The sequence below is a fragment of the Girardinichthys multiradiatus genome, chromosome 9 (genome assembly GCF_021462225.1).
Source record: "Girardinichthys multiradiatus isolate DD_20200921_A chromosome 9, DD_fGirMul_XY1, whole genome shotgun sequence".
Classification (NCBI taxonomy): domain Eukaryota; kingdom Metazoa; phylum Chordata; class Actinopteri; order Cyprinodontiformes; family Goodeidae; genus Girardinichthys; species Girardinichthys multiradiatus.
This window is the reverse complement of record NC_061802.1, coordinates 34,839,289-34,904,242: the sequence shown is the minus strand read 5'-3', so window position 1 is coordinate 34,904,242 and position 64,954 is coordinate 34,839,289. Positions and strand designations below refer to the sequence as shown.

Here is a 64,954-nt window from a genome sequence, read left to right as displayed (position 1 = left end):
TGTGAGGCTATCCAATGAATTCCCAAATAAATAAATATATGCAGCTGAGCATGTGACTTCACTACCCTCCTCAATTAAATATTCCACAATGCCAAACAATTAAAAGCCTAATAGCGCAAACACAATCCAATCTCAATGCATCACATTGCCAAGATGTCGTTGGAGGACATGCATAGGGAGGAGAAATTAGCCAGTGGACCAGATGAGATAAGACTTTTTAATTTAGTGCGTGGCTAATAAGGGCTGCTCTCACGCAAGATTGCTCACATTATTTTATATCTGTTTTGTTTTGTATTCTAATAGACTCACACACTCCCACACAGCACCCCCACCACCACAACACACACACACACACTTAGCTTGGTCTTAGGCTGTATGGGGCCCTAATCAGAAGTATATTTGGGGACTGACGATGCAAACGCATCAAGCATAACCATCATTATTGCTTACAACCGGAAATATGAGACACAACAATCGAATGTGTGTTTCCTAAATTTGCAAAATAGAGTCATGTGAACAACTTAGGACACCCCATTAAGTGTTCAGTTCTTTCAAAACAAATGTTCAGTGAACACAATGATAGAATTACACCAAATTAACTAGAAAATAAAGGTGTTTCAATAAACACAATATATTTAAAATGTGTTTTCTAACTGAGGAAAAGATAGGACACCGCATCCCCTAATAGCTATTGCTTCCTTTTGCTTATAATAGCTTCAGTGAGACGCTTCATGTATTAGTCTCTGACATCAGTCTGAGAAAGGTTTGTCTCACTCCTCATTTTCAGCCGTGTGATGTTCAGGTGGTTTCCTGCATCTACAAAATGTTTAATGTCACTAAACAGCATCTCAGTGAGATCAAGATCTGGCCTTTGACTCTACCCAGAACTTTGAACTCTCAGCTAGTCCTTGGTGAATTTACTAATAGTTTTGGGTTATTGTCATCTTGCACATGGTCTCACATTGTCCTCCAGCACTTTCTGATAAAAGGTACATTTCATGGGGCATTCTGTGATGGTGAGCTGGCAAGGCACAACTGCAGTAAAGCATCCCCAAACCATTACTCTTCCAGCTCCATACTTCAAAGCTGTTATCTGGTTTTGTTGATGGAATGTTGGGTTATGCCCAACATGACCAAAGAACAGAACCTGCTTTATTTGCCAAGATTTTATGCACAGACAAGGAATTTGCCTTTGATTTCACATGCTCGTAGCGTACCGACATTAGGTATGAATATATAAAGTTAGAGGAAATCGTTTTTATAAAGAAAAAAGGCAGGTTGTAGTAGTGCAAATCTCCTTATTTTTTTTTCACAGCAGAATAGCTGATTACTTAGGCTGTATGGTGATCAGAGAGACACCCTAGGAGAAGAAACTGTCTGTTCGGTATCTTGTTTTTGCAACTAGCGCTCTTTAATGCCAACCTGAAGGTAGAAATCTAAACAGCATAAGTCCTGGATGAAGGGAAGGTCCTCTCTGGCTACCTAATTGTCTGCAGAGAGACCTAATTAGTGACCTAATTGGTTGGAACCTGTCTTGTTTTGTGGATGAACCAAACCACACAGTGATGGATAAACACAGGACTGACTGAACAATGGCAGTGTATAAGATGACCAGCAGTTCTTGTGAAAGGTTGTACTTCTTGTGTTGTTGCAGGAAGTATTGTTAGGGCTTGCGAGATAGAGGACCGCGGAATGCAGACTAGCAGCATGACGGTAAGTGCAAAACGATTTAATAAAAAACAAAAACTCACTCTCAGAAGAGGCAGGAACAAAACAATAAACGGATAGGCAGGACAGGCTTGGCATGATCCACAAAACAAAAAATGAGCATGATCTGAGAATGTTTCTGTGAGGAATAAACAGGACAGGTGTGTATATCTGGAATCAGACCAGGTGAAACAAGAAGACAGATTAACTACGTGCAGGTGAACCGGATAACGTTAATTGACAGAAGAACAAAACATGGCTGGAGCAAAACAGACTCTTGAACACAAACTAACAAAAACTAGAAAAACATTAAACAAAAGCATAACCGAAAACCAAACTTGACAAAACATGAACAAGACGACAAAACTAAAGCATGACCAGAAAAACAAACAGAAACATGATTAAAAAATCTAACAATAATAATAATAATAATAATAATAATAATAATAATAAACAGAAGAACCAAAACCTTAACTGTGAAAAACATTAAGAAAAAACCCGAAACCAAAAAACCAAACAAACCCAAATCATAACAAGTATAGTCTCTGCTGGGCCTTTTTCCCAACATTGTATGTCTGAGGACCCCCTCAGGTCCTGAGAAAGGGTGGTTCCTAGAAACCAGAAGTGACCCACAGCAGATACATGTTTGTTCAAGATGGTGAAGAGAGGGAGTGTGAAAGGGGGGGTTCTCTAGAAAACTGTCACCTCCACAGTCTTGAATGGCTTAAGCTCCAGGTGGTTCTGACTGCACTGGTGGACCGGCCGATCCACCTCCTCTCCATATGCAGACTCATCACTGTCCGGGATCAGTCCAGTAACAGTGGTGCCATCTGTGAACTTCAGGAGTTTTACAGACAGGTCCAGTGAAGGGCAGTTGTTTGTGTACAAAGAGAAGAGGAGTGGAGAAGTAGGGAAGCTGGTGATCCACTGATAGGTAGAAGCTTGCACTGTGAGCTGGGTGAGCTTCTGGTGGAGGATATCTGAGTCCAGAAACAGGACGTTGGGGTACATACCTGTTTAGCTGAGATGGTGCAGGATGGAGTGCAGTCCCAAATTGACTGCATCGTCTGTTGACCTGTTTGCCTGGTAAACAAACTGCAGGAGGTCCAGCAGGGGGCTTGTGATGTCCTTCATATGCTTCAATGATCAGAGGAGTTCATTTAATCTTGTGCAGGGGTATTTTTTGGGGACTGGGATGGTAGTAAAGCATCTGAAGACTTCTTGAAGATCTGAGTGAAGATGGAGGTCAGTTGGCTTGCACAGGCTTTCAGGCAGAGCCTATTAACATCTTCCTCAGAGATCTTTAGTGCAGTCAGGGATTCTCCTTTCCAGAGATCCAGCAGATCTTTTTAGTCTGGCCTTCAAGAGTTTCTTGGCAAGCAGAGGTTTCCTCTTTGCACGCCTCCCATTAAGGATAAGCTTGTGCAGTTTCTTTCTGATTGTACACGCATCCACATTCATGTCAACAATGGCAAGAACCTGCTCTAGGTCCTGTGATGACATTCAAGGGTTTTTGGAGACTTGTTTTAGCATCTTGCAGTGTGCTTTCTTTGCAAAGTTTCTTGGGCGGCCAGATCTGAGTATAATGGCAGCTGTTGAATTTATCACTTGTGCCAAGGAACACTTCTATGATCCAAATTCAAAGGAGAACATGGATTACAACACATTCTCCAACCCTAACTGAGATATTTCAACAATATCCATGGTTTATTGACATGCCAGGTCTGGTAAGTCAATTCTTGATGTGCTGCCAAATTTGTTCTAAAACATTTGTCAGTCCAGTGCCTTTTGAAGCAATAATGTGGCTTGCAAGTAATTATACCTTATTGATCACCTCAGTTTAAAAGAGGAATTTGGATTGAAATTAATCCCATTAAAAATTAATCTCTCTCTCTTCATATTGTAGTTTGATGCAGACTTTGGAAAACTCTTTGAAGGGAAGGCTGACAATTTTCTTCACAAATGGGAGACGAACATCATCCCCAAGCTAATGAAGAACACCTCTAGCGAGATGTCTGAGGATCTGTCAGCTTCTTCCTTCTCTGGAAACACCAATGATTGTATGTCCAGTTATACTCAGAGATATATTTTAAACATGCATTTGAAGAGTTTTTAAAAGACAGATTAATTTATTGTGAAAACGCTCCCTTTTGTATTATAAAGGTATCTACTTTTCCATCTAATATTTCTATGTAGATATGGTCTGCTTCAAAGCACTTCAGGGACTTACACACCTTCTTCCACCAACTGCATCGGGACAAAGGAGAGGTTGGAGTTGCTGCAGTGTGAAATCAGCCATTTTCTTCCTTGTGGACTTCGCACCTGTATCTTTTTTGTTTATTATTATTATTATTATTTTTGAATATTTGTAAAGCTCTTTTCAATTTTATGGTAATGTTTTCTTGTTTTCTTGTTGTGTGTTACAGTCTGGAACAACCATCTCATCTTTGTTTGACAATCATCTATGAGGACCCAACAACCTTACATTCTGTGCCTGGGACATCCAAGTGGAGCAACACATCAGCATGTCATTGTGGCAAAAACTGACAAGATTGCCATTCCACTTGGAGATGAAGGCCTGACCTGTTCTCTTGACAAGCTGTTTAAGATGTATTGGGTCTGCAACCTTGCCTACCCCGTCCAACTGCTTTCTGTCTTCTCTTTTCTTTAGCACATTTATGAGATGCCAGTATCTGGTAAGAAAAGTGCAAGCATTTAATTGCTGAAATCAGGAAGCTTATCCGACATCTCAGTCTTTCATGCCTTTTCAAATAGTTTGTAGCCAAAGAAAACTGCAAAAGAACATATCATAATCTGAACTCCTAAACAAAACATTTGAAAAGAGACCATTCAAATTTAACACCAGAAGAACAAATCGACAATAGTCATGGACACCTAACGGACTGTGATATATCAACTGACATTCAAAAGGAACCAGTTCAAGGTGAAACTGCAGCAAATCTCAGACCTGATGATGACAACAACATGTATTAACTCTTACTGATTGTGCAGCTTCATTTGCTGCCCCAATGTATTCGTCTCCTAACACCACTCTTACAGATGTGCAGAAGACCATTACATGTGCTGAAGAGGTAATAGATCGAACTATTGATATTGTCTAAGAAAAAAAGATTTCTTTTATAGATTTAATACCATATGACAATGATGCATTTGCATCTTTGATGCAGGAGTGGAAGGAATATGTTTGATGATGTTGACTCTCCTTATAAGATGAGCAAATATTTATCTGATAAAATGTGTCCTGTGAAACCAAAAGAAGCATTCCTGGGACATAGAACATACACTACCAGAAAGAATGGACAAATGACACAAGTGTTGATTTCAGACACATTTCAGACAAGGGTCAAATACAGAGCATTTACAGCTGGAAACTTGGCAATCCACTTGGTAAATAAACCTTAGTTTCAAATGCCTTTCCAGTCATGGTAGGTTCTTTAGAACACAGCCAGTTGCTCATTGAAAGCTGCAATCAGAGAATGAAGAGATTGGCATATCAAGCACTATCCATGTTGCAAATGCCATTAGAGTGTTTGGTCAGACCTACAAAACAGGGACTGTTGTCCCTCTTAACTATGATTTAAGAGGTAAATAGTTAACATCATTCTAAAATGTGAGAGGATGGTGTTGATGTTTGTCAGATGTTTGTCAGTTGAATATTTTGATGACCATCACTATGTTTATCTGGTGTCTAGAACTGATGTCTATGAAGTTGTTGGCATAAATGACCTTGTTGATGTCAGACCATTACGCCTGTTGTCATGTTTCCAGGGAGACAGACTGTACCTGAATCCCATGCAGGTACAAAATGGTTTAAGATGTTCTAAACAGTAGCTTTGAAAAACGGAAACAATACTTAATAGAAATTTGATTGTTTGCCCATTTAACTGGGTTTTGTAGTTCATGCTTAAAATGTTTTTTTTGTGACCTGCGATAGATGAGTCAGTTTTATTTGGAGGAAAAAAGTGAAAAAAGATTAAATTTGCACTAAGAGCAAAGAAAGTTTACAGTTTAAATGTGTATTAATTTTTGAAGGTTAAACAAATTGACAATATGCACTTAACATGTTATGTGACGTTTTCTGTCAATGATATTGTTAAAAATGTACAATAAATGTTTATTTTTCTACAAGAGTCCACTTATTTTAATTATTCAATTTACCACATTGTTTTAACACAATAATGTTAACAATTGCTGTGTTAAGGAACACAGTTATGTGTTGAATAATTTTAACACAGCCATTGTGTTAAATTGTTAGCACAGTGATTGTGTCGAATTGAACACAAAATGTGTGGTCCTTATATAGAGACATTATTGTGTTGTGTTTTGACTCAATTTGTGTTGATATTAACACATCAGTTTTAAGAGTGTATTCTATTCTAAATTCTCAATCTGACTTGTGTGACATGCTCGTCCTGCCTTGGGCCGTCCCTGCTTCTCATTTGTTTTGCACATCTGTTCACCGGACGTCTGGTTTTCTGAAAAGGGCATCGCTTTGTGACGTCACCAGCGCAAATCACCTACATGGCTGAGTCACACACGAACGCCAAAAGTGTGTGCGTAGCTGCGGTTTGAGCGCGTCCGTGCAGAGGAGGCGGGAGCAGAGTGGGGCGCGCTGAGCGACAGACAGCATCAGTACAACGCAGCGGAGCGCCGCGGTCACAGCGGGAAAGGACGCACCGGTCTCCAGGGAGAAGAGAAGTCGGCTGTGTTTGCTGGACAGTGGCACATTCCTGACTCACAGAAAAACAAAGAAAAGAAAGAAAAAAAAAAGGGGGTTGGGTATCCACCAGTGCAGATTTAGCACATTTCTGCAAGTCGTTGCATTTGTTTGGAAAGTAGTAAAACAATGCATTCAGAGACGATATGCAAAGATGAGACTCAGAGGAAGTTTTTGGCGACATTCCGCTGTTTTGTGGTCCTCAGGTGGGACAAAGTCTGGTAGATTGAGCGTCTCTCGGTCACCTTCTGAAATGATGTCTTGTGGCGACGTGCGCGGCGCGCCGGCGTGCGTGTGACTGGCTGACCCACTGTCTTTCAGAGAGAGAAAGGCTGGATATAAACAGCAGTCAGGCTGTCAGGCAGCGACGGCTGGATACCCAGCGCAGGCTTCTTTCCTCTCCCCCCGCTCCTCAGACCCATGCAGGATGCCCGGGGAGTGCCGCCGGGGAGCGCTGGTCCAGCTCAGCCCGAGTTCATGACGCTCTGGGTGACCTCGTCATGCGTTTTTTGCCCGAGCCCAGTGCCCATTCCCTTCGGCTTCTCTTCCTCTTTATCTTCGTGATGGGGGTGGCCCCCTCTCCGGCACTCACGGCCGGCTGCCCGGACCGGTGCGTGTGCGACGACCAGCTGGTGGTCCAGTGCGCCGGGCAGGAGCTCACCCAGTTCCCCGGCGACCTGCCCCTGGCCACCCGGCAGCTCATCCTCTCCAACAACCGCATAGGGGACCTGCCGGCCCTTCAGCTCAATTACCTGTCCGACCTGGTCTATCTAGACTGTAGCAACAACTCGCTGACAGAAATCTCCGAGTCCACTTTCGGGAACTTGCGGAAACTTGCCTACTTGGACTTGTCTTTCAATACCCTGCTGCAGATCGAGGACCGGACTTTCGGGCCTCTGGCGTCTCTGGTGATGCTCCGGATGACGGACAACCCGAGTCTAGGGGAGATCCACCCGGACGCCTTTTCGGAGAACTTTGCTCTGCAGGTGCTGGATGTGAGTCGGAACAACCTGACGGTCTTGAACATCAGCAGTCTGATCGCTCTGCCTGCTCTGCGCTCTCTGGGCCTTAGTGGGAACCCATGGAGGTGCGACTGTGATACGGAGGACCTCTGTCTGTGGGTGCAGATAGAGGGATTCAAGTTCCAAGGTGAGGTCGGTTAAAAACTGTCCGATCAGGTAGTTTCCAATCCTCATGTTAAAGGATATTAAGTTACTTTTATTTTTATGTTATTAAGGAACACCCAGGAATGAAAGATTTTATGCTCTGTTTGGTAAAAATGCTTTTGTTATGTGACCTTTTTTCCTTTTGGCTCAAGTGAACACAAAACTAAGCCAAAGCACATTTGTGCTTTTAACCCTTATTGTCACTTTCACTTAGTAGAGCTCTGCCAATTTAATTCCCAATGAAGGACATCTGAATGCTTTACTCTATGTGTTTTGTGAATATGCACGCACTTGCTTCAGTGTGCATTCCCACAGGTGTCTAAAGAGCCTTGCAAAAGTATTTATGAACTTTTTCTCATTTTGTCACATCACAACTTCAATGTATTTTATGTGGCTATATGTGATAGACAAACATAAAGTAGTGTATAAATGTGAAGTGAAATAATATCATACACACTAAAAAATGCTGGGGGGTTTTCAAAACTCAACTACTGGGTAAGAGTCGTCGGGTAGTATGTTGGGTTGCTTTGATAAAATACAATTGGGTCAATATTTTATGCAATTGGTTGGGTTGAAGACAAGCCTCAGAAGAAGCCACATAATTCTTCACAAACTGGAATTTCAAACTAGACTGTGACCTGATCAGAAATCCCAGTGAACTCTAAAAGTTTAAAACAGATAAGGTTATTTTTTGTTAGTTACAAATTATTGGATTATTCAAGGGCTGCCCAGTGGCACAGTTGGTGGCACTGTTGCCTTGCAGCAAGAACATCCCGGGTTCAAATCCCAACCTAAAGTCTTTCTGCATGGAGTTAGTGTATTCTCCCTGTGCATGTGTGGGTGCTCTCTGGCTACTCAGGCTTCCTTCCACTGTCCAGAAACATGACTGTTAGGTCAATTGAATACTCTAAAAAGCTCTTAGCTGTGAGAGCATGATTGTCCTGCATGTCTGTGTTGCCTTGTGATATACTGGTGACCTGTCCAGGGTGTACTCTGCCTCTTGCCCAATGACCGCTGGAGATAGGCACTAGAGGCTGACATTTTTTCAGGAGTCCCACGGGGGACAGGAGACAGCATCAGTAAAGATCACGTGATTGGGACGGTACAGGATAAAAAATGAACGGGAGCGGGAGCTAACCAGGAGGGGAAATAAACTAGGATCAATTGTCTTTGGAAATGTAAAACTGAGACTTTGTTATAAACTTTAAGAAAAAAAAAACTTGAATCGACGCCGCCATTGTGTAGTTTTTTTCCAAGAAGCATATACTATAATGCGAGTCAAACGAAGTACACGACCCACAAGCCAACAGTGCTTCTGATCGATGTTTTCCACCTGCGTTCAGAATGGAGGGAGCAAACGCAGGTGGAGAACTGGACGTGGTAAAATTGGATTTGCAACGTAAAGTCAGAAATAAGGACTTATCTATTAAACTCATAGAGCTGACAGGAAAGTCGCAAATATTACCGAACTTCAGGAGAGTTGAATGTAGCAGTGATAACACGCAGTATGCTGCTTGTAAAACGTGTTTAGTTGTAATCAAGTTCACCAGTGATTAAGGGACACTTGTAAAGCAGATTCTGGATTAAATCAACCCTGCATCTCTTCATTCATCAAACCAAAAGTACCAACATGTGTCAAGTCTCATCTGACCAACAAAATTGCTGCATGTGCTCTAAAGATTTAAGAGGTAAGGTACGGAAGCCCGTGAGGGGACATGGGGAAATGTATTTCTTTGGCGTCCCCACGCAATACTTTTGCGTTTGGCATTTTGGAACAGATGACAAACTGCTCATAAAAACAAACAGCACTGGGTGTGACCTAGGTCTCAAGATGGAGTAGACGTGTTCGAGGAAGCTCCGACTTCACTTATTTCACCCCAAATAATCTTTAAGAACCCCTGCTTAATCGACTCATAGTATTAGTGACCGCTCTATAAGCAGGATGACAAAACCAAAAAGTAATAAGAAAGACAAAAGCTCCGGGGACGACATTTTAGATGACCAGGCGAAGCTAGCATGCACTGAGGTGGCTAGCGCTAGCACTTCAAAGCCATTGGCAACCAATGAGGATGTCCTGGCAGCTATTAACAAGCTTAGTGGTACGGTTGACATGAGACTTGTTGAGCTCAACAGTTCAATCTCCAGCCTCAGAGCAGCACTATCTGATACTTGCGACCGCGTGTCGTCAATTAAGGCCGCAACCAAATCACATGACAGACGGATTTCGGAGCTGGAGAAGAGATGTGAAAGCTTGGCAGCTCAATGCTCTCAGCACCAAGCTAAGCTGGAAGACATAGAGGCGTGCTCACGTCGGCAGAATATCCGTATTGTCGGCATACCAGAGAAAGCGGAGAATGGTAAACCGATGGATTTTATCATCAAATTGCAACCGAAGCTGCTGGGAGAAGACAACTTCAGTCGACCAGTAGAGGTGGATCGGGGGCACCGGAGCCTAGCACAGGCTAAGGAGGGAAAGACGAGGGCCATTATCGTCAAGCTGCACTATTTTCAAGAGAAGGAGCGGGTGTTGTGGTTGGCGAGAGAAAAAGGCCCTCTCCAATATGACGGGCACCCGGTGTTCATCTTCCCCGACCTCACCTCGACAGTGATGAAGAAGCGCCAGGCGTTCCAAACTATCAGGGAGAAATGCAGATCTAACGGGATTCGGTATGGTTTTCGGTATCCTGCAAAGTTTGTGGTCACTGTGAACAATAATACCGCTATGTTTGACACTCCAGGTGATGCGGATAAATTCCTGAGCCTTGAGAGTGCGAACTGGTGGTCTGAGACTGAATAAAGCAGATGGTTCAATGCCATTATCATTATATTTGAATGTGTGTAATGTTAGGACTAAATATTGGTTTATTTCCAGGTGGAAAAATACTTAGCTATTTTGAAGCTGTTCGTTGTTTTGAGTTTGGCGGTTTCGGCTGGGGAGATGGGTAGCTATGTTGCTAGTTCGCCCCCTTGTGGACTGCTAGGTTTAGCTTTTGGTTGGGGTATGGGAGACACCGCCCCTGGTTCTGTTCAGTTAGGTTTGATGTTGGGAGGGATTAGACTTTTTTTGGGGAGGGATGTTTTTTGCACATCGGTCTATTTTGAATATTCTATAGGTAGCTTCGCAGTCATGCAACAGTTAGTTAATAGCTTGCACACAAACAAATGTTAACTAATCCACATAAGTATTGCACGGGCGGGGTCAATTTGATCAGCTGGAATGTTCGAGGGATAAATAGTCCTCTAAAAAGAGGCAAAGTATATTCGCACCTTCATTCTTTGAAAGCCGATATTTGTTTTCTTCAGGAAGCTCACATTAAGAAAACAGCTGCTAAGGTTCTTAGCCCCTCATGGGCTTCTCATATATATCAGTCAAATTTAAACACAAAAACGAGGGGGGTAGCAATATTGATAAGAAAAAATATACCGTTTACCCACAATCAGATAATTTCAGATCATAGGGGAAGATATGTGATTGTAAGCGGGCAGCTAAATTCAACACCAGTGACATTAATCAATGTATATGGGCCCAATTTTGATGATCCCATCTTTTTTCAGAACCTTTTTAATGCAGTGCCAGATTTGATTAGCTCTAACATAATCATTGGAGGGGACTTAAATCTAACCTTAGACCCAGTTTTGGATAGACAACGCCCTCAATCTGGTGTATCCAGGAGTGGAGAGACTCTTAAAAATTTATTAAACTCATAATTTGGTTGACATCTGGAGACTGCTATACCCCACCGGGAGAGATTATTCATACTTTTCTGCAGTTCATAAATCCTATTCTAGGATTGATTACTTTTTGTTAGATTCTAAATTGCTGGCATCAGTATCAGACTGTAAATACTGTAATATTCACATATCAGATCATGCGCCTGTGAGTTTGAATCTTAAACTAGATTATAAGAAGAGCAGGTGCAATTGGCGACTGAATAACGCTCTGCTGAAGGATAAAGAATTTTGCTCTTATATCTCAAACAAAATCAAGTTATACTTGAGCTCTAATGACACAGGGGATGTGGATGACTCAATGCTTTGGGAAGCTAGGAAAGCGGTCATAAGGGGATGTATAGTGTCGTACGAGGCGGCGAAAAACAAAGAGTCCAAGTTGAGGTTGAATGAAATAGACAATCTGCTGACTAGCCTAGACAACTCATATAAACTACAACAGAGTCCAGATACTCTTAAGAAAATAACAGCTCTGCGATATGAATATAATTCTATTATGTCAAGAAATGTTTCTAGATTGCTGGTACAAGTTAAACAAAGATGGTTTGAGCTGGGCGACAAACCGCATAAATTACTAGCTCGACAGCTTAAACAGCTGCAGGCATCGAGAGCAATACATTGTATTAAGCTTGAAGATGGCACTTTACTCACAGATCCAGATAAAATTAACGACTGCTTTGCAGACTTCTATGCCAAAGTTTATCAATCGCAGGGAAAATTAGATATTGAAAAGATGGACAGATTCTTTGATAACCTAATCCTGCCGAGACTACAGTCAGACTCAGCAGAAGTGCTAGAAGCTAGTATAACTCTGCATGAGATTGAATCAGTCATCTCTGCTCTTCCCAATAATAAAGCGCCAGGTCCCGATGGTTTCGGCGCTGAGTTTTTCAAAGCTTTCAGCCCCAAACTATCACCTTTACTTCTGCGTATGTTTAACCACTCTAAGCTAGTAGATAAACTTCCTCCTACTTTATACAAAGCCAATATCTCGCTTATCCCTAAGCCTGGTCGTGACCTGGGGGTTGTTTCTTCCTATCGTCCAATTTCCTTATTACCTTTAGAAACCAAAATTCTTGGGAAAATCCTAGCTAACAGACTCCGAGAATACATAAGTTTAATCATCCATCCAGATCAGACTGGCTTTTTGCCAGGTAGACACATGTTTTTCAATTTACGGCGTCTTTTCAATATACTATACTCAAGCCATACAGATGAGGCCGTGGTTATTTCACTAGACGCACAGCGTGCATTTGACCAAGTTGAGCCATGATGTACGCTCTTAATACATTTGGTTTTGGGCCTCTATTTATAAAATGGATTGAAATAATTTACTCATACCCAACTGCTTCTGTTATCACTAACCAAAATATCTCCTGTCCCTTTGGTATTCACCGGGGGACGCGTCAGGGTTGCCCGCTTTCTCCGTTTCTCTTCGCAATTGTTATTGAACCCCTGGCCGCGTGTATTAGGCAAAACCCCCAGATATTGCCTATCGAGATATTTAGTCATAAACATCACATTTCGCTTTATGCCGATGACATACTTTTATATGTCTCTGACCCACGGGTGTCACTGTCTCCCCTTTTGAAGACTATCAAAACCTTTGGCAGCATCTCTGGTTTCTCCATTAATTGGGATAAAAGTGAAGCAATGCCCCTCACATCAGGAGACGATCTGACATTTTTGCAGTGTGCGCCATTTAAGATAACCCATAACACCTTCACATATTTAGGTGTGACTTTAACGAGGAGACCAGAGAAGCTTCTACAATTGAATTGGCAGAATAAACTCTTACAACTTAAGCAGAATATTGATGTTTGGAAGACTCTCCCGCTATCAATGGCTGGTAGGATTAACGCTGTTAAAATGGTGGTATTGCCACGGTTTCTTCATTTATTCCACTCTGTTCCATGTTTTATAGGTATGTCATATTTCAAACAGTTAGACTCCATTATTGTCCCTTTTATTTGGGGCTATAAAAATGTCAGAATCTCCAAAAAACACTTATGTAAACCAAAAACAAAAGGTGGATTCTCCTTGCCAGATTTCAAATTATATTACTGGGCAGCTCACTTATCCGCTATAGCATGGTGGAAGAAGGGCCCGCACTCATCCAACAATGCTTGTCCAGCCTGGTTATCCTTAGAACGACTGCATTGTCACAATACGTCCCTGATTGCCCTCCTTAACAGTCCTACTAAAATTAGGAAAACACTTTATAATAATAATTTTGTTATTGGCAATACTATAAGAATCTGGAAGCAGATACAGAATTATATAAAGACTCCGAAAGTCTACTTTGATGCCCCCATTTGTGAAAACCATTCCTTTGTTCCAGGTCTCAGCGACGGCGTTTTCCAGATGTGGGGAATGAAAGGTATCCGTGCGATAGGGGATCTATATATTGATGGTATTTTTGCATCTTTTGCTCAGCTGTGCTCGGTATATGATGTTCCTCGGTCAAGTTTCTTTCGTTTTCTACAGATCAGGGACTATGTTAGTAAAAACATATCAAATTTTGGAAATCTTACCAAACACAAAACCCTAGAGATGATAAACAAATTCTATCCGATTAGTCGGGGGGCGGTGTCATACTTTTATAAGACTCTCAACAATATATTGGTGGACACGACTAACATCAGGAGGGCATGGGAGGATGAGTTGGGGCAGCAGATATCTGATGAAACATGGGAAGAAGGTTTGAAAAATATACATGACTGTTCGGTTAATGCCAGACACAATCTTATACAATTCAAAATAATGCATAGACTTCACTATTCAAGAGAAAAATTAAGCACTTTCTATCCGGACGTGTCACCAATATGTACTCGTTGTAAGGCTGCTAAGGGCAACTTGTTTCACTCCTTTTGGTCATGTGTGCAGCTTCACACATTCTGGAAGAAAATTTTTCATTTCCTTTCCACAGCTTTTGGGAAACAGTGGGACCTGGATCCACTTGTTGCCATTTTCGGAACACCTAAGGTTTTGGCCTCAGCCAATAAATACGAGAAAGTTGCCCTTTTGTTTGGTATGGTGATCGCTAAAAGGTTGATTTTGAACGTTTGGAAGAAGGACTTTGTACCCACATTTGATCTGTGGCTGGGAGAACTGGCAAACACTTTACATCTGGAAAGACTGAGATATTGCAATGAGGACAGAATAAACGTGTTTGAGAAAATATGGAACACTGTACTAAAATCCCTCCAGTGATGTGATTGTAAATTATCAAAGAACTAATGCCTGGTATTGTGTGTGCCCTTGTTTCTTTGTGTGCTTTTGGAATGTTTTGTTTCAAACTGTGGTGAATTTATCTCATATTACTTTGACTGTGTAGCTTTTGTTATACGATTTGCGGTTTTTGTATAGGTGGGTAGGTAAGGGAGTTGAATGATGTTGTGGAAGTCTATTATAGTACTAAAAAGCCAATAAATATATATAAAAAAAAACAAAAAAAAAACAGCACTGATATGTGATTGATATGGTTTATTTGTCATATGCAGGTTAACACGCAGTAAACAATGCGATTAAATGCTTAGGATAAGAAGAACCGTTCAAATCACGATAAAAACAAAAACAATAATGGTGTACAAAAAAAAGTACACATCATGCAGCAGTAATAAGGAAACAAAGTGTCACAGATGTGGTTTCGTGCAGCATTATTGTTCAGTAGTTTGTTTGACAGCTTGTGGATAAAAACTGTCTTTTAGCCTGATTTGAAGATAATTTTATTTAAGGCTGATTTCAAAATAAAACTCAATAAATCTCAAAACGGGTGTAGTGTTTGTTTCATTTTTGTAGTTATCTGGTTTGGAAACTATCCCACAAAGTATTGTGAAATAACGCAAAGACTATTGCGTGGGGACACACAAAAGAAAAAAATGCCCCATGTCCCCTTGCGGACTCCGTATAGAAAGGCTTCATCAAGGGAAGATATTAAATAAATATGTTGTGAAATAGAAAAAAATTGAATGTACCATTAAATGTACAATTTATTTAATACATCATTAAATATTAAGTGTACCACTAATTACGTCATGTCGTCTTTAAAATTATACTTAATTATTCAGTGGCACATTTAATTGCATAATAGTCCATTTCATGATATAATGGTACATTTATTGTTTCTAATGATGTATTAAATAAATAAATGGTACCTTTAATTTAATGGCACATTTAATGTTACATTTCTTTCATGTTACATTTACTTCACTTATGGGACATTCACAACATTTATTTATTTAATGATGATTTTATTGTATTAATTTTGTCCAGTTTGACCCTCCATTCTTGATGCCTGTATAGGAGGTCATGTCAGAATTTAAATCAGGTGTTCTGGAGCAGACACACATCTAAAACCTGCAGGGAAGGGATCCCTGAGGACCAGGGCTGTGAACCATTGAGGTACAGTTTCTAAATTGTGAAGGTAATGCCTTTTTGTCCTTTTGTTCACCAAGTACAGTTCTCTTACTAGGTGCATTTTTCTTTCATTTCAGCAACTTGAAACATAAAAGTGATGTCATTGTTCAAAGGAAACGATCACTTAATAAATAAGTAAAATACAACTAGGTACATTTTGTTTATTCAACTAAGATAGGCATGGTCTGTTTCCTTGTTTGATATTTTATTATTTCTTCATTATTATTCTTTTTACTTTAACTGGCCTTTACCACAGCTAAAAACAGGGACCTAACTGGTCCTTCAAACAAAGAAATTGCCAAAAGACTAAATGAAGAAAACAAAAATGGGAGTGGCACAGGAGTGGGAGTCGTTCTGAATGGGAGCGGGACGGGAGTGGGAGTCAATTTACCAGGAGTGGGACGGGACAGGATTTGTTTCGTTATGCTGGCTTGGGATTGGGATGGGATAAGACATTTTTCTGCGGGAGCGGGATGGGACAGGAGAGAAAATCCACTCCCGTGTCACCCTCTAATAGGCACCAGCCTCTACCCTACAAGGACAAGCAGGTATAGACAATGGATGGATGATTTACTCTAGAATGTAACTGACCAATGAAACAAATAACACCAGCTGCAGTTTTAAAGAAGACAGTTTAGTTATTTCCACTTAAAAAATGCTTAATATGTTTTAGGGTTACTCAAATATTAGTGGCCTTAAAGTTAGATAATAGAGTCCACCTTTGTGTAATGCATTCCCAGCATAAATCCAGCTCTTCTGTGAAGCCCCTCTAGCAGGGGTGTCCAAACTTTTTCACACAAGGGCCAAAGTTGTCAAGTCAAAAGTACTTGCAGGCTAAATAAATATAATGAAAAAAACTCATATCACAAAAAATTTGATTGTGATTTTTTTTTACCAGCTCAAAATTAATACAACATTTAATAAAAAGTAAAATAGTTGGATTTTTGTATTTAGCCAAGTTTAATAAATTATTATAAAGCAGATTTGGGTGAACCAAAATCTGCTTTTGAGTAAAGGTCACTAGACATTGACAATGAAATTAACATGCAGAAAGTATGGTTTTTAAAAGATAAATACTGTTTAGTGTTCATAACATGTTCCCTTGTAAGAAGATTTTAATTGGCTGGTGAATTTATTGCCCTCAAAATGAAATGTCTGCATCAAAGACATCTGCTAACAGGCCAAATTTGTATCATTCTTTAAATGCAATCATTACCACACAAATTTTGTCTAAATGGGCCCTAGGTCACATTTTGGGCACCTTTGCCTTAGAGGTTTGTTAGAGAACATTAGAGAAACCACATAGTTAAAAAATATCCATTGTTTAATTGCAATCATAAAAAGTACAATTTAAAGTTTGTCACAAGCCATGTGGGGGCCTCAGCAAGCATGTGGACGTAAAAGCTCTGCTAAATGTTGTGGCCTAATTGCAAAATGGTATTTGTATAAGTAAACTAACACTGCAAATCGCCAGATTATCATCATCCGCACCTTAAAAAATAATTGTATCAGTAGCATGCTGTGGGGATGGTTTCTTTAAAATGGAAGCTGGTCAGAGTTGATGGGTTGATGGTTAGAGCTATCCTGAACTTCTGGGGGAAAAAAAACACAAGTGGCTGTGAAAAACTTGAGACAAGGTAGAGGTTTCAATTCTAGTAGAACAATGCTAGACACACGCAGAGCTGCAATGGAATGGCTTTGATCAAAGCATATTCATTTCTTTAAATGGCTTAGTCAAATTAAATCCAATTGATTTACTTTCAATCATTATGTGGTTCGTAACATAAGCTACACTACCGGTCAAAGGTTTTAGATACACTTTCTCACTTAATGAAGCTTTTTATTCTCATGACTATTTAAATGGTCTTGAAAGAACTTCCCAGAGGTTCATTGAGAGATGGCCAAAGGTTAATATTTCAGTCATCACAGCAAAGGACGACTACATTAAGGAATCTAAAATAGAAAACATATTTAAAGTTATTTTACAATTTTTTGTTTGCTACATAATTCCACATGTGTTCTTTCACGTTTTGATGTCTTCATTGAGAATCAACGTACAATGTAAATAGTCATAAACATAAAGAAAACCGGTAGTGTACATTTAACTTTATGGTTGTAAAGCGACTAAAAGCAGAACATTTCAAGGAGTGTGAATACTTTGGCAAGGCACCTTAGATGCAGGCTCTTTGGAAAACACTCCAAAGAGTCTATAGCTGAATGCTTGACCTCAGAATCTGACCAGTGTGAGAATCTTCTTAATGTGCATCTTGCAGCACACTCCCCTCAAACTGCCCTTCACTTATCAATTATCATTTAGCAGGTATTTGCCAACATGTCCTCAGACTTAGAGCAACCAAAGCTGTCCATTAAAAAAAAAGAGGGTCTTTATCAGTGACCCCAGAAATCAGTTTAAACAAGACATCTCGCTCCCAGTGAGGACAAGCTCAGAAGAGCTTTGTCTGTAAATGTTAATCGAGCTTAGCTCTAAAGCAGGTGAACTAAGGTCAGGACGTGTAACAATATGTGTGTTGCTTATTATAGTTTATGTCTTCCTCCCATTAAAGGTACCTGACTGTCTATGGGAAGCCTGAGGCAGAAGCAGTGTCTACAGAATGATTGTGCCATTTTAGTACCAGTTTTTTAATTGCTTGACTCTTTCCCCTTTTGGCTACACACACACACACACACACACACACACGCAGACACACGCAGAAACATTCACACCCATACACACTGTCCTTCATAAGAACATCAATGTCCAGCTTTTTTGAGTACCATCATTAACCATCTGGCCTGAAGGGTCACAACACACCCTGGTTTATGTATGATGAGCCTTTGTGAATGTTCGTGTGTCTGTGTGTGTGTGCCTGTGTGTGTCAGAGTGTTAATCAGTGTAAGAGGTGAGGGAACGTGGGGTTGGACAAGGAGCTTGAGAGGAAGCCCTCCTCCCGGCACCAAGTCCCTAAAGTTGTTATCCACCTTCAGCTGCGGTAGGCGCTGAAATATTTTGCACATAAACACAGAGCACACACTAACTGTTACTTATTACTGTAGTCACATTATTTCCCAAACAATCACCTGAAAAGATTACTACAACAAAATCAGAGCAAATATTCTGACTGAATTAAACAGTAAACAACACAAAACCTACAGTGGAGATGGTGTAGGGTGCTTTATGAGTATACAGTGCCTCAGAGGTTTACATACATGAACATGACTTACTTTGGGGCTTTAAAATTACGAATAAAAAAAACAAAAACAAGAATTCGGTGCACAGGTGTGACTTTTTTGAGGATATTTTCTAGCCCACATGTGGTCAAAATTGTATATACAGGCTCCAGGATGTACAAACACCCCCTCCCCCCTAATATTTGGTTGCATATCAACCACACACTTATTGCCATCAACAAACTTCTGGCACAATTTTGACTGGATATTTGACCACTCTTCTTATCAGAATTGTGAGATTTCATTTAAACTGTTGGATTTCCTGACACGGTGCAAATGCTATGAAACCCAACATGGGGATGTATGTGCATATTTGAGCCTATATGCATACATTTGCCCCAGTGTGACATTGAGAAAATTCACAATAAATTTAAACTTGTGCACCTTCTTGTTTTGAAAATTCATTGAAGATGTGTGTTGTTCAGTCCACCACCCTGCAAATGCATCACTAACAGCTGAAAATGAATACAACATCCATGGCCATGATATATTTGTAAATAAAGTCATATAAAGAGAAACACATGCATGTACGTTTGTAAAAAAATGTGTAACTTAGTAAACAATGGTCAAATGAGCGACTGTGTGTGTTAGAAAAGTCAGTGTTTCCTTGACCATGAAAGCCTTGTGGTCTAAATGTAGGCCTGTGAGTCTAACTTACACAGATTCCAGCTGTCGCTATCTCTCAGTGTGAGTATGAATCAGGTGCATACAACCGTGGACGTTTGTGGGTTAAAAATTCAAAAAGAATCATTTTGTATTGCTACTGATGGTGTAGCCTATATTTCAGACATGGATTCTTGTTTAGTCACTTTTTGTTTGTATTCAAAGGCAGTGGGAATCAAGAGAAGGCCAATGGCCTACTTTAAACAAAACAAATCAAAATAAAAACAGGGAATTGTGCATTTGGAGCATCTATATTAAGAACAAACAGAAACAAATAGTTTAGAAAATTAACTTAAAAAGAAATATTGGACCATGCCTCTCTGATTCTGCATGCGCAAGTACATATTAAATGACTCTTGCTGTTAAAGCAGGGTTTCAAATTGAAAAACATGGGAATTTACAAAAATGACATACTTACAAAAAAAAAGTTAAATATTACATCAGGTTGGTTTCAGTGCATTTTGGACATTTATGCACTGCCTAAAAAATATAAAGGACCTGTTTCATCAAGACAGCTAACATGCATTTTTATTGGCTTTAGCTTAGTTAAAGGGCACATGACATTATTTTTACAACTACTCCATTTCAGTTTTATTCGGGCTTATGGCTTGTGAAAGTGCCATAATTATTTCCATATCCGAAGCCAATGAATATGTAAAAGAAAAACTAATGACAGAAAGACAGCAAGCACCACAGAGCTGAGAATGCAGCTGAAAATAGCATTAGGTGAGGAATGCTGAACTCAGGCATCAATGCACAAATAAGATTACAGTTGAATATGGCAATTTATCCAGTAAGGTGGAGGACGTTAGAAGAAATGTTTTCTGAGAGCAGTAGTTTTGAGGCCTTACAGACCAGCACCCTATCCAGGGATTTATAAGCACTCTCTGGCCAGTCTGCCTGTACTTCACCAGAGTGGCAAATTACCCTTCATCATCATCTTGATGGTCTGCCTGCTAACTCCCTGCTTGAGCTACCTCCTGTTGCTATGGCATGAGCTGTGTTGTATCTTTATTCTTTAATACTCTTCTCTTAAGGCAATGTTTTTAACTGATTCATAACCCAGCAGCAAAAAGTGTTTTAAATTGTGTTACTGTTTTGGGTGGGTGAGAAGAATATCACACTTCTTTTTACTTTCACAAATCTCATTAGGTGAAGTAACAGTGTGTACTCTGTCATTTTGCATGTACCCAATAAGCAGCTTCACATTTATTCGACATATTTTTCTTAGAAAGGTCTTCCTTGTCAGGAAGACAAACAGTTGTCTGTCTACAGCAATAGGCAGGCGAGATCTGGGGTTCTAGATGATATATGTAGTGGTGCACTTCCTACCTCAGAGAGGTGTAGCTCCAAAGACTTGCTTTGTGTCTAAAAAATTACTCATCTAACTTGGAAAACAGTGATGAAATTTGATCTTGAAGAGCTGTGCTTTCTCCTCCTGCTGTGCGTTTTTGCTTGTCATGCAGCCATGTCCGTTGAAAAAGTGATGAAAATCAGAAGTTGCCAGGTTTTTCAGTCAGTGCAGTGAAAGAAACACCAAGTTAAAAAAAAAAAAAAAATTACAAAGAGAAAGGAGTGACGTTCTGATGAAAATGTGTCACCAGCGGTCAAAGTGGGATGAAAAAACAACCACTAAGAGGCCAGGGGCATCAGGTCTTTTTGTAGTTTCTTGTAATATGGAGCCTTTTGCATGGATAACTATAAAACTGCAGTCTCAGTATTCCGCTGACATTTCTGGTCAGTAGTTTTGAATGGAGAGAACAGCTTACATCTGCTCAGCTTTAGTGAGACTTTAAATGACAACATGAGCGCACTGAATGGTGATAAAATTATTGACACAACAGTGTCTTCCTTAACATTCGCCCCCTGGACCTAAATTAAATTTACAGCCATTAATCAAGGTTTAGTGTTTCTGTGAGTGCTGGATTTTTTTGTAAGAAATTTTGACATGTTTTGACCCTGACAGCCAACAAAGTCGAAAGTTTGGTTTCGGGACTGTGAAACTGGCAGCGGCTTTCAGTTGCTGTCTGTAGGAAAACAAACAGGAAAAGAGTGTGAACAAAAAAGATGAGAATAAAAAACAAAATTGTAACCACAAACTTCACTGTGTTTTATTGTAGTCTTACAAGATACCAGACTGTTGTGCAACAATAGGTTTGGTTTGGCTATGAAAAACTATTGTGCCAAAAGGCAATTATTAACAACGTTAGTACAATAGATGGAGGAGTAAATTCATGTACTGGTGTTCTCAAACAGCAAGCATTGTGGACATATACTGACAAAGAAAAACCAACTTCTATCCAAATATAGGAATTTATTTACAATATAGTTCAAGTTAAAATACTTCAGTCAATAAACTTTTTAACTAACTGTATTTTGGCAAGCTTCTGACCCACATGCAGGAAAACTCCCCAGATACATAACAGTTTAGCAGTTTATTGATTAAGTACAGATAATTGGTAGAAGTCTTTTCTGGAAGGGAGTTCCTTTAATGAAAGAGAAGGGGAGAAAGGTTATTGGAGAGAATAAATGGATGGATATGATGTGATGACAACAGAGAGCTGATGTTCCTGGTAAGCAGATGGAGTTTGGAGTTGAGGAGGACAAGTAAGCAGAGTCCAGCGGTGTGAGTCCATCTGGTCTACAGTGTTACAATGAGAGGTAGATGGTGGGGCATTGGAGGGCAGACAGGTGTTCTAGAGATTACAAGGAAAGAGAGGCCTTGAGGTTGCTGTTTGTGGTGATTTGAATCCATGAGGCTATAGCATGGCCATCCAGGGAACTCGGGAGGTAACCTTGGAAGAGATATCTGGATTACCATGAGCTAGGAATACCAGGAAATAACTTAGAGTAATGTATGAAGGGCTAGAGGAACCACATGGGATGACAGTCAGGTATTTGAATGACCGGCAGCCAGCTCCTCCAAACTCCAGCTGACGAGCTTGATTAGATGCTGGTACACAGGAGTCCACTGTTCTGCTCTGCCCTCTAAAGAAACCTGCAGCTCAAAGAGAGAGAGAGAGAAACATCAGAAAGAAAAGATAGAAAATAAAACCATGTTTGTTTTAAGGAATTGCAAATCAAATTTCAAGGTTTCCCCTTTTATTGATGTTCTTGACTGTCCTTTCAGTTTAGTTGAATGGCCATGTCTTGGTATTTTTTCATTTTAGCCACACTCGTTCTATTTTCAGATCATGGATTTCTGCAGCCCTCTGTAAGATGTTCTTGCTATAATCTACCATAAACGTCTCACACCTTGCTCCCTGACCTGTCTGCTGTATTCCTCGGTCTTCAGGATGCTGTTTGTTCACTAATGTTCTACAACAAACCTCTGAGGCCTTTACTGAACAGCTGGGATTTTTTGCTCCAATTCAATTACACACAGGTAGACTCATCATTTATGAAGGCAATTGGGTGCACTAGATTTTATTTAGGGATAGCAAAATAAATGGCTCAATATAAATTCAAATACCTCATTAACATTTGTATTTGTAAAAAAAAAAAACAGAAAGGAAAACATTGTATTAGTTTCCTACTTTGTGTTGATCTGTCACAAGGAATCCCAATAAAATGCACTGAAGTTTGAGGTGGCACAAGACAAAATCTTCTGACAAAATCACATCACCTTTTGTTCCACGGTTGATATATTTAATGCTAATTGGTCTGTTTTGGTACCTTCATTTAACTACTGTACATTTTGTCAACACAAGAGTTATTTAAAGCCAGAATGTGTATTTGTCCTGCCCTGTCACTCTCTCCCTCACATCCCCTGCCATCAGTTCTTGGTGTTAAAAGCATGTACATTTTCTTGTCATAATGTAATGCCGGCTTGCTGAATGACTCACTAACTATATAGTAGGCTGCCGATTTTGATAAGTGCCTCCTCTGAATGCACAGAACGTGAGGAGCGTGTCTGGCACTGTGCTCGCAGCGTTTCTGAGGTGACGGCCCTAGTGTGGAAGGAAAGCATTTCTGGTGGCCCTTAGTGTCCTGGACAGCTCATAAGCTAGAGGCAAAGAGCCAAAGCTTTGGCACACAAGGGCCAAGAGTTAAATATTCATAAAAGAGAAAGAGAGCTTTAAATAACAGGCAAAATGTAGCAGTAAAGTTTCCAAAGAATTTGTACGTTTAAGAAAAATGTAATAGGTTTGGACAAAAATTTTGCAGCAAAAGAGGAATAGAAAGAAGTATAACTCTAAAAGTGGACAAGCTAATCTATTAGCCTTGAAAGGCAACCAAGGAAAACAAAAACAGACCAATAAGATGTTACCAATCCTCTGTGCCCCAGATCTGTCACTCAGACCCATTAAAACATTCATTATGACAAGCAGGCATCGATTCACCTTAATACAGGTAGATGATCTATTATTCATCAGCTGGAGCTGTTTCTCAGAGCCATCTGGTGCCCGAGAACCGTATCAAATTCAGCAGGTCCATCTGAGTAGTGGAGCCTGCATATATTTTTATGTCCTGGTGCATTTCACGACGTGAACTTGAAACCAGGACTGATGTGATGATTGCATGGGTGTGTTTGTGATGCGATCACCTGAGCTGCTGAGAGGTGCCAGTATGGGAGCATGGGTTTGGATGCACAACATGTGTATGTGTGTATGGGAATGTGCGTGACAAAATAAAATGAGACTGGAAATGAGAGTGGAGAGTGTGAAGAGCAGAAGGAGATAAATAACAGTCAGGGGTGAATAAGGGCAAACTTGTCAGAGTTGGAGGAAGAAGTGATGAAGACCAAAACAGAAAAGACAGAATGACAGATGATGGCTCATTGTGTTTCTGTTTTACCTGCACTGCTTTCTGTCTCTGCATCTGATCTCTTGAATCAGAGGACGAAGCGATCATATGGAGAAATAAAGAAAAGCAGCATGTCGGCAATGTGACTTATGTTGCATTTGAGAGAAGAATGATGATGTGTATTAATTAGACCTTGTGGATGTAATTAAGAGAATAGGTCTGTCATGGCCATCTCCAAAACCAGTATAATGATACTTTTAGCTTGGAAACTGAAATATTTGGACTAACAGTGTCAGCCACATTCACTGTCAACTTGGTAAAGATATGTAAAAGCCATAAAATAAATACATATTGCAGTATCATAATCTCAGTCTAAAAAAGTCTGAAAATCCAACTCTTCATCTGAGTCCATTAGTTAAGGGGAGACAACAATCTTATGTTAAGAAATATTTGCTTTGAAGAAAGTTATGAGGACGCACTCATTTTTAACCCTGAATCCAGTTCCTTGTACCATCCCCTTTTGCCATCAGCAGAGCAGTATCCTCCTCTAACATTTCACAAGGCTGGAGCATACAGATAGGAAGCTCTTTGACCATTTATCTAGGTACAATCCCTCGTATGCTCTCTTTTCTTTGGCCCCATCCACAAGTTCTCTAAGGGACTTAGATTTCTGGAATTGGATCATCATGGAAGAAGGTTGATTCAGTCTTATGACCATTTCAGTGTTAAATTGGCCATATTTTTAGATAATTTTCTGCTGAAAAACCCAGTGGCAATATATTTTTTAGTTTTATGGCAGATGCCACTGGATATTTACTGAAGATGTCCTGGTATTTCAAAGAGTTCACAATGCTTGCTCTCCTGGGCTCAAGACCCCCTAAAAGAGTCTCATCTGTCCAAAGCACACAGTTCCAGTTTAAGTCCCAGTAGGGTTTATAAAACTTCATTACTTTTGTGATGGTAGGTCAGAAAAGGCTTTTTCTTGTCATCACTCACACAATCGACTGTCATGTAGACGGGGTCTTATGGTTGTAATGGAGACTTGGTTGTGACTTCATGATGTCACCCTTTGATGCAGCTCTCTGTCTGTGAGCTCTGGAGATTAATTTTTACCTCCCTTACCATCTTGCTCACTCTGACTGGAGGCAAGATAAATGTTAGTTCTTCCCCAGCAGAGTGGCCAGTGGTTAAAAGAAACAACCTTCTGTGTCATGCCATATTTAGTCATACATTAGATTAGAAATTTCTTCATGCAAATAAATGTGAAACTATTATGTACAACCAGAGTTTGGGATTATGTGTGTACTCTGAAGTACCAATGGAACATACTCAGTTTGAAGGGCAGTGAAAAGTTAAAAAATATAGAAAAATAAAGTACGAGTGATGGCTGAGGTTGAAAAATTATAGCTTGTTTTTTTTAATTAGTTTTCTCTCTGTCTGACTCTCATAATCAGACAACTGTTCTGTCATTCTGTGAGGCAGGAGTGCTGATAAGGATTCGGTATCAAACTGAAATCTGATTGTATTGTTTCTCACATTGTCCTTGGAGCCTCACATATTTGCTTGTTTACATCGCAATAACTGATTGTTTAGGTCTGTTGGGGCTACCAACACTAATTGCCACCATGTGTCTGTCAGGATGTGTCTGTGTATTAGTTTGTGTTTTTGTTTATTTAAACCCGGTTCAGTCTTTGTTTACCTTCTGTCTGTGTTATGCTAATTGGTCTCACTCCTTCTGTTTCCCTGCCCCACACCTGTTCCTTTTTACTTTGATTAGTTAGTCTTGTTGTTCATTGGTTCCCCCTGCTGTTCTGTTTGTATTTAAACCATGTTGTTTCTGTCATTCCCCGCTGTGTCCTGGTCGTTCCTATCTTTGTCGTGGATTACCTAGTTGTTGCTGTTGTGATTTACCTTCTTTGAATGCTACTCTGTGTCCTGACCCGGGTCTGGTTCTGGCCCCGGATATTCCGAGTTCATCTATTGTTCTTGTGAGTGAGGAAATATTAAATGCAACTTACCTTCAATCGTCTGGCTCCTGGCTTCTCTTTGCACGTTTGTCCTACCGCAAAACCCACAATATGACAGTGTCTTTATCAGAAATTATGATAAAATATCCAAAGATTAACTCAGTTTGGCTTTGGAGTGTTCATCTAAACATGTATTGGACAATTTTGGTATTGTATCCTTCTTTATTTTTTTAATGCTTGGCTGAGCAAGGAGCTGCTTCCTTTAACGTTCTGCTTGATGTCTCCAGTGTTAATGGGCAACAGGTTTATCATATGATTGGACACTAAAAGAACACCCAACAGAGTCTTTCATCAGTAAGGATGTTTGTTCCCTAGATAGATCACTGTGAAGAGATTTTATCATCATAATGTCACTAAAGGTTTCAGACAAAATCAGAAAAATCTGTCAAATGGAAAAGCTGAAAGCAGCTTCAAAAGGCTATCATCTTATGCATTTATTATGATGCAACAGCCCCAATGTAAAAGTTCAGGGGCCAAACAGACTATGCAAAAGTGTGCATTTTAATTATTGTTCACCTTTATAAAGCTGTGCTTACACATGCTTGTCCTTTATAATTATTTAACGAATGTACAGACATGCTTGATTTCCATTTAAAGTCATCAACAGCAGAAAACATTCACCTTATTAGTCCATACTTATAAAAAGACTTTCACCTCAACTAAAACAGCAAAATGAAGGAAGCATAGTGAGATTCTCACCAAAACATCTTAATGAATAAAATCTTTTTGGTTTGGTTTATTTGTGTCTGATGTGGATTCACAAAGAGTAGAAAAACAGGTCATTGGGAAGGTTAATTCATTTAGATGCTATGAAGGTTCTGTAAGGATCAGGTATTAGAGGAGGACTAGAGATACACGGAGAGATCTGCTGTTGACTGAAATCATCCGATTTTCAGCTTGATTGGTCCTGACCGGTGACTGACTGAGGCATTAAATTCAAATCTTTTTCTGATCTGTGAATGCACCAAAGCACCACTAGGTCAACTCAACAATGACACTCTTGGTTGTGGATGTTATTACTAAATCAGGAACAATCGAATTTACCTTATCTCAGCATCAACAAGGTTTTTAAAAGAAAGTTAGAAGAAGTAAAACAAAAGTACATCATGAGATATGTTTGTAGTTCACATTGGAAATTGGAATTGGCTAATTCAAGTATCATTTGGAGTAATATGATGGCTGTTATCCTAACTTCCCATTGGAAGCAAGAAACAATCATCACCTGGTGCCAAAAATACTGAAACATGTCTAAATATATTTTGTCTCACCCTCATCGTCTTTCATCAACATTCCTGACATATGGACAAAATAAACAGCTGATGTCATTCCTAGCAGTCAAAGTAATACAAAGAGGCATATTAAAAACCTTGATGTGAAAAAAAATCTTTAATTTTCCAATGAAATTATTTTCATTTTAAGGTATTTTTTGTCTTTTTTTCCCCTTCCAGACTTTCAACATTTGTCTCTGTGTTAGCAGGTTACTGCTGTCAGAGATGGTTGTCTATCTGCAGCAAGTTTCCCCTCTATATGAGCTCACAACCAAACTGATAACCATATGCAATGGTTTAATTAATCTGCTTATAAATAGCTCTACTCCTAGTTCACACAACATGTTCTCTACCCTGCAGATTACCTCAGCATACCTCACGCATGAGGCATACGCTATGTGTAATAAACCCAGAATGTAAAAGCTGCATTTTGCTTTCCTGTAAATTGATAACTTCATCATGTGTGTTGCATTCGTTCTCCCATTAAGCTTTGGACAATATTGTTATAATTACCGCCACTCCCCCTTTATTGGTAGCATCAGTGAAGGGTGAAACATGCCCAAGTATGAAGGATTGTTGACTGAAGGTCATAAGAGAGTTGTTTTTTAATCTACATCCTTCAGGATGTTCCATTCTTTTATCTAGGACTTCCTCCCTTCCAATATTCCATGAATAACAGATCTATGGAGTTTACAGCTAATACTTGTCCTGTCAACAGCTCCTCCAGAAATAACTGTTGGTTGATGTAACCATCCACCCATTCATACACATTCACAGGTGCGTTAATGTGTATGAATGTCATTCCACCTTGAGGCAGACTGAGAGAAGTGAGGCTGCCATAAACAGGTTGCCACCAAGCCCTCCGACCACCATCAGCAGGCAAAGCAGGTAAAGTGTCTTGCCCAAGGACCCAACTGAAACAGACAGAGCAGGAGATCGAACCAGCAACCCACCAGTTACAGGAGGAACCCCTACTAACCTAACCCTGGTTTAAGCTTCATCACAACTTTATCCCTGACCTTTCTGATGTGTCCCTCAATCTTCATGCATTTTAATTAGGGGTAATAGGATGTAAAAGGAGATGTAGTAAAGCCATGCCATACTTTTAAAATTTTATTTGTAAAACATTTTAAAATTCATATATTTTTATATAGTTTCATATAGTTGCTACCTTGTGTTGGTCTCTCACATAAAATATAAGTAAAATACATTGAAGCTTTTGGTTCTAACATGACAAAATGTTAAAAGTTTAGCACTTAAAGAATTCTTAGAGATGAATGTACACATAGACACTACATATCATGTTTCTCGTACTCGTACTCATCGTCTTCCAAGTTATCCGGGACCGGGTTGCGGGGGCAGCAGATTCAGCAGAGACACCCAGACGTCCCTCTCCCCAGACACCTCCTCCAGCTCCTCCAGTGGGGAGCCCAAGGCGTTCCCAGACCAGCCGAGAGACATAGTCCCTCCAGGGTGTCCTGGGCCATCCCCTGGGCCTCCTCCCGGTGGGACGTGCCTGGAACACCTCCCGAGGAAGGCGTCCAGGAGGCATCCGGTATAGATGCCCGAGCCACCTTAACTGGCTTCTCTCAATGTGGAGGAGCAGTGGCTCTACTCCGAGCCCCTCCCGGATGGCTGAGCTCCTCACCCTATCTCTAAGGGAGTGCCCGGCCACCCTACGTAGGAAGCTAATTTCAGCCGCTTGAATCCGGGATCTCGTTCTTTCGGTCATGACCCAAAGTTCATGGCCATAGGTGAGTGTAGGAACGTAGACGGACCGGTAAATCGAGAGCTTCGCTTTTCGGCTCAGCTCTCTCTTCACCACAATGGACCGGCACAGGGTCGCAGCTACGGGCAGCAGCAACGACAATAGATCCGGAGAATATGGTCCACTCGGACTCTATGTCTCCAACATCCCCCGGAATCTGGTCAAAGCTCTCTCGGAGGTGGGAGTTGAATACATCCCTGTCCAAGGTCTCTGCCAGACGTTCCCAGCAGACCTTCACCATGCGCTTGGGCCTCTCAAGTCTGTCCGGATTTCTCCTCTTCCAGCGGATCCAACTCACCACCAAGTGGTGATCAGTGGACAGCTCAGCCCCTCTCTTCACCCGAGTGTCCAAAAACATCCAGCCGAAGGTCTGATTATACGACAACAAAGTTGATCATTGACCACCTGCCTAGGGTGTCCTGGTGCCAAGTGCACTGATGGACACCCTTATGTTTGAACATGGTGTTCTTTATGGACAATCCGTGACTAGTACAGAAGTCCAATAACGAAACACCACTCGGATTCAGATCGGGGAGGCCATTCCTCTCGATCACGCCTTTCCAGGTGTCACTGTTGATTCCCACGTGGGCGTTGAAGTCCCCCAGCAGAATAATGGACTCCCCGGGAGTTGCACTATCCAGCACCCCGACAGGGACGCCAAGAAGGCCGGGTACTCCTCACTACCGCTCGGCCCGTAGGCTGGAACGTAAGTCAGAAACCTGTCCCCAACCCGAAAGCGCAGGGATGGGACCCTCGCATCCACTCGGGTAAACCCCAACACGAGACGGCTGAGCTGGGGGGCAACAAGCAAACCCACCCCAGCCCGCTGCTTCTCCCTGTAGGCCACTCCAGAGTAGAAGAGAGTCCAGCCCCTCTCAAGGAGATGGGTTCCAGAGTCCACGCTGTGCGTGGAGGCGATATCTCTCGACCTCCCGCATAAGCTCAGGCTCCTTCCACCCCAGCGAGGTGACATTCCACGTCCCTAGAGCCAGCCTAAGCATCCGGGGATCGGGCCGCCGAGGTCTTCACCTTTGTCCGCCGCCCAATCCTCTTTGCACCGGTCCCTCACGGTTCCTCCTGCAGATGGTGGGCCCACACCGGGATGGCCTCACGTCTCTCGTTCGGGCTTGGCCCGGCCGGGTCCCGCGAGGAGCAACCCGGCCACCAGGCACTTTCCGAAGAGTCCCGACCCCAGGCCTGGCTCCAGGGTGGGACCCCGGCTCCGCTGTACCGGGCGACGTCACGTGCCTCGATTTAGTAGTCCTCATGAAGGTGTCTTGAACCGCTCTTTGTCTGACCCGTTACCTAGAGCCTGTTTGCCATGGGAGACCCTACCAGGGGCATTTAAGCCCCAGACAAGATAGCCTCTAGAATCATTCGAGCACTCAAACCAGAACGTTAAGGTGACGGTTCAAGGAGGGGCTTCTGTTTTTTAAAATTAATTTTCTAAAGTGCATCAGTAATTTGAAGCTCTGTATAATCTCCCTGTTAGTGGTTGCCTGTGCTGACAGTATCTTGCTGTGTCTGTTACTAAGTAAGATGTATTCTGTATATTTTTCTCTTATTGCTGCTGTTTAATTCCTGCAGTACTATTTTTATCCTAATACCCCCTGGCACTGATGGTGCTACTGAGCCGCAGGGCTTTGTGCAATCTCAGTGGCAGGCTTCTCCACACTTTCTGCCCTGCATGGCCACAATCCTTCTTGCATGGTGACATCAGGACAGCAAGGGTCTTATCACAGAAACAAATCTTAACTGCAGTCTGCTTCCTGTTGTCCTCCAGTGACATTTCAGCTTCGATTTCTAATAATAACCAAAACTATGACAGTTTATCTGCTGGTACAAATAACAAATTTGTTCGAAACATTAACATTTTCTCTCTCAATCCAAACTGTCATCTTACATCAGCACGCTGCTTCTCAACCCAATCTTATGCTGCAAGATTTTCCAAGGTGCAGGTTAAACTGGAGATGTGTGGAAACTGCAGTGCAGTAAGCATGCAGAATCTAGATTTTTTGAGGCAGCAGTAACTGTCCTAATAGTGCTGGAATGAGACTGCAGCTTCCAGCTACTCTGCAGCAACAAAGGGGATGCACTTGTACATCTTTATTTCTCTGTCTCCATCTTCTATATTTCTATTTTTTCCATCACACTTTTCTCCTAACCTGAAAATATCCTATGGTTTGCTCCTGGGTTGTATGTGTCTTTATAAAGCATCATGAGGTGCTGCGTATGCAGAGACTTTAAGACATTCTAATGAGGTGTAAGAACCAAGAGAAATTAATTAGCAAAAAATGGAAGAGTCCATTTTTACTACTGCTTACAAGCAACAGCATAGAACCTAGAAACTGTTTAGAAAAATATTCACTAATAAAAAGTGACAAAGTGAATAAAATTGAAAGTTAAAAGTTTAGAAAAAACATAGTTTTGTGGCTTGATTTGTGGTTTCCATAAATCGTCGAGATGCTCAAACTATGTTTAAGCGGACTCTAACATTGTTTTCTGGTTGAATTTAAAACCTGAATGTTCATAACGAAATTTAAGCAGCACAGAAAATAAAATCAGGCAATTTTACAGTTGATTGTTTATCAGCGAGTTGAACACGACGTGATCTTTTTCTGAACAGTGAACCCGAGTGTTAAGAGGTCACACCTACAGCTCAGTTTGAAGGTTGTTATTGAAGGAAGAAAATGAGCTACTATTGGCATCAGTGAAGTGTTTAAATAAGAAGTCAAAAGAAGTGTAACATTAAGGCTTCTTGTATTTATGTAAAGAATCATTTACAGTAGGGTTTCCATGATGCTTTAAAGTGCTAAAATTATGTTAATGTGGTTTTTGTAAAATATGTAAACGAAAATTCCATTTTGCAAACAGTGCAAAGTAGACAGTGTCTACCCCATCTATCCTGACTGCACATCTGGCTAGGAGTCTCTGCAGACGTGCGGCCCAGATTTTTGTGACTGTACTCGTCGACTATGAAGGACCAGGAGAGTTGCTGAAAAAGAAATACAACCATTTTAAATTTAACATTTAAATTATACACTTAGAAATCCTATTTGAAAAGCGTTTTGTAATTGCACTTTTTAAATGTAATTATTAAAGAGGAATTGTAATTACTGCAATTTGAAAATGTATTTTCAAATCCTATTTCTAAATGGAGATTTAAAAAACTAAATTCATAGATATGATTATAAATACCTTTTCTTATCAAACATTTGAAAAAGGTAATTCCTTTTTCACTTTACATTTTCAAATCCTTTTTGCAATTGCATTTTCTTTTTAATTTACCCTCTCCATTTAGCACTTCCGTGACCCTTCTGGTTCCTGAGCACACTGAAAACCAAATTCAACCAATCACAGTTGCTCCTCGGACATAACCGGCTCTCTCATTGGTTAGACAGCCACACTTGAATCACAAAATTGTTGGCTATCTAACCAATGAGAGAGCTGGTTGGCAAGGTCCTGTGTGGGCTTTCAGAGAAAGATCATGCTAGTTTGGCTGTACAGCCTGCTCCCTGGCTCCAGCGTGGGCTTTTGGTGACCTATCCATCCATTTGGCTGTGTAGTCAGTGACTGAGCCAGATTATTTGTTTGCTGTCTCAGAGCCTGCTTCACGATGCCTCAAGGCCCAAAGTCTGCACCATGCTGCCTCAAGGTCCCTGAACCTACTCCTCGCTCCCTGAAAGCGCTGGAGCCTGCTCCTTGGCTCAAGCTGCTGCTGTTGTCTGGCAAGGGGTCCAGGTGGATCCGCCTTGTATTTCTGTTCCAAAGTTCTTTGCAATTCCTGAGCTCCTTCAAGGGTCCCAGGCTTCAGAGCTCATCTGTGGGTCCCAGGCTCCAGAGTTCCTCTGTGGGTTCCCCCTTGGGCACCCCTCGGCTGGCCTCCTGCATCGCTGCCACCGGCCTCCAAGATTCCTGCATTGACTTCCAGAACTCTGTGCTTCTGCGTGCACCCTCTAGGTCGCCCATTTGATCTTTGGCTTTTTGTGTTATTTTCTGGCTCTCCGTCCAAGGCCTCATTCCTAGTTTGCGTTGCTTATTTGTTTTACTTTTTTATGGACTCCTTGGGGCGTCTGGTATCCGGCCTTGAGAGAGGGGTCATGTCATGTCCGCACCTGTTTGTGTTTCTGTTAACTACACTCACCTGTGTTTGATATAGCCCGTCACATCTCAGTTGTGTTTAAAGTTCCTGTTTTCTGTCCCTTCTTTGTTGGGTTCTCTGTTGTCGTCTCCTTGGTTCCTGTAATTCCTTTACGCCTGTAAGTTATAATCTTTTTCATTAAAATGTATTAATGCACCTGCTGATATACTGTTGCCACTTTGGTCCTTCAGCTCCACAAAGCGTGACACCTCCACTGGTAGACAGTGTACAAACCAGAGCATTATCGCCCTCTATAAGGCCGTAGTTAACTGTATATCTCAGCAGGTGTTCATCAGCTAATAATAGAGGTGTGGTTCAAGCTACTCAGGTTCATGGATGCCAAGAGGTGTGTCAGGGCCTTTATGAACACTGCCACCTCAAAAGCGATAGGAACCAGAAGTATGTTGAACAAATCTTTTTAAAACGTATATAAGGCATAACATAAGGTCATCATGGGTTATAATATTACATTTTTCATTGTTTTTTTATGGCCTTTATTTATAGTGACGGGAACCTCTCTCCCTCACCCACCGACTGAATCAAACATCAGTCAACACTGCTGCAATGTTGCTCGCTCAGCATCTGCTGATGTAATGGCTATGTTTTGGCTTTCACAGCAGAAACACTAAGAGTAAATCAGGGTTCCAGAAATTCAAATCCTGGTGTAAAGATGTCCCCCAAAAGGAAATTAAATGTTGTTGTGTCTCATATTATGCAGGTTTCTTCAAAGAGCTGTTGTAGATGCTGATGGCTGTGGGCAAGAAGGATCTCCTGTAGAGGTCTGTCTTACAGCAGATCGGAAGAAGCCTCTGACTGAAGACACTCTGTTGTTGAACCACAGTCTCATGAAGAGGATGCTCAGGGTTCTCCATAAAGTTGTTCATTTTATGAAGAATCCTTCTTTGTACAATGATCTCCAGAGGTTCCAGACGAGTCCCCAGAACAGAACCAGCCTTCTTTATCAGCTTGTTGAGCTTTTTTAAGTCCCTGGCTCTGATGCTGCTACCCCAGCAGATGATGGTAGAAGAGATCACACTCTCCACAACAGATTTATAGAAGATATGCAGCATCTTGCTGCAAACACCAAAGGACCTAAGCTTCCTCAAGAAGTACAGTCTCCTCTGTCCCTTCTTGTAGATGGCTTCACAATTGCATCTCCACTCTAGTCTGTTGTCCAGGTGAACACTGATGTGTATATACTCCTCCACCACCTCCACTTCTTCTCCCATGATGGAAATAGTTTTTGACTTATTCCTATTTCTCTTAAAAGCTATAATCATCTCCTTTGTTTTATTCATGTTCAAGATGAGATGACTGTTTCCACACCATGCCACAAAGCGGTCCACCACCTTCCTGTACTCATCTTCTTGTCCATCTCTGATCCACCCCACAACTGCAGAATCATCTGAGTATTTCTGCAGATGACAAGAGTCTGTCTTGTACTGGAAGTCTGAGGTGTACAGAGTGAAAACAAATGGTGAGAGTACCGTCCCCTGTGGTGCTGCTGACTTCCTGTTTAGACACACAATCCTTCAGTCTCACAAACTGTGGTCTGTTTGTCTTTGATCCAGGAGATTGCTGAGGCCTCCACCTGAGTCTTCTGGAGTTTCTGACAAAGCACTCTAATAATCTTGTCCTCCTTTGAAAATATTATTCAAATTCTTATTCACTGCAGAGCTGTGTTACACTGACTGTTCTCTCTTACACAGAATGTGATGTCATCTATGGTCCTGATGCAAATAATTAACAATCAATGATGACAGAAAGGCTTTTAATGGCTAATTTAAAGATACAATAAATTATTAAAAAATCTAACACATAACAGAAACTCACAGGTTTTTCCTCTCAAATATGAAGTTGGACCCGGCTTTTGATTAGAGTGAATTATGTGGAAAAAACCTAATATCTAGTGATATGGCACACTTACATTTTAAACTGTGCTGAGCAGTTACTGAGCTAGTCAGTCTTTCAAAACATTAAATAAGAAATTCTGTGATTCTTTTTAGTTGAGTTTTATTTGTACAGATACAGTACCTCCATACTTGTGTGTAGAAACAACTTTAGGCTGTTTTATTTAACTCTAAAAAACCTGCTGAAACTGACATCTGCAGGTCAGAACTTAAAGAAATCGGTGATCGGAAATTGCCTCCCAAACCCTTTGATCGGTACATCTTTAAACAAAATCTTTACAGTAAAAGAAAAAATTCCTGAAGTTTTACCAACGTAATATTTGAGGTCAACAAACAAACGTTCAAATAGATTCATTAATTTATCTGGTTGTTCAAATGTTCAATTAACAAGACTTACTGTCAGGAATGGTTATTGATCATGCCAATATGTATTTCTTATATATAAAAATTAAACCCCTATAACTGAAAGTTTTTTGAAAGAGTGTCCCTGTTTTTAAAATCTGTATGTTCCAATAAAGATGCTGGCTGTGAGATCAAAAAAAGAAGCTCTTCTGTTCCCTATTTGGCCTTCTTGTTATCTGCTGAGGACCTGCTCTCTCCCAAGGTTTGCCAAACATTATAATGTCACCTACTTAAATGGCAGCCTGTAAGAAACACACGTTTTGTTTTTTACCATCAATGTCTTACCTATATCATTAACACATAACTTTGAGTCTACTGCACCCATAAAAACTTCAGTTTTTGTCGCTGCTATTGTGGATTTACTTCTTTGCGGTGTTGTGTTCACTGACCACACAGATCGGTTCTCCAAGGTAACTGCACTCCAATTCCAAATGATCAGCTAGCAACCCCTGCATGTCACACAAAATGGGGTATGAATATACAGTGCATCTAATTTTAGCTTTAAAGGGCTAAAAAGGAATCAACACAATATTCTGTATGTTTCATATGTTACAACGTTCTGCTTTTAGGTGAAATATCATCTGTTTAAAAATGTAATATTTTCTGCGCTCAATGCAACAAGAGTAATAGAGGTCCATATAATAATAGTGCATCTTTGAGATTGACAAATTTAAGTCTGGCTGCATCGATTATTTATGCAGCAAACATTGGGTTTTAAAACAAGAGTAATGAAATTTCAGGTACTTGGGGGGTGGTTGGAGACAAGACTCAGCAGTAAAAGTGAAGACTGTGAAAAAAAACAGGGGATAACTGAAATGTCAAGGGCCTTGTGCCAGAATGGTGTCTGAGTGGTCTCCCAGTCTGAGTGATGGGACGTGCGACAAAAAAACAGACGGTGAAAAATGCCAGAGCAGAGAGTGAATCATCCTGCCAGCCACCTTTTCCTGTGTTCTAATACGCACATTATTTTCTCTTATCTCTGATTATAGCAATCAGTCCTGAATTTTCTCTAAAATATTACCATGAATGTTGAGTAAAGGCACAGTATATATGCAGGTTGACTTTTCTCTACTGGATTTCTTAAACAAGGAAACCCAACTGCTGTAATCCAACTTTACTTTTCTTTCACTTTATTCATTTTTGGAATAATAATTATCTGACATGACATATGACACATTCTGGTTGCAAGCTTAGAATAATATGCTTTTTAGAGATTACATTGTCCTGTTTCCAAAAATTAGCCTTTGAGACTATTTTACTTTGATGTGTATTTACTTTCAAAAGTACAGTATGTGACCGCTTATGTTAATACTTCCCATCATGACACTGCACAGCACATAAAACAATGTAGCGAAACAGAACCACAAAGTCTAAAGTTGTTTTATGGGCAAAAATGTAACCCAGGTATGACAACAAATGCTAGTACTGGTAAGTACTCGTTTCATGATAAAGGAGGTAATACTACTTTAGACAATGTGTCTTTGGTTTATATTATTGTAGGAGTATGAACAAACTACTTTTAATGCTTTCTATTTATGCCCACCACATTTTGGTCAGAAACTTACACTTATCGTGAACATGAATGTTATAATAATATTTTGCTTTTGATTATAATTTTTTTAGATTCTTCTTCCAAAGTGCTATGTTTATACAAATAGCAACTTCAATCATTTTTATTAAAAAGCTTATCCATGGGGTGTGGTGCTGGTGACGTAGGGGGTTGGGCATGCAGCTCATTTACGAAGGCTTCAGTCCTTTGACGCAGCCGTCCCTGGTTTAGGTAATGGCCCCGGCGGTAAAGTTGGTAAAGTTAATTTAAATTGGCTGGTGTTTTGGCACAGACCCATCTTTGAAGAATAGTTTATACTGTTTTATTTGGTTGATGTTAAAGCTATTGGCCTGTTTTATCTAAAGACCAGATATGTGTTTGGATGCACTGTCGGAACAACCTGATGACCCAAACTTTTTCATTTGACGAAACAAATTTAGTTTTGATGCTCAGGAACTACCCAGTAGCCACCCAGGCACATAAACTGCAGGAGGCTGGAACACTAGTTTCCCTGACCACATTGACGCGAAATATAAGGTATAGAGCAGTTCTGTAGGAGAGGTAACTTCTATAAACAAACAGAAATAACTTGACCTTCAAGGCGGAGGTGGGGAATGCAATTGCGTGGGCAGGTTGCCCCCCAATATAAAGGTAAGGGAAACACTGATGATGAATAATTATTTGGACCCTGCGTGGAAAATCGAAAACAGGCACCTAATTCTTGTTGAAAATAATTTATTTGTTTATTTCTGGTCATTCTAACCAGAATTAAGAACTGTACACATAACACCTCATTTAATCTGAGGTTCATTCCCAGAATGAGTGGAATTTAAACCTCTGACTAAAACTGTATTAAATATCAGTGATGTGGTTCAGTGATCTATGGGTAAATAGCTGGTTTATTGTGCTTTTATAACATCCAGCTATCATTCTCTGTTTAGTCCTTAGTGAATGCTTTAAACCATTGTAGCTTCACCTTAAGAACAACCTTTCTAAATTACAAATCACCCTACATTGTATTATAATATTATTTGATTATTATAACTATAATTATTATTATTATTAATTTCCAATAATTAATGTTATTTTTATGTTTCACAGAGACAAGTCATGGTCTGTAGGACAATCCTATAGATTTCACAGATCATCGGTGATATTAACGTAGTTTTATTTCAACAAGGTTTCTTCCTGTATAAACTGTTACTTAAGTCTGTAAAACAACTTGGAGCGAGACAGAAGTGGGTTTTCATTTCAGCGTGTTTAAAATAATTGTAGCTTCAAAACATTGTTTTATCGATTTCTCCTGGCTGTTGTCAGTGTTTTTCTTTGAAAGGAGAGCAGGTTGCAGAGATGCACAGTGACAAATGTTGAGCAAAATTGAAAATGTTACTTGATGTTTGGGAGAGAGATCAGAGGATGAAGAAAGAGACCCAAATATCCTTAGGGATGTGTTTGCTATTATGTTCCTGTCTGCACACATAAGGTTTGTACATCGCTTTTCCAGTTAACAAATGACAGCGTTTAGGTGATAATGCATAATCCTCACACCTAACTTAGAAGAAAGCCTGGCAGTGTACTGAGACTGACAGAATCAGCTGACCATGACCAGCTCCAATAATCACAAGATGTGACTCAGAGTGGTGGAGAAACAAACATATGAACAAATACACATAAAGCCTCGGACCAATCAAAGTAGGGAGACTCAAAGGTCTTTCAATGGCAACTCCCCCAGCCTTCTGCAATGTCTTTGATTTTTTTTTTGAGGAAATAACGTTTAATCACCTACTGACTATATGGCATGACTCAGTGACAGCCATCAAAATGTTACTGCCATAAAAGATAACCAGTTCTTATACTGCACTTGCCTATCTTTTCTGCCGCTAGTAAATTAAAGTCAAGGACAGAATGATTTTCTACGACCAAACATCCACCCACTACCAGGTGTCGTCACTTGGCCTAATGGTTTTCATCGGTAATCAATAAATAATAATTATTATTATTTAGCAATCAATGTTTTTTACTTAAATTCAAGTGTTCAATCAGACTAACCATTGTTACATTAGGAGGAAACAGGGAGAAGCTTGTAAGCCTGAGAACACCATCCCAACTTTGAAATACGGAGGTGGACTGGTGCGCTTCACAATATACAGGTCCTTCTCAAAATATTAGCATATTGTGATAAAGTTCATTATTTTCCATAATGTCATGATGAAAATTTAACATTCATATATTTTAGATTCATTGCACACTAACTGAAATATTTCAGGTCTTTTATTGTCTTAATACGGATGATTTTGGCATACAGCTCATGAAAACCCAAAATTCCTATCTCACAAAATTAGCATATTTCATCTGACCAATAAAAGAAAAGTGTTTTAATACAAAAAACGTCAACCTTCAAATAATCATGTACAGTTATGCACTCAATACTTGGTCGGGAATCCTTTGGCAGAAATGACTGCTTCAATGCGGCGTGGCATGGAGGCAATCAGCCTGTGGCACTGCTGAGGTCTTATGGAGGCCCAGGATGCTTCGATAGCGGCCTTTAGCTCATCCAGAGTGTTGGGTCTTGAGTCTCTCAACGTTCTCTTCACAATATCCCACAGATTCTCTATGGGGTTCAGGTCAGGAGAGTTGGCAGGCCAATTGAGCACAGTGATACCATGGTCAGTAAACCATTTACCAAAAAGGAAATCTTCATCTCCATAAAGCTTTTCAGCAGATGGAAGCATGAAGTGCTCCAAAATCTCCTGATAGCTAGCTGCATTGACCCTGCCCTTGATAAAACACAGTGGACCAACACCAGCAGCTGACACGGCACCCCAGACCATCACTGACTGTGGGTACTTGACACTGGACTTCTGGCATTTTGGTATTTCCTTCTCCCCAGTCTTCCTCCAAACTCTGGCACCTTGATTTCCGAATGACATGCAGAATTTGCTTTCATCCGAAAAAAGTACTTTGGACCACTGAGCAACAGTCCAGTGCTGCTTCTCTGTAGCCCAGGTCAGGCGCTTCTGCCGCTGTTTCTGGTTCAAAAGTGGCTTGACCTGGGGAATGCGGCACCTGTAGCCCATTTCCTGCACACGCCTGTGCACGGTGGCTCTGGATGTTTCTACTCCAGACTCAGTCCACTGCTTCCGCAGGTCCCCCAAGGTCTGGAATCGGCCCTTCTCCACAATCTTCCTCAGGGTCCGGTCGCCTCTTCTCGTTGTGCAGCGTTTTCTGACACACTTTTTCCTTCCCACAGACTTCCCACTGAGGTGCCTTGATACAGCACTCTGGGAACAGCCTATTCGTTCAGAAATTTCTTTCTGTGTCTTACCCTCTTGCTTGAGTGTGTCAATAGTGGCCTTCTGGACAGCAGTCAGGTCGGCAGTCTTACCCATGATTGGGGTTTTGAGTGATGAACCAGGCTGGGAGTTTTAAAGGCCTCAGGAATCTTTTGCAGGTGTTTAGAGTTAACTCGTTGATTCAGATGATTAGGTTCATAGCTCGTTTAGAGACCCTTTTAATGATATGCTAATTTTGTGAGATAGGAATTTTGGGTTTTCATGAGCTGTATGCCAAAATCATCCGTATTAAGACAATAAAAGACCTGAAATATTTCAGTTAGTGTGCAATGAATCTAAAATATATTAATGTTAAATTTTCATCATGACATTATGGAAAATAATGAACTTTATCACAATATGCTAATATTTTGAGAAGGACCTGTAGATGGCACCGTGAGGAAAGAGCATTTTCTGGAAATAATGAAGCAACATATCAAACATCAACCACATAATTAAAGCTTGGACACAAGTGTGTTTTCCAATGACACTAAGCATACAGTCAAATTAAAAGTCAAGTTACACTCTGGCAAATGTTTTGGAGTTGCCATCACAAATTCTGATCTCAATACCACAGAAGATTAGTTGGCAGGCCGGAAAAGGTGTTTTTGAGTAAGGGGGTCTTAGACACCTGCACTGATTAAAAAGTCACTCACCTCAGCATGTCAAATGCTTGTAGTGGATGCAATGGCCCGGTAGTTCAACTTACTTTCTAATTAGTTATTACTTTGAATTGTTTGGCCCCATGGGGTTGATCCGTATTGTGTATTGAAAATTTGGAGGTGGGGGTAAGACTGTAACTAACTCTGTCCTGACGCTGTAGCAGACTAAACATTTTCTCTCTTCATCCCAAAGCTCATGCTTTATTTTTATAAACAGAGGGCAACACAGACATTATGAAGAAATTTTATGTTTGCTTTTATTTTTTTTGCATTTAATGATACCCCATATGATCAGTTATTTGAGTTTAAGTGCAAGTGTTAGAAGAAAAGCGTTCAAAAATGTATCAGAATATACTTAGTAGTTAAATAATTCTTTTAATCATAAAAAAATAAAGACGATTATTTTCCTTGGTTTTTCTTTATCCATTCTCCTGGACACAACTGTCCTATGGATTCAAACAAACTGAACTCGAAGAAATAAACTTCTTTTAGCCATTAAGCAAAATTACATAATGTCTTGTACCCAGCCTGCTGCCCAGCCTCACCACCAAATACAACTTGTGCCTTTGTAACAACCAACCCTATTATGAAATTATATTTCAATGAAAAAAAAAAATAGAAAGGAGGCTTCTAAAAAATAGTTTTTAACACAATCTTTCAATTTACAATGTTTAATTTCATATTTTAGTTGAAACAACATCTTATAGAGGCAACAACAAATCATATGCCCGAAATGAACTTATAGGTTAGGCTACTTGACAAAAATCGCTACTGCAAAATAATGGAATCTATAAAGAGTCTATAACAAACCAGAAATGGGCCTACCCAAATCTATATTATTTTATTTACTCACTATCTGAGTAACAGTTTTGATAGATACAGTGGCTCTCCTGGTGTACAGTTATGTTTTACCCACTTCTTGCACTGTATGGACCTGACCAATGTGACAACCAACCCCACTAGTGTTCTTTTTGGTAGCAGTTGTGCTAGCAAGCACATGCTTTATACTAGCCTCTCCTGTTGTACTTTAAAATTGTAATAAGTGTAAAGTCCATCGAAAAGGAACACAGAAAAAAATCAAAAATTACATTATGATGTGAAGAACACTTTAAGTCCTCTCACCTCATTGACAAATGTTAAACTGCTGAAATGAAAATTTAGTCAGACAACTATTTTGAAAATTTACACACAAATATTTTTCAACAGCGATTATTTTGCGATTGTGAAAACTAAATCTGTTCTCCCTGTAATTGTTTTAAAAAGACTGAGATAATGTAAAACCAGCTGGGTGCGGAGGAATGTTTTACTCCCCTTTGAACTAAAACAACTGTTGCTAAAGATAAAGAGGAAGAAGATGAAATGAAGGTTTGCTTGCTCTGAGTGATGCAAGTAACCACTTTGGTCGAGTTACCCACCGTCTGTCAGCATATCCTCAGCTGAACTTTGCAGAGAAACCTCACTGTAATCTGAGGACATGCCTAATAACTAATCTCTATAATGCCTTAAATAAAGTTAAAAGCTCTCTCAGGAGCTTAAAGCCTTCTGGGGACTCTTGCTATTTATTTATTTTTTATTTTTTTACCTGCGCAGGGGAGACTTGTCAGATAAACACAAACTTATCACAGCTACTATGTTAGGAAGGAAAGGTCCAGCACACATGACATAAATGTATTAATAATAGATGTCTCCCACACAGCTGAGACAAATCCTCAGGCGCTGGAGGCGAGGTGATTGTTACTTCTGTATTGATCAAAAACCTTATCAAAGCTCTGCAGGTTTGTTGTGGAAATTCTCCCTGATGGGCTTAGAGATACTTTATCGGACCACCGTCTTGTCTCAGGTTATCTCAGGAGTTGAATCTAAATGGGATATGTGCTTGAGATTTGTTGTATTATCTTCATGCATCTGTTGCTAAATGCGACCTGGCATGTAGTTTGACAAATATAGATCATATCCCAACGTTCTTTGCTGCTGCTCCCTTCCCTGTTGGGACCTTTATTGGTAGATAACTGCAGTTTAATTAAGATTGTTAATGTTCAGTGATAAACCATTCAGACTGCTGCCAGAAACTTAATTTTCCTTCTGAATTCAGACACTCTTCATCAGGCACTTTGTGTGGATGTAAATATTTTAAAACTTTGCATTAGTTATCAATTTTCTCCGTGTGACAGTATTCTCTGTTATTATCTCTGTCCCCACTCTTACAGGACTTTAATTTTTAAAACTGCTGCCACTGCCCGTCTTTCTATCTCTTTATAGGCTTTGTCATCTCTCTTATTGTTCCGAGCTGGAAGAGAGAAATAAATCTGCCCTTTCTGCTGCGGACAAAAGCAATCAAAGATGCAGGGAGGGCGGGAGCGGAGGACCAGGGGAAGTAGCAGTTCTGGTGAAGTCAGATGGACTGATTAAAAATGCAGTTTCTTGCTTTCTTCTCTTTATTAGATGCATGCACAATTCACATAAATTGGCACACAGGGATGTCCAAAACCCTGGGAGCTTATCAAGTGCAAGATGAACCAGTATTTGAATGTATAATTAAATTTTGAAGTTCAAAATGAAATAATTTACCTGTAATGCAATGTTGTTGTTATTTTTGTCTTCTGCTGTTTCAAAATGTCAAAAACAATAACTGAGCTTATGCAAAGTGTCTTTAAAGTATCTTTTTTAGGGTTAGTGTTGGGTTTTTTGCCTCTAGGGAAGTTTTCCCTTAGATTAATAGTCCTTTTTGTAGTTTTCCTTTATTTTCAGCACAGAAGCCATGAACAGCATTTTCAGAGTTTTGGTGGGATAACATACCTCTGAATATCTCCATAATACAGAGGTCATTCTATCAAGGCTACTTTTAATAAATGCCAGCATATTTTGTCTGTTATACAGCAGCAGTTGCAGTTTTCTGTTTGTGAACGCAACATTCAGAGTCAGTTGAGGACAGTTTCAGCCTGCACCACATCTGCAGTAGTAGAGCGAGTTGTGGAGAGAATAAGGAGAAAAAGGCCTAAATGAGATGACAATTTCAAAGTTTCATCATAAATAGATGGACATACTGACCTATTATTTTTAGTGGACATGCAAAGGTATTCTTGCTGAAAATTATCTCTTAATGTCCTAAAAAATCATGAACATGACATGAACTTTTAATGACATGACTGTATCAGATCTCACAGCTTTTAAGCATTTTTGCAGCCAGGGGAGACTTTAAGTTGGTTTTTAGTGCAATATATTTTTGTACATCCTTTTAGCAAATCTTTCTACTTGGGGGAAGTTATTTTTGTCCTCTACCAGAGATCATTCCTGTTTTCCAAAGTACGATCTGTACTTAACAGCTAGATCTAAAGTCTGCAGACAGGTTTTCTTCTCAAAATCTCAACTTTCTCAGTTTCTGCCTAAAAGCTATATGCGATCACTCAGCCAAGGCAACTTGTTTCCAGGGTCTTTGCTAAGTTTACTTTCAAACTTCTGATGCTGAGTTGTGTTATGAATGCAGGAAAGGTTTTCCTTCTATAACTCATCCATGAAAAGTCATATTTGTTTACAACACACAGCAGTGCCCTCCCACTGCAGTGTCTCAAAACTCTTCCTGAACATTTTTTGCAGTTAAATTATGATCCAAGAACATTTCTCAGTCCTTTTGACTTTATCTTGACCTTCAACTGTTAACTGCGATGCTACCAACTGATATGCTCTTATTCCCATCTTTTCTGAGATTGGTTTAATTTGCAGATTGAAACAAGCAGCTCCATTTAATTGCAGCTTTTTATAGTAACAGAACTGTTAGACTATCTTTACCTGGCATTACATAACAAATGTGTCAAAAAACTCACATTTGAGACCTGGGTAAGGGTTGTCAAAGTGCTTTTATGGTCCTGTTTACACTTTCAAATCTTCATCAGAAACATTCAATAAATGCTTTACTTCACATTTGTTACATTTTGAAAAAAGGCTGACCTCTATTCGTTACTGCTACACAGATTTTAGCAAAGAATGTTCAAACTTTTGCATTCCTTTTTATTTCATTTATTTGTTAGTATTTAATCATGTTGCTGAAGTTTATACATCACAATATAATGCACAGTAGTTAAAATACAGCAAAATGACAACAAAAAAGGATCAGAGCTAAAGAGCAATTAAAATTACATTTTAGCTCATTAAACCTGGGTATTAAAACATGAAATTGAGACAAAGCAGTCAGTTATGTCAACTGAAAGCTTTGTAGCATATACCAAGTGTGAGGTATGATAACAGAAGGCAGATCATCCTACTAAGGCATGGCTGTCCACCTAAACAAACAGAAAGAGCTATGAGGGCATTAATATGAGAAGCATCCAGGAGGCCCAGAGGTGGTAACTCTGGAGCAGCTGGAGAGATCCACAGCTCAGGTGGGCAAACCTGCCAACAGGACATTCAGTAAAAGTGCACTCCACTAATCCAGCTTTAGGGAGGAGGAAGAAACCATTGTGGAAAGAAAGCCAATGAAGTCCCATTTGCAGTTTGCTACAAGCCATAGAGAATAAACAATAAAAAGGTGAAAAAAGGTGTATACATGGCGATACTGGATGATAACCTGGTAGAAGCTGCAACAAACTGGGACAGAGGTTCACCTTCCAGAAGGACAATGGCCCTAAACTCCCAGCCAGAGCTACGGTAGTGTAGGAGTCCGGACCAAAATCTAATAGAGAATCTGCGGAAAACTTGAAAAATGCTGTGTCCAGATGCTCACAATCCAATCTGACTGAGGTTTAGCAGTTTTGCAAAGAATGTGCAAAATGTCAGTCTGTGGATGTGAAGGCATTTTTGGTAAAATGGCTGACCTCTTCTTACTGAAACAAACAGGGAGGCATGTTTTTACATAATATGTAAATATATAATTTACGTCATGTGTTGTCTGCTTCAGAGCGATCTTTAGTGATGAATCTTGAAGCAGAGTGATACACAGTATCTTGAAAGGAGAGGGCACCTCGGCTGTAAAAGACATCACCAGATTAGAGACCATGATTGTTGCTATAAATTTTGTGGTTGTGAAAATTGGGAAACTTCCCTTATTTCTAAACCCAGTATCTGTCTTCGTGTTAAAGTGGTTTTTAAAGTGCAGTTTTAAATAAACCCTGATGCCCAGATATTCGTGCTGTTAGCACTTGTATTTAAAGATTTCCTTTTTTGTAATAAATGTTTAAGCCTCACAAGAATACTCAACAGTGTCATCGGCCTAAAGATATAGTTATTCTTTGGCATGCTGATAGGTACTCCAGATAAGCTCTTCCGAAACCCTTTTAATCCTATAAGGCTATTTGTATGGCCTGTTGTAACCATTACACATCAATACCCCCCAAAGTAAACTCTTCACTGTTTGCAGAGTACTTGTTTTGCCACTAATGCTGCATCTTTGTGTGGTCAGCAGTCACTCAGGCTCATTATCATATTCCTCATTACGAGGGCAGATGTTTTGTCAGAGAAAACATTTGTCTCCCTGTCTCTCCGCTGCTGCAGAGTCATTTGCTGGTGTTTATTGACGGAGGAGGGAGGAGGCTACTGTCACCTTTCCTTGCATGCATGTGTTAGTGTGTGCAGCATAATAATGTTTGAAACGTCCTCCGCTCCAAAGACTTTTGATTACTCAGAGGAAATATGTAGTGGCTTTTGGGATCCTTTATCACAGAGGTTATCAATGCATTGTTGAAGGCTGCTTCTGTGTGAACATTATTAATAGTTGCCCAGCATTTTCTCCAAAGAAATTACATTTTTGTCCTTTTTTTACTTTCTGACTCTCTGCCCTTCATCCTCCATCAAATGCACTTATTATTCTCAGCCCTGATGTCCTTTCATTTAGTATCCCTACTTGTTAATTGGTCCTCTCTCCTTCACTTCCAGATGAGGGCCAGACGATTTGCCACAACCCTCCGGAGCTGGCGGGCCAGCGGGTGGCGGAGGTCGGCATGCAGCTGCGGGCGGACTGCCACCGGGGCCTGGGCTACTGGGACTACCTCTTCTTCATCGCCATTGGCTTTGTCATCTTCTCGGCTGGCACACTATCAGCTTGGGTGATGGGCGTGCTCATGGTGCTGTACGAGCGCTACACCAAGCGCAAGAGCGAGGAGCTGGACAGCGACGACGAGGATGAGAGGGGGCCCATGCATGGAAGCGGTGGAGGAGGGAACCAGGGAAACGGGGATCTGAGCAAACCCAGCATGCAGGTGTGACAGGCTGGTGTGGAGAAGCACCTGCAAACGTTACTTGAAGGAAAGATGAGAGAACAGACATGGAGGAAAAAGAAGCCTCCGCTGTGAACTGAGATCTGCTTGTCTCTTCTTGTTGCAGATTTAAATATCGCAAATGCTCTTTAATATATTGAAAAGTGCATGTTGAAGTGTGTGTGTGTGAGAGAGAGAGAAACAATCAGAGACAGCAATAAGGATGCCTTCAAATTAGGAGAACAGAATGACCTCTGAGATTATTGAGAGCAATAACCCTGCACATGCAACCACGAGTTCCTCCATACGATGAAAAGTGCTCTTCACCAACACCTTGTGTGAGTGGCACTCTCAAGCACACAAATACAGTTCATCCAGAAAATAAAGATAAAGGGGAGGAGGTTCACAAAATAGACCCATGCCTTAAATCTGCCAGAGTGGAAACAGGGAAACTGGTTTATATCAGTGTTTAAAAGGTATTCTCAGAATGCCCTAAGGTTGAAATAGTCGCCATTAGCCGTTCTCTGTTCAGGACGAAATATATCCACGTAGAGTAAAAACTCATTTTCGGGTACATAATGAATTAGACAAAAAACGAAGTAGTGTGAATGTACATAAAACAAATTAATCACAACTCACTGAAATACAAACAACAAACACAGAAAGTTCAGGGACCTGATGTTCAAAGGTAACTCGTCTGGCTCTTCATTAAGGTTGCAAAGGGGTGCTGTAATTCCAGGAACGTTTTATGGGAAGTTAAGCAGAGAAACCTTGGAAACATTTCAAACTGGAAGCTCTCCATAGAAATCCATGGAGATTAACTGGAGACTGGGGCTGATTTAAGCAAACCACATCAGACACAAACAAATAAATCTTTTTTTTTGTAATAGGCAGATATCCATGCAACATACAGTAATACAGTTCAAAAAGTTACAATTGACTAGATTTATTTGTAGGCAAAATACAATTCTTTTAACTATTTGCTTAATTTGTTTTGTAGCCTTATTGACTGACCGCTGGTTAGATACAAAAACTGACGCAGTTTTGACACATGTGGGACTCGAGGAGATTAGCAGATTTAGATTAGTTAGTGATTTCTTTTGAATGTAAAAATATCTTGGTTCCTAAAACGCTTTGCAAGTTTCTAACAAAGCAGCTTGATGCCACTTAAAACCTTGTTTGAGCTGATCTTGAATATATGGTGCATTCAATTTGTACTCAGATGTTGGAACTTCAAAGCTCCAAATTAGGACCCGAAATTCAGATTCAATGAAGCGGCTGTGCAAATAAAACTCAATGAAAGTTACAGGAAAATACTGTTTTTTGCACATCTGATGATTTTTCCATCTACTTAAAACCAACAAAATATGAGATTGCAATCAGTACCAAATATTTCAGCCCAGGATTGATTTTTCTGCTTATCTGCTTCTACGCTGGTCCTATATATTCAAGACTTTCAACTATAGGTGATCTAATGCAGTCCAGATTTATTAAAACCACCTTTCAAATGTCTGTTAGCTCTGATAGGAAGCTCTGAAGCAGATCAACATTAGCTAAATGTTTACAGAGCTTAACTTGTTGTATCTCGTCTCTCTCTTTGTCAAATATTCTTTTTTCTACTTAGTTCCCAAAATGCTCCTAAATAAATGTTTTACAAGAGGTGGAGGGTTCTTTAGTGTTTCTATAGCTGAGTGTTGACCTACCTGACAGAAAGTCTTTTTTAGTCGATTCTATCAACATAACAGGAGGTCTCAAATATAGATTTGGGTTGTTAGGCTTAAAGAGTCACCTTCATTATACTAGGCACCTTGACGACAGACCAGTGATTTTAATATTGAGAGATCTTCTACCACAAGATCTTGCTACATCCCTGCTCTACTGCTTATATTTGAGAGCTTGTTCCTATTATCTTGTATTGCTGAGAGCTGTTAGCACAGCAACACTTAGCAAGTCTCATTGGTTCCTAATGGACAGGTTCAACCCAGGTCTGAGTTCTGAGGCAAATCGAATTGCTTCACCTCATGTGAAGCAATTGTAATCAGGCAAAAGTATTATTACGCTAAAGATGATCGAGATAAACAGTTGTAGTCACACTTTTTCTCACAATTACTGCAGAGGAATAACCTGCAGCCAGAAGTTATGACTCTGATTTCACTTCGCCACCAACTGGCAATGCACAAATGCATCATTATAGATGCCCACCTCCTAGTTCCTGGGCCTGCTTTCTAGTTTGGTGTCATTTTCCTGTTAAAAATCATTCCCCTGTAAAGGCCGACAAAGTCTTCCTCTGGTAACACCAAGTGACCTCATAACATGTTTGTGCTAAGCATAGGCTTTTCTTTAGGCTTCTGTGTCTACACTGTGAGCCACACAGTGCAGTAAGCAGATCTAACATGCTGGAGTTCCTGAAGTGGGGCAGATTCATGGTGGCTGCACATGAAGATGGTAATAAGAGTGATTTAATCAGTCAAGCACTCAATGATGACTTTACATGATGTGACTGGTCTCCTCTCTTGGTTGGCCTTATGTGCAGTGCACATTCAAGGCTAGGAAAACGTATTTAATCCCTTTCAGATTTTTTCTGTTTTTGCTTTTTTATCACACCTAAAGGTTTCAGATCATCAGACAAATTTTATTAGCAAAGAAAGTGACACTGTTTTTGGAAACAACTGCCATCTAGTGTTTGTGATAACTGTAAATTAGTCGCTAGCAGTGGCATGGAGGAGTTATGGCCCACTCTTTAAATAATTGTTCTAATTCAGCCGCATTGGAGGGCAACTGATTTAAGTCTGGACTTTGACAAGGCAATTCCAAAACCCTAATTCTTTCAAGCCCTTCAGAGGTGGACTTGCTGGCGTGCTTCGGGTTATTGTCCTATTGCATAACCCGAATGTGCCAGAGCTTAGTGAGTCTCAAACGGATGGCTTGACATTCTCCTTTAGGATTTTCGGTAGTTTCTAAGTTAAAACAAGTAAAAACGTGACAAGACAAAAAAAAAATCATCCTGGTTTCACAGTTTAGGAGAAAGGCCTATTCACTTCTGTGGACCTGCCTGGACCTCAGGGTAACTAGAAGCAAATGATCATTAGATCTAAGAGGTCAGGATGCAGGAGATCAGACATGGGCAGGAGCCTGTCCATTCAGGGCCTTATGGGTAATCAATACAAATTTTAAATCAATTCTAAAACAAACAGGGAGCCAGTGAAGGGAGATATGTTAATGCTTTTTTTGTTCTTGTAAAAAGATGAGCTGCGGCTTTCAGGACTAACTGCAGTTGTGAGAGGTTGGCCTGGCTAACACCAACATACAGAGTTACAATAATCCAGCTGGGAGCTAACAAAGGCATAAATCACCCATTCAAAATTATTAAAAGATAAAAATGGTTTCACTTTAGATAAAAATCCCAGTTTTAAAAAGAATCTTTTTACTACAGAGTTTTTCCGCTTCTCAAGGCTAAAATTCTTATCAAGGATCACCCCAAGATTTTTAAAATGAAATTTTAGAAACTGCTCCAGGGTACCTAGAGGAGGAGGAGAAGCTCTACGATTTCCACAGGGACCAAAAATAATAACTTTGGTTTTATTTTTATGGAAGTTTTGAAAATTTGAGGCCTTCCAAGCATTTAGCTTGGTGAGACAGTTAAACAGTGGTTGTGGTAAAACATGATGATTACGCTTTAACTGAAAATATATCTGCATATGAATGAAATGAGATGTTAAATGTTCTAAGGATGGAGAATAAGGTGAGCATGTAAATGGAAAATAAAATGGGTCCAGGAATTGATCCTCGAGGGAACTCCACACGTGAGGGGAGCTGAGTGGGAAACAGATTCTCCGAGGCTTAAGAAGATACTTCTGTCGGACAAATAAGACCTAAACCAATCCTTTGTAGAGCCTTTGATACCACATAAGTCCAGCTGGGAGATCAAAATATTGTGGTCAACTGTTTCAAATGCAGCTGTCAGATCTAAAAGCAGGAGAACAGCTGAGTTTCCTGAATATGTAGCTAGTAAAAGATCATTAAAAACCTTTAAAAATGCAGTTTTAGTGCTGTAGGGGGTTTTATAGCCAAACTGAAACATTTCAAGAATATTGTGTGCAGCTGAATAAAAAGTATCAGTTCTGAAAATGTTGATTAAAAAGTTGAAAAGGGCCTAAAATTTGAAAGAACAAATGAATCAATGTTAGGTTTCTTTAGCATTGGCTGCAGAATGATAAATGATACATAGGTGGAAGATGATCAGAAGCCCCTTCTCTTCCATCCTTCCTTGCCTCCGCCATGTCCGTAACAGGTAGGAGTTCAGAGATGATAAACAACAAACTTCCTGATGGAGATGGGGCGGGAAAAGAGTGCGGGACAATGTCAGAAGTGTGAATTGTTTCTGACAGACACACCGATCCGCTTGAGTGATTGATAGCAATGCCTACATTAATGTCCTTTGCTGAGAAGGTAAACGCTTAAAGGATAAATCTCAAGCAAGCTTGACTGCGTGTGTCACTGAGTATTCGTGAATACACACAGGTGTATTTATGGCTTCTGGCGGCATATCTTAATGTTGATGCACACGAGTGGCTTCGGCTTTATTTATAATTTTACAATGGTGGGGGAACTAGTCATCAAAGTAACACACCTTATCTGACACAAAGTGAAGCACAGGAAGCAGCTCACTCTCTGCCTTTCACTCACTCACACACACACGCACACACACACGCACACATATCCAACGCATGCACAGTGAATCTCAAGGGCACAGCTAAAGTCAGAGCCGCAGGCCTGAGAACATTAACACTCCTTTTTTGGTCTCTCTTGCCATGCATCACCACATCCTCTTATCCTCCCCTTCATCTTCAATCTGACACCACCATCAGCTTTCACACAGACACACACCTGGACTCATAATTTACCTCAGCTAAAGCTTTATGCTGTCATTATCAGATCGTTTTGGCCCGAGGGAAGCTTAGAGAGCCGTCTGTCCTTCATATGTTACATCAAAATCATTTGGCACAGAAGGACATGACCTCTCAGCAGCAACATGCCTGTACTTATCGGAGAACAACAATATTTCCTGTCTGGAGGTTGTGAATATTTTCAGTTTGTTGCTGGTAGTTGTACAGCAGATAGATAACGGCAGTTATTTGTGTGTTGTAAGTCAGAGTGTGGCAGTAGAGCAATTTTTTAAGTGGTGCTAACATGTCGCTGGGCGGAGCAGAGGACACAGCAAAAATACCTGAGATGTTAAAGAACAAGGGCTTGTGTTTGTCGTGTAGAAAGTGTCAAACGATCAGCTGAGAAAGACATCTTGGCAGGCCAGTCAGGTGATCTGTAGATCTGTAGAGAAGTTGGGAAACTCATGGATTAAAGGAATATATATATATATCTATATATATATAGATATATATATATATATAGTGAAGGAAGGAAAGTTGTCAGTAATATGAATTTTTCCACCAAAGCAGGTCCAGTACATAACCCAGGCTGGTGCTACACCCAGTTCTTAGCTGGTTCTGTTAAACAGCTGGTTTGGTTTTTTAACAACCTGAGAGCCATCTTGTAATTCCATGAATATAAACCTCTCATCCAGTAGATATTTGATCCTCTCTCAGCTCTGTTCTGGGACTTTGTGGAGGATAGTAGAGCAGGGAGACAATTTAACTTCAAAAATAGTCTTAGTAAACAGATGTACTAGTCCCATTATATTAACACAATTTAATCACTGACAGTATTTCACCAATCAGCTTTTAAAGAGCTGACTGGTGATTTGATCAGCGGTAGTAATGGAAAAACAGTTAAACTAAATATATTCAGTAAGATTTATTAACACTACTTCATACTTCATGGTATTTATAGATCAAATGTTTTTGGGGAAATGAGTTAGAAATGTTCAATATGGATTCAGTGAAAAAGATCTGTGAGTGGATTGACTTACTAAAGATACATGGCAAGTGACTGATCTGATGTTTTGTAAATGCTGAAGCAATATGTTTTTAATGTTTTTCTAACCTAAATTAAGGGAGACACTATAGGCCTATACATACTCCACAAGAACAGAGATTTAGTCTCTCCCACGCCTGCAGGAGTTAAAATGACGTCATTCTTGTTTTTGACATTTCATCTGGGCAGGCCTTTATTCTTGGGTGCTGTCCAACAACTCATGTAAAGTATGAAATGTTCTGGTTAAAAAGAGCTTTGTTCTTGTTCTTGTCACTTTATGAAATTTCTCTGTTGTTGCAGAGTATATAGAGGCCTTAACTCGGGGGTTTGAACATGCTGCACACAATGCTTTGATTGGTTGTTGGGTCTCTGTGAGCGTCTCTTGAGAGAAGCGATTCTTTCCTCTGGCCCGCCTCAAAGTTAGCGCAAAGAAAGAATCAGTTTGCCGGTGCTTAAATCAGAGCTTACAGCAGCAGAAACACAATAAACTGGTGCTAAGCAAGCACTAGCACCAGTTTATCACTGAAACCAGTTTGCATGGGAAAAAAAACCTCTACCTTCACCTTATCTTGAGTAGAAACATGTTTTTTCAAAGTGAGTTTGTTGAAAAGTCGAGAAATCGTCTGAGTGGTTAAAGACTAACAGTTAGTCAGATGGTCATTGTTTTGGGTCATTTTAACAACATAAAAAGAAATAAATGTGTGGGTTACGACATATTATTAGAGATTAATCTTCTACAGGGAATGTTGTTAAGTCTGTTGCTGTTTTCTCAGCTGGACAACATCTGAGTTACTGCTCTAAAGTTATGTGTGCTGAGGCTGCTGGCTGTATCAGTCCTCCCAATCAGCTCATCAGGGGTCCAGGATAATTTCCAAACCACTGCAACAGGAATGCAATAGGAAAAACATAGGAATGTTTCCATTTCAGATACCACTGCCCAACTGATGCCTGATTGAAAATGCAAAAACATTTACTCCAGGGGAAGACGTGGGTACTGGTCTCAAGGTATACTGTGGTTTTAAAGAATTCCAGTTTCAAAACCATCATACCACTCGTATGGTCCTTTGAATAAAATGCCAAAGAAAGCTTCAAAGTGAGCAGAGTTTGTAGTGAAGTTACTCCACACCCAGGCACTTTTATTTCTCCTGTTTACAGGAAAAACAGTCGGCACCTTGAAAATAGGATGGAAACCAAAGGGTTTCTCCAATTATTTTTATTAAGGGTATGCTCATTTGAAAATCAAGTTGGTCTGCTAAAAGTCTAGAGCAGGTTGTTACGCACAGACAGTATTTATTCTATATTTTATTATAAGTCTTCTACTTCTGAGTGCATCTGTTAAAATAAGAAAATCCCTTAATATTACCTACTGTTTTTAGCTGACTCCGTCTTTATTTTTACTTGACTTTTTGTGACTGAAATAGCTTTTATTGTTTGATTTTCGTAAAACACTTTTCGGTATCATGAGCAAATGAACCAGGTGACTGGTCAACACTCTCAACTGTGTTCTCAATAACACTTATAAATCCTATATAGTCAGTATCCCATCTATAATAATGAGTAGTATTTATCAGCAGCAGAGTAATAAAATACAGAGTAAAAGTTATTGCTTAAAAAAACCATTTAGATCATATTATGCGTTTTTTTTCTTTAAGCGTTTGTGTTAAAACTGTAATACATCAAAAGTCTGGTATTTACCAAAATTTATCATACCACGGTAACAAGTCCTAGGTGATAAGGCAAATTGATTCAGGCGGCTGGCTCCTCTAATGTAACTCGCACAGCAACAGAAAACAGCAACAAACTCAACTTGTTACAAAGTGTAGAAAGTTACAGTAATATCCTCTAATTTAGTGGATCCGACTACTTAATACCTAATAGGTACCTCTTACCAAACATTCTGTGGATTTCTTCATTTTTATACTAACTCACTGCAAAATGGCATTTTTCTACTATAAGTAAGATAACTATTGCTGACAATAAATAAAAACTATCTTATTAAAGAATTTACTGCATACTTTGCCTTTGTTCTGGGATTAAGAGCACAATGTTGCCGCTGAGGGGTTACAAAAATGTCATGTTGTTGCTCAGATACTCATTGCTGAGAGTGTTGATCTTTGTCGTGATCCAAGCAAGTGATGAATAAGAGCCAGGGGCTGCTTTGAAATTTCTACCCTCCACTCGTAATCACTTGACACATACTGTGTGTGTGTGTGTGTGTGTGTGTGTGTGTGTGTGTGTGTATGCAAACAAGTTGAAGATCTCATGTTGCCTGCTGTTAAGAAATCAGAGTGCTGTGATGGCTCGCTGCTGACGCTGCAGATTTCATACATCCCTTAAGAGTCCTACAGTCCTTAGTGTTGGTGTGTGTGTTTATGTGCGTCCGAAACTGGATTTCTGACACAGAATCTGACCTACTGTACCTGCTGAGAAACAGTCTGTTATGTGTTTTTTTCCCCTGTCATTTGTTTGAGATTTTCCTTTAGTTTTGTACCTTATGAATCATAAGCAATAAAGAAGTTACCGAAGAATTCTGGTTTCGCTGAAGCTGAATGTTAGAGTTTGGGGGCTTTAGAGGGACAGAGGTTTGGATAAGTCTATTACTGAGTGAGAATGCTAGGACTCATTACTGTGAAATGACTGAGATGTAGACTTACGTGTGTTTCTAAAATCATATAGACAGTGCCTTGCACAAGTTTACATATACTTTGAACATTTTCACATAACTCCATATCTTTTCATTGACAGACCAACAGTAGTGCATAATTGTAAAGTGAAAGGAGAAGAATCCATGGTTTTACAAATAAAAATCTTAAAAAGTGTGGCATGCTTTTGTATTTAGCCTCCTTTACACTGAAACAGACATGAGCCATGTACCGGTATCAAGGTATACTAGAGGTTTATAAAACAAACATGTTCTGTCATTCTATTCTTATGTTTTAAAGTCCTTTTAATGAAATGCTAAAATGTGAATTGGACCAGAAGTATAATACCAGGACTAGATGGAAAAAGAGTGAAAAAGCTGCCAAAGATAATGTGATCATAAAGTTATTATACTGTGAGAGTCTCACATTGTTCCAGTGTCTACCTGTGAGTAATTTAATCTCAGTTTAGGGTTGTAACAGTTGTTCTCTTCTACTGCATAAATATAAGACTCTGAAATTCAAAAGTTGCATCCATTCTTTAGACTGTGGAAACCATCGTGGTTCATTTCATGTAAAATCAAATCCTGAGACTTTTAGTTTGGCGCATGCAGACAAATGACTTGAATCGTATTACAGCACTATTCATAGAAATCTCAGTCAATAGGGAAAACATTTATTTCATTAATCCTTCAAAATTGAAGAATGCGGCAGCTTTATAAGTATTACTTTTTTCTGAGACAGGGAATATATATGAGAACTAATCTTCTAAGACGTGACGTCTTAATGAAGATAAATGTGTTATTAATGTTGAGGTAGAGTGAACAAATTTGACACTCCATAATATTGTTTACCTTTTTATAATTTTGACAAGATGGAGCTACTTTTCAGACAAACAAAGCCATTGTGTTTTCTTTGACATACAGTATGGAGTGTAGAGCACTGTTATGGTCAAATTGGATAAGAATAATCTGGTTCATAATATATATATATATATATTTATATTTATATATATATGGCTGCACGGTGGCGCAGTTGGTAGCACTGTTGCCTTGCAGCAAGAAGGTCCTGGGATCGATTCCTGGCCAGGGGTCTTTCTGCATGGTGTTTGCATGTTCTCCCCGTGCATGCGTGGGTTCTCACCGGGTACTCCGGCTTCCCCCCACAGTCCAAAGACATGCCTGTTAGGTTAATTGGTCTCTCTAAATTGACCTTAGGTGTATGAATGAGTGTGTGCATGGTTGTTTGTGTGTTGCCCTGCGATGGACTGGCGATCTGTCCAGGGTGTACCTTGCCCATAGACTGCTGGAGATAGGCACCAGCTCCCCCACGACCCACTATGGAATAAGTGGTAGAAAATGACTGACTGACTATATTTATATATATAATAATCCATTGCTAGACATTAGCTTCAGTCTAAACAGCTTAGTCTCCTTCAGCTATATCAGGGCTGTTTCTGACCCAAACCAAAAGCATTTCCTTCTGCACCCAGATCTTACCGACTGACCTTATTTACCGCAACTACTGGGGAAAAATGACTTAACAATTCACCTCTGTATACTTAATGACATCAAATACACTAGAAATGAACACTTATAGATCACAAGTTGAAGCAGTAAGGCTGATATTGAACATTTGTAACCTTGTGTGTGTGTACTCTGCATCTTTGTGTGTTTTTGCTGAACTTGCCTGTTAGAGCTGGGTTTTTACAGAAATCAACAATAATAATAAAGCCAGGCCCCATTTCAATAAACTGGACACGGCCTGTCTGTTAACTGCTGCTGTAGATTGTCCACAAATTAGAGCCTATACACACACATGCAGTCAGAACAGTGATTCTGTGAGCAACCTGGAGGAGCAAACAGAGGCTAACAGATGACTTTCGTGAACGTTTTAATGAATATTTGCTCTCCCCTCTCTTCAACGTGCTTTATGAACAGCAACCCACCCCACAACTTCTATTCTCTTTCTTTCCACTCCCTTGTTCCGTGACACCAGTTGTTCTGCCAGCTGCTCAGTCGCTGCGTTAACCACTGGCAGGGTGTGAGCTCTAATCCATCACACAACCCCTGAAAATGCTGGATGTCCCAGCTTTGGATCTTCCGAAAGCTTCCCATCCAGGGAGACTGGAAAAGCTGCAGACAGGCATACAGAGAGATAGCAGACAAACAATGTGCTTACAGACTAATTCTATTTTTGCTTTTTGTCACAATTTTATGTCACCGATCATAACATAATAATTTCATGTAAACGTGTTTATTTCTGCAATATTTGTCCTAAAACTGTCTTAGTGCTGTCCTCTTTGGGTTGAACTGTGGTTACTGCAGTTGAATTTTCCTATTGGTTCAAACGGTACAGGTGGGTACATGCTTAAGACAAAGCCCCCGTGTTCAGGTATAAAACCGTCTCACTCAGACACGTCGCCTACGGACCACACCCCAGCTTAACCCCCTCTGGTCATCCTCACACCTGGGGCGTCCCACTTTGGTGGCATTTTTCAAAATTTGTCTTGGGGCAGAGTTATTATTTTACATGGGGTTTAGTTCCACTTTAAGGTCATGCCACAGCACCTCATTCAGATTTAAGTTCAGACTTTGGTTAGGCCAATCCAACACCTCAACAGAATATTTCCCTAAAGTCTTAGGTATCATCAAAATATCTTTTGGAAACATCAGACATGTCTTTATTGTTCTTTTTGGTTGGTCAGTAGTGGTTTTGGCCTTGAAGATTCACACAGATGTCATTGTTGCCCAGTCTCTTTTTGTATTGTTACATCTTCAACACTAACCTTAAATAAGCCTAGTCTGGCCTTAAGATGTTGCTCTGTGACCTCCCGGATAAGTTGTCAATGTGCTTCTGAAGTAATTTTGGTAGGCTGGCCACTCCAGGGAAGGTTCACACATTGTTTCATATTTCTCAGATAACTTCTCTCATTGAGGTTCAGTGGAGTCCCAAAGCCCTAAACATGTCTCTTGTCATTTTTTCCAGACAGATAAATGTTAATGTCTGTTTTCTCATCTGTTTTTGAATCTCTATAAATTAGGGCATGATGTGCTGCTTTTTGAGCTCTTCTAGCATACTTCATGTTGCCAGAAGGGATCTTTTTAAGGGATTTCATGATTCTATGGATGTAGTGGTATTTAGGCCTGGGTGTGGAAAGGGAAAGTAATCTCAAAAGTGTGTTTAATTCAAGTTAATTCATTATTTAACAAGCAAAAGAATTACTCTTCCCAACAGGGCCAGGTTGGTTTGGATAGCTATTTTCCCTTAATGAATGAAATCATTGAAAACTGCTTTTGGCATTTACCTTGGATTATTTTTGTTATGTTTGTTTATCTTAAAACATTTAATTGATTGTGACAAAAAAGCAAAGAAACTGAAGAAATCTATAAGGGGGCTAACACTTTTTGACACAAATGCATTTACAGAAGTAAAAACTCAAACCTCCAGAGGAGAAGCAAAGCAGCTATGTGAGATTCAAACATTTTGTGTTAACACATTGTCAGTGTGTGAGTGGGTGAGAGTGTCTTTAAGTTTGTGTGTTCAGTTTGGTCTGATCCCTTCATCTCTCTGAGGGCAATTTTAGAGCAGGAGCATGAAGCATAGAGTCCACCTAATGCAATAAGTCAATAATACATCCCATCATTGCTTCCTTCTGGGGAATGCATGAGCCTTTTCTCCCCCTGCAGATTGATCCCTTTCCAACCAGTTCAACATTTTAACATTCTGGTTCACAGCCCTCATTTCACACTTGATGACAGTGCTGCTGTGGGTACAGTTATAGTAGAGATAAAGCCTTCTTTCCATTTAGATTAAGTGGTGTAAACGCTACGTGGAATAATGTACAAGAGAAGGCGAAATGTTCTGCATAACTTTTAGTGACCCCACTTTATGAGAGTGCATATATAGTTGCATTTGCTAGCATTAAAACTACTGTAAGTGGCATTATGTGAGCCAAAAGAAGCATGGCCGTTGGTATAGTTTCCTGTGCATGCTAATACAGTGACATTTGGATCAGCTTAGAAGAAAGTGAAAAAATTACTTGTCCATAAAGAAAAATATTCCAAGAAGGTCTACCAGGCTGAGTGGCTCCTGCTATGTATGCAGTCAGCGGCTCTGTTGACAAAATGATCAGAGTCATCACAAGATCGTCAGTAAAAACACAAAGGGAACAAAGGCAAGCAAAAAAATAAAGAAGGACTAATCAATTTATCTAAATTGAAAGGGTAATAAACATTTGTATTGTAATATACATATTATTTTCTTTATTACAGTACAACCACAAACTTCAGTATACTTTATTGAATTTATTTGACAGAGCAACTTAATGCGGTACATTATTGTGAAGTGGAAAGACAATGGAAAATTATACATGGTTTTCTGTTTTGGCAAACACTTGTATTCAGACCCCTGAGTCAATACTTTAATATAACCTTTTCACAGTTCTTTCTGCTGCAGGTCATTTGGCGGCTGTTTCTACCAACCGTGCACATCTAGAGACTGAAATGCTGGTTCAGTTTTCTTTGTACAACCTTGGGCAGATTGGATGGAGAGCATCTGGGAAAATCTATTTAAGTCTTGCCACACATTCTGAGTTGAATTAAAATCTGGACTTTGACTGGGCCATTACAACACATACATATACTTTGATCATATTCATAGTCTATCACTTAAAATATGCCAATAAAATATACTGAGATCTGTTGTAATGTGACAAAATTGGGTATGCCCCAGGTCAAACCCAGAACATGCTAAATGGACTCTCCTGGACCTGTTATCCCGAAAGGATGGATGGATGGATGGATGGATGGATGGATGGATGGATGGCACTTAGACAAAGGAAATCAAATCCCATAGTGAACACTAAAGCACCGGGCTCTAATCTTCATAGTCTCTCATCTCTTTCTATTGCCTGTATGAACACATTCAAACACAAGCTGCTTCTGTCTGACTTGCACATCAAGCTATTTAAAACTGCAGTAACTTATAATAAGAGTTATCTTTTGCTATTATTAAAACATGTTCAGCTTTGAACCAACAGCTGTGATTTCATTCTTTTAGAAAAGTGTGTTTCAACTGGTATCTTCTTGCTTTTCTGCGGTGATGTAAATCAACACTGTCCTTTTTGTCAGGAAGGTAAAGAGGTGATTGATTTAGCCTCGGCACCAACACCCAGACACTGGAGGAGGGAATGACTGAAGGGTCGAGACAGAACAGAAAACATTCCTGCAACATTACTCAAATGATCTCAAATAATCTTAAATGTGCATTGTTCTTTCTCTTACCTTTTAACCTTTTCAAATCTTTTTCATTTTACTACCATTTCTGATGCCTCTGGTGTGTCTCCTGACCTCAGTTTGCTCTCATTTCTTTTCTACTCTACCTCTCTCAATATTCATCTTGTGGCCTTTTTTCTTTCTGCTCTGCCTCGTGTCTCCCCTTCTATTTTTGGCAGGAACAGCAGTTTTATTATCCAATGTGACCTCTGTCAGGATGGGTCATATACCGCAGTGGGGCCATCTTCACTTGAAACTTAATGCTGGAATAAGTAGAAAAATAGGGACACAGCTGAGGGAGATAGATAGGGCAACATCCAATCAGATAGTCTATCAATCCTCTGCGCCCAGTAGGTGGGATGGTACAGTCTAGCAGCTAAAGGTATAAAATATTTATTTATGTAAGTGTGTACATTTAAAATATTTGAGACAATGTGTGTTTGATTACTTGCTGCTGTACCCCTTCTTGGTTAGGGAAGCGCTACTGAGGCTGCGGGTTGTCTGCTGAAGGATGGGATAGCAAACATGGCCACACTTTGTCTCTGTTGCCAGTTCAGAGGAGCGTCAATCGATCCTGACAACTCAGTGTATCACCGGGTCAAACGGGCAGAGTGAGAGAATAAAACAAGAAACCCAAGCTTCCAATATTTCCCTCTTGCTGCTCCTGCAAACATCTTGTTTGCATTTTGCACTCAACATGACCACGCCAGTCTTCATTGATTGCACATTGCACCAGTAAGAGCAGAGTGTGAAGGTTCAATTAGCAGGGTAAGAGCACAGTTTTGCTCAAAATATTGAAATGCACACAACATTATGGGTGACATACCAGAGTTCAAAAGAGGACAAATTGTTGGTGCACGTCTTGCTGGCGCATCTGTGACCAAGACAGCAAGTCTTTGTGATGTATCAAGAGCCACGATATCCAGGGTAATGTCAGCATACCACCAAGAAGGACGAACCACATCCAACAGGATTAACTGTGGACGCAAGAGGAAGCTGTCTGAAAGGGATGTCCGGGTGCTAACCCGGATTGTATCCAAAAAACATAAAACCACGGCTGCCCAAATCACGGCAGAATTAAATGTGCACCTCAACTCTCCTGTTTCCACCAGAACTGTCCGTTGGGAGCTCCACAGGGTCAATATACACGGCCGGGCTGCTACAGCCAAACTTTTGGTAACTCATGCCAATGCCAAACGTCGGTTTCAATGGTGCAAGGAGCGCAAATCTTGGGCTGTGGACAATGTGAAACATGTATTGTTCTCTGATGAGTCCACCTTTACTGTTTTCCCCACATCCAGGAGAGTTACGGTGTGGAGAAGCCCCAAAGAAGCGTACCACCCAGACTGTTGCATGCCCAGAGTGAAGCATGGGGGTGGATCAGTGATGGTTTGGGCTGCCATATCATGGCATTCCCTTGGTCCAATACTTGTGCTAGATGGGCGCGTCACTGCCAAGGACTACCGAACCATTCTTGAGGACCATATGCATCCAATGGTTCAAACATTGTATCCTGAAGGTGGTGTCGTGTATCAGGATGACAATGCACCAATACACACAGCAAGACTGGTGAAAGATTGGTTTGATGAACATGAAAGTGAAGTTGAACATCTCCCATGGCCTGCACAGTCACCAGATCTAAATATTATTGAGCCACTTTGGGGTGTTTTGGAGGAGCGAGTCAGGAAACGTTTTCCTCCACCAGTATCACGTAGTGACCTGGCCACTATCCTGCAAGAAGAATGGCTTAAAATCCCTCTGACCACTGTGCAGGACTTGTATATGTCATTCCCAAGACAAATTGATGCTGTATTGGCCGCAAAAGGAGGCCCTACACCATACTAATAAATTATTGTGGTCTAAAACCAGGTGTTTCAGTTTCATTGTCCAACCTCTGTACATTGCCAATAAAATAAAATAAAATTTGTGGTTGTAGCATAACAAAATGAGGAAAAATTGAAAGGGTTTATTCTTACTTTTAAATGCCACGCAGACAGCAAAACATGTAGAAGGACATAGTGGTGGATGTAGTTTATATAGAGTCTCATCGAGGAGAACTTTTAACTAAATCAATAGTTATAATTCTCCAGTTCCAGAAAATAGCAGAAAGATTCTTGTTTCTGTTTTAATTGATTATACAAGGGAATCTTATACAGAGATGTAATGAGTGTTTCTATCACTCTGGCTTCCTGACCTCAACATGCTGACCTCCTCTTCGAGGATCAGTTCTGCAGGTATATTTGCCTGCAGAACTGATCTTGCTGAGAAAATAGTGAGTTCTTATTTAGTGGATGAATAAAGGATGAGTACAGCACACAAATTAAAGATTAGCAAAAGTAGAGTGAGAGGGAAAACGTATTGTAACGTAAATACACATTGTGTGATTCTGTTAGACTGAGCCACATGTTCTCCAGATTTTTCTCCGCACAACCAATCTGCTTTTTAATGCAATGCAATCTTAAAGTGTTTTCCTTGCTTTACATTGAGTGCGTGGTCAGGGTGGGGAGCCTGAATCTGTGCTGAGCTGGAAGAGAAGGTGAAAAGGCAGATTAAACCTCAGAATAGCTTCTCAGTGTGCCTCTAATAGAGCTCATCTTCCTCTGAGACCAACAGCTCATTACCACAGAGCTGCCCCTAAGGACCATCGCACCCCCCCACCCCCCTATTTTGTCATCAGCTTCTAACCCCTTTCTTCAAACCCCTGTATCTGCATTAACAACTGTTAGCAATATTAAAGTACACATCATTCATTGAACTATTTTATTTTACATTCGTCCACCATTTAGTCCAACCACTTTATGTTTAAGCCAAGGACTCACACACACCTCCTCTGCCTCTGTTCCCCTCTGTCCCCTCGCAGGACGGCTCGTGTCGACGCTTTTCCTGATTTGGAAGGTTTTGATGAGAATTCCCCACCTTAATCTCTTCTGTTTCCTTACTTAACCCTCCCAGGGGCTTGCGAGAGCTGTTCTGACCGGCACACACCCACTGACGCATTCAAAAATGACTGGATCACGATCACCTCCTTGCACACACTTGCTTTAATGTACACTTAATGAGGTCTTGAGTCTTTTACTCTTTCAGCCTCTTTGCTTTTTTCCTGTCCATCAGGAGTCATAATTATCATTCTGGTGCTCTACTTCGGTGTCAGATCGAATAATAGACTAAAAAAATCTCTGAGCTGCTGTCAGAACTTAACCTGACTGGATAATTATCTAAGTAGTCAGTATCAGGTAAATAAACAAGGATTTTTGTTCCTACATTTATGTCAAATAAAAGGTCAATGTGTTTGTGAATATGAAAATATGGAGAAAAAGAAAGAAGTTGTGTTCGTTGTTTGCCGTTCAAAAGGAGAAGTTTACATGCCAGCTGTTGAGATGATGGCGATGTCATCGTGAATTAGATGGTCTGGATGTGGTGGAGCATGCTTCATTTGGTTAGCTTGTGATAAGCTCCATCTCTTTAAGT

The 64,954-nt window shown here is 40.2% G+C and overlaps 1 protein-coding gene across 1 annotated transcript; it reads left to right on the top strand.

Annotated features, from left to right (window-relative positions):
* The first annotated feature begins 6,279 nt into the window (after window positions 1-6,279).
* On the top strand, window positions 6,280-56,795 carry LOC124873406 (leucine-rich repeat-containing protein 52-like). The gene is made up of 2 exons (XM_047374045.1): window positions 6,280-7,594; window positions 47,321-56,795. The coding sequence occupies exons 1-2, from the start codon at window positions 6,946-6,948 to the stop codon at window positions 47,647-47,649; spliced, it is 978 nt and encodes a 325-aa protein (XP_047230001.1). The 5' UTR covers window positions 6,280-6,945; the 3' UTR covers window positions 47,650-56,795.
* Window positions 56,796-64,954: the final 8,159 nt, after the last annotated feature.

What these genes read in the sequence shown, in the direction of transcription:
- LOC124873406 (XM_047374045.1), top strand. Translation starts at nt 6,946, where the DNA reads ATGCGTTTTTTGCCCGAGCCCAGTGCCCATTCCCTTCGGCTTCTCTTC. An exon ending in AGAGGGATTCAAGTTCCAAG is followed by an intron (nt 7,595 to 47,320) that starts GTGAGGTCGGTT and finishes CTTCACTTCCAG; the next exon opens with ATGAGGGCCAGACGATTTGC.